General features: G+C 33.0%; 1 long non-coding RNA gene and 1 pseudogene across 1 annotated transcript; both read left to right on the forward strand.

The window, feature by feature from the left end:
* The first annotated feature begins 12,618 nt into the window (after nt 1-12,618).
* On the forward strand, nt 12,619-39,606 carry LOC137836473 (uncharacterized). Its single transcript, XR_011085296.1, has 4 exons — nt 12,619-12,873; nt 13,275-13,320; nt 13,567-13,620; nt 39,422-39,606. It is a non-coding gene; the product is annotated as an uncharacterized lncRNA (long non-coding RNA).
* A 28,218-nt stretch (nt 39,607-67,824) lies between these two features.
* On the forward strand, nt 67,825-71,254 carry LOC137838640 (receptor-like protein EIX2; annotated as a pseudogene).
* The last annotated feature ends 835 nt before the right edge of the window (nt 71,255-72,089 follow it).

The raw sequence follows: 72,089 nt of genomic DNA on the forward strand, positions 1-72,089 counted from the left end.
TCGCTCATCGGCGAGAAGGTCTTTAACTTGCCTCTACATTGCCCCAGGGGTTACATCTTCTCGCCCCCAGAAACACGGAGGACTTTTTACTGGTGCCTCTTCATTGCCCCAGGGGTTACATCTTCTCGCCCCCAGAAACACTGAGGACTTTTTACTCTTCCTCGCCTGCACTCGCTCGACGGCGAGGAGGTCTTTATCTCGCCTCAGAACGCGCGAGGGCGTTGAGGTCTTTTATCTGGTGCCTCCGATCGCCGAAAAACGATGAGGACTTTAAAACTTCAACTGGTGCCTCCAATCGCCGAAAAACGATGAGGACTTTAAAACTTTAACTGGTGCCTTCAATCGCCGAAAAACGATGAGGACTTTAAAACTTTAACTGGTGCCTCCAATCGCCGAAAAACAATGAGGACTTTAAAACTTTAACTGGTGCCTCCAATCGCCGAAAAACGATGAGGACTTTAAAACTTTATTTAGAAAGCATGTAATATATCTTTACTTGCCTTAAATCACGTATAAGTGATAAGGTCTTTCTTCTAAACTTTCTGAAAACAACAATCATGCAATCTAAAACACCTTCGAACTTCGAAAACTCCTCTTTATTGGGTAGCCTCATTAAAAACCCTCCTTAGGGAAAAAAGAGTGCCCCCTACAAACTGTTTTAACAAAGACATTGTAATGTAACTTTGTGTTTGTCTTTACTTACAAAGCTTCTTAACTGTAATACAACTTCAGGTGCGTGGCGTTCCAAGTGCGAGGAATCGCCCCTCCTTCCAATGTCTCTAAGCGGTAGGCGCCGTTCCCGAGCGCCTCGGTTATTCTGAACGGTCCCGTCCACTTGGGCGATAGTTTATTCTCCATCTCGTACTGGTGGGCTTTCCTCATCACCAGATCGCCTTCTCTAAACTGCCTTGGTATCACCCTCGAGTTGTATCTTCGTTCAATCCTTCTCTTCACCGCTTCAGCCTTCAACCTCGCCTCTTCCCTGACCACATCCAGTAGATCCAGGTTCAGCCTTCTCTCTTCATTTGAGTCTTCCTCTACGAAGTTCTGGAATCTCGGCGAGCTCCCCTGGATCTCCACTGGAATCATGGCATCACACCCATAGACCAAGCTGAACGGGGTCTCATGGGTTCCTGACTGCTCGGTGGTGTGGTACGCCCAGACTATACAGGGTACCTCCTCAGCCCAGCTTCCCTTGGCTTTCTCGAGCCTTCTCTTCAATCCTCTCAGCAACACCCGATTGGCTGACTCCACCTGGCCATTCGTCTGAGGGTGCTCGACGGATGCGAACACTTGTTGAATCCCCACCCCTTCGCAAAGCTTCTTCAACAGGTGACTTGCAAACTGAGTCCCGTTGTCCGACACCAGGCGCTTGGGCACACCAAACCGGCACACGATATTCTTCCACACGAAACCTTCGATCTTGTGTGCGGTGATCTGGGCCACTGGTTCTGCTTCAATCCACTTGGTGAAATACTCAATCGCCACCACCAAGTACTTCATCTGCCTGATCGCCAGCGGGAAAGGTCCCAGGATGTCGATTCCCCAGGTATGAAACGGCCAAGGGCTATAGATCGACTTCAACTTCTCGGGAGGTGCCTTGTGCCAATCGGCATGCTGTTGGCATTGTTTGCAACATTGGGCATACTTCTTACAGTCTTCTCTCATCGTTGGCCAGTAGTAGCCTGCACGGAGAGTCCTCGCGGCCAGAGCTCGACCCCCAACGTGGCTTCCGCATATACCTTCGTGGAGCTCTGCCATGATCCTCGTGCACTTCTCGCCATGTACGCATTCCAGGAGTGGGTGAGTGAACCTAAACCTGTACAAATCGCCATCAATCAATGTGTACTTGCTGGAATTTTTCTTTACCTTCCTAGCTTCTGTCGGATCCAGTGGGAGGAGGCCATCTGCCAGGCACCGCTTGTACTGGGTTATCCAGGTGTCTGTCTCATGGATGGCACACACCTGCGCCATATTCACCTTCTCTCCTCGACATGCTCTAATTCTTGGCGATCTCAAAGTTTTTTGCGTCAGGGATTTATGGCTTCTCGCTGCTTTCTCCGTCGACTTGCTTATTTGAAGAACCAGGTGATCTGCCACAAATGCTATTGGCGCCTTCAGAGTTTCTTGAATCACCGTCCTCTGCCTACCCCCCTTGCCTGAGCTGGCGAGCTTAGCTAGCAAGTCAGCTCGGGCATTCTGCTCTCTGGGCACATGCACCACTTCAAAGGAGGCAAAGGAACTCTTCAATTCCCGCACATACTCCAAGTAAGCCGCCATTTGCGGATCTTTAGCCTGGAACTCGCCTGTTACTTGCCCTGTGACTAGCAGCGAGTCACTCTTAGCCATTAGCACCCTGGTTCCCATCTCTTTGGCAAGCAAAATCCCGGCGATCAGCGCCTCATACTCTGCTTGATTGTTGCTGGCTTTGAAGGCAAACCTCAAAGATTGTTCGATCAGCACGCCATTGGGTCCTTCTAAAATGACTCCAGCACCGCTACCCTGCTGGTTCGACGATCCATCCACCGAGAGCACCCAACGGAAGTCGTCCCCTTGTACTCGTGTCGCCTCTGATGAGAGCTCAACCACGAAATCTGCGAAGATTTGCCCCTTGATCGGGCCTCGGGGCTCATACTTGATATCAAACTCCGACAACTCTACTGCCCACTTCACCATCCTTCTCGCAACGTCGGGCTTCTTCAAAACCTTCTGGATGGGCAGGTCAGTCATCACCAGTATGGTGAAGCTATGGAAGTAGTGGCGCAATCTCCTCGCCGAAAACACCACTGCCAACGCAGCTTTCTCTAGGGCCTGATATCTCGTTTCTTGGCCCTGCAGCACCTTACTAACAAAGTAGATAGGCTTTTGGACCTGATCTTGGTCTTGGGCGAGCACCGCACTCACCGCCCTCTCAGTTACAGCAAAATACAACCTGAGAGGGATCCCCACCAGCGGTTTGCACAAAACCGGCGGGCTCGCCAGATACTCCTTCATCTTGACGAAGGCTTCCTCACACTCCTTCGTCCAAGCAAACTTGTTGTTGCGCCTCAAGCACTGAAAATAGGGATGTCCCTTCTCTCCGCTAGCTGACACGAAGCGAGACAGGGCTGCCATCCGACCTGTTAACTGTTGAACCTCCTTCACCGTAGCTGGGCTCCTCATCGCCAAGATGGCTGCACACTTGTCTGGGTTGGCTTCTATTCCTCTTTCAGTCAAGAGGAAACCCAAAAACTTTCCAGCCTCCACGCCGAAAATGCATTTCTCTGGATTCAGCTTCAACTTGTACTTGGCGATCGTTGCGAACAATTCTTCCAAGTCTGCAACGTGCTTGCTCTTTTCCGGCGAGGTCACGACCATGTCATCGACGTACGCTTGCACGTTCCTTCCCAGCATTGGTGCAAGTACTCGATCCATCAGCCTCTGGTACGTGGCCCCTGCGTTCTTCAGCCCAAACGGCATCACCTTATAACAATAGCACGATCTCTCTGTCATGAAGGTTGTCTTCTCTTCGTCCATGGGATGCATCTTGATCTGATTATACCCCGAGAAGGCATCCAGGAAGCTCAGCAACTTCCACCCTGCGGCACTATCTACCAGGGCGTCTATGCTTGGTAAAGGATAGGAATCCTTTGGGCAAGCTTTGTTCAGGTCAGTGAAATCGACGCACATGCGCCATTTCCCATTGCTCTTCTTCACCGGCACGACATTTGCCAACCATTCAGGGTACTGGACTTCCCTGATGTGGCCTGCAGCAAGGAGTTTCTGTGTTTCGTCCCTGATCGCCTGCCTCCTCTCCTCGTTGAACTTTCTTCTCCTTTGTCGCACTGGTCTCACCAAATTGTCCATCGCCAGATGATGGCACAGGAAGTCGGGATCAATCCCGGGCATGTCCGAGGCGAACCATGCAAACGCGTCCAGATGCCGCTCAATCACCTTGGCGATCTGGTCCTGGAGCTCGACCTCCAGGGATCTTCCCAGCTTGAAGACCTTTCCCCCGACCTCTCTCTCGAGCCACTGCTCGACGGGTTTTGGCCTGGATTCTCTGGCGATCACCGCCCTGGCGATTCCCTGCTCCCTCGCTTCCTCAGGGCGATTCCGCGCCTCTTCCTCCTCCAGACCAGCATTCCTCTCCCCCAGCTCAGCGTCCACCATCTCCACATCTCTTCCGGCGGTCTCTTCTATGACCGTCGATCTGGGCTTCACACCGGGAGGTGGGGTGGTTGTTACATAACTCACCGACCTCTTGTTTTTCAGGCTATTCTCATAGCACTTTTTTGCTTCTTTCTGATCAGACTTGATCGTGATCACCACCCCCTCCATAGACGGCAACTTCACCTTCATGTGCCGAGTTGACGGTATGGCGCCTATCCTGTTGAGCGTGGGCCTTCCCAACAGGATGTTGTACGCTGAAGGAGCGTTTACAATGAGGTATTTGATTTTCTCCGTTCTCGAACCAGCCTCATCCGTAAACGTGGTTCTCAACTCAATGTACCCCCTGACCTCCACCTGGTCACCAGCAAACCCATACAAGCACCCTCCATAGGGCCTTAGCTGGTCAAGGGGCAATTCCAGCTGCGTGAAAGTCGGCCAGAACATCACGTCTGCCGAGCTTCCCTGGTCCACCAGAACTCTGTGGACCTTCCTTCCTGCCGTTATCAAGGAAATCACTATGGGATCGTTGTCATGGGGCACAACGTCCCGAAGATCCTGCTTGGTGAACGTAATGTCCACCTCCGGCGAGTGATCTTCAAACATATCCACTGTCATCACTGACCGCGCGTACTTCTTCCTCTGCGATGCGGTGCATCCACCACCCGAGAAGCCTCTTGCAATGGTGTGGATCTCCCCGTGGATAGGCACCTCGTGCTGCTGGGCTTCTCCACCTGCTGGCTGGGAGCTCGACGCGCCCCCCGTCCTTCTATCCAGCAGGTAGTCATTTAGGAACTCGCTCTTAACCAAATCGTCGAGCTGATATCCCAAGGACAAACACGAGTCCAAAGTGTGGCCAAAGCCTTGGTGAAACTCACACCAGGCATCTGGCTTTGACCCCAGCACCTTGTCGCCCACCTTCTCAGGCGCTTTCAACCTAGCAGATATGTTAGGAATGGCGATCAGATCCGCCAGTCCCATGACAAACTTGTGCTTAGGCGGGCGATTGTATTCCCGGCGTGCTGGTTGCTGGCGTCCCTGGCCCCTGCCCTTGTTCCTCCTATCATAAGGATGGCGAGTCCTCTGGTCCTTCCTGGCCGCCGCCGCTGTCTCCAGCACCCTCTGCGGCTGGATCCTGGTCTGGGCGCGTGGCCTAGCGGGAGCCACGCTTCCTCTCTTCTCGGCGGCTTCACTCTCGTCGGCGATGTGAGCCACCGCAAGTCACCTGACTTCAGCAAACGTCGCAGGGTGAGCCCTGATCAAGGCCTCGCAGAATGGTCCCGAAAGCACGCCCTTCTTGAATGCATAGACCAGCATTTCTTCATCTTTAGCCGGCGATCTGACCATCTGCGCTCCAAAGCGATTCAGGTAGTCTCTGAGGGACTCTCCCTGGTACTGCCTTATATCAAACAGATCATAAGACACCCTGGGCGGTGCCTTATTCACGATGTACTGCTCGACAAAAATCTTCGAGAACTGTTGAAAATTGGTTATGTGGCCGTTAGGCAGGCTCACAAACCACTCCAACGTCGTTCCCTGGAGCGTACTCACGAACATTTTGCAGTAGACGGCGTCTGACCCTCCTGACAGCATCATCTGCGTATGGAACGTGGTGAGATGAGTCTCAGGATCCTCCACGCCGGTGAAAACAGCCTTAACCGGAACCACACTCGTGGGAATAGGCGTGTCAGTGATCGCCTGAATAAAAGGCATGGGAAAAACACGAGGTGGCGACGACGGCACAACCTCTTCAGCGGAAGAATGCCCTTGCTGCTCCTGAAGAGCTTGACGCAACTCCTCAGTCACCTTGCTGAGCTCCTCATTCCTGGCGCGAGAGGCGACCAGGTCCTCATGCATTCTCGCCTGTTCGATGCGCGAGGCCTCCACAGTTGCCTGCAACGAACGCATCATCTCTGCCATCTGTGCCATGGTCATGGCAGCGGCGCCTTCAGCAGCGACGGGCGCAACTGGACTTGAACGATTGCTTCTCATTTTTCTCATGAAACTCAGCGAATCACAGAGTGCAGCGAACGACACTTCAACCACGATCGATTCAGCGATCAATCGGAGAAAACTGTGCGAAACTGCGTAAGAAAACTCAAGAACACCGTAAACCTTCAAAGAAAACCACAACTTCACCAGAAACCACCGCTTCCCCACGAACAACCAAACGAGCGAAAGAACTCAAACTCCACCGGACAAATCACGCGTAAACAGCAGAAAACCTCACTTCACCGAACAAAACTCGAAACGAACGGTGGAAAATGCGAATTCACCGAACAAATCTCAAGCAAACAGCGAATGATGGTTGCACCAGCACACAACCACACAGAAAACTTTGAAAACCTCCAAAAACTCACGTTGTGGATGGGAGCAAGTTTTACACGGCCCCACGGTGGGCGCCTGATGATCCTGCCTGTTGACCAGAACGCTGGAAACTGCCTCGTCAAAGGATCGACGTGTGCACCGCTTCAAGCTTCCGTTCCTCTTCGAGATCCACCTCAAGAACCTGCAAAAGAACAGAGCGGCGCCGCTGCGGCCGATCGCACTCCAACGCCCAAGTCAGTGACAGAACCACCAAATACTACGAGCAAGAACACTCAAGAAATCTCAAGGAACCGTGCAATGTTCTCTCTCACAGCAAGCTCTAGAACTCGCAAGCGTAAAGAGTGTAAACTGAACGTGCGTATGCCTATGCCTATGCGTACCTCAGAAAGTTCGTTGAGAACGCTTATATACCTGGTCACTTTCTCTCTCTTGGCAGTTACAGACCCGGACACGTGGCTCGCATCCAGTCGTACACGTGCCATCATCTGGAGCCTCCTTGACTTGGGCGCTGCTTCTACTCTCATTTTGGCTAAGTTACTTATGCATGGTACTGCCCAGTGCATAGCTAACTTGGGAGTGCGATCTCTACTGGAATTGGCGAGTTAGGGCGCTCTCGTACACCTTCCCTGTGGTCTCGCCGGCCGCCTTCATAATCTGCATCACCTTCATCTTCGGCGATGTGCTTGTTCTGGCGATCTCCAATCATGTGGTCGCCTGAGTTTACATCTGGCGACTTCATCTTTCACTGGGTGATCGCCGGTTCTGGTATGCTGGAGATCGGAGCACGCCAACTTATCAACTGGGGACTACACGAGCCCCCCGACTTCCTTCCCTTCTGCGGATCTGGCGCCTTGTCAACATGCCTACACTGTAGCTTGGTGCCACGTCATCACTTCCGACTTCCAGGACGGTACACAACTTAAAACAATTTTTCTATTGGTTGAACAAATTTTTAATTGATTGATTCTTCATAGCTTTTCACTCTACCTTCAATACTTGTGAAAATATTTCAAAAACAATTCACCCCCCTTTTGTTTAAGGCCTCTAATTCTAACATCCATTACTCCATACTAAATGGAACCAACGAAGTTAGCTGAGTTAAATAAGTAGTTAGAAGATTTATTGGAGAAATAGTTTATTCAACCTAGTGTTTCTCCATGTGGATCTCTACTGTTATTACTGAAGAAGAAGGATGATTCATCTCATCTATGCATAAATTATAGACAGTTTAACGAGCTAACAATAAAAAATAAATATCCTCTTTCTATAATTGATGATCTAATAGACCAATTCCATGGGAAAACGTCTTTTCTAAGATATATTTCACTCAAGTTATCACCAAATTTTAGTGAAAGATGTAGATATTTAAAAGACTAGTTTTATATCAAAGTATGGTCACTATAAATTTCTAGTTATGCCATTTGATGTTACCAATCCTCCAACTACCTTCATGAATTATATGACTAGAATATTCAGACCTTTTCTTGATAAGTTTGTGGTAGTGTTCATATATGATATCTTGATTTATTCTCGTACAAGGGAAGAACATGCAGGACATCTTATAACTATCCTGAACAGTTTGAGAGAAAATAATTATATGCTAAAATTTCAAAATGTGACTTCTAGATGTTAGAAATATAGTGTTTAGGACATGTCATCTTTGCTAAGGGAATATCAATGGATCCTTCTAAATTGAATGCTATACTTTAGTGGTAACGCCCTAAAACTATTACAAAAATTAGAAGTTTCGTGGGATTAGCATGATACTACAAGAAGTTTATAGAAGGCTTTTCTAAGATAGTGGCTTCGTTGACCCTATTGACTAAAAAGGATCACCATTTTTGCATGGACTAAGCAATGCGAGAGAAGCTTTGAAAAGTTGAAAAGAAGGTTGAGTATCGCACTTGTATTGGCTATCCCTAATACCAATCAGTCTTTTGAAGTCTTTTTCATGCTTCCTATCAGGGATTGAGTTGTGTTCTGATGAAAAATAAGAAAGTTGTTACCTATGCCTCTCGTCAATTAAAGGTGCATGAAAAAAACTGTCCAACTCAAGATTTGAAATTTGTAGCAGTTGTCTTTGCTTTAAAATTGTAAAGACATTATCTTTAAGGAGCTAGTTTTAATGTACTAAGTGATCATAAAAGCTTGAGATATTTTTTTGATCAAAAGGAGCTTAATATGAGGTAGAAGAGATGGATTGAATTTTTGAAAGAGTATGATTTGCAGCTAACGTACCTCTTAGGAAGGCTAATGGTGTTGTTGATGCTTTGAGTTAAAAAAAATATATAAATAGCATCAGTCATTATTAGAGAGATATAATTGATTTAGCATCACTCATTTAGGAGTTTGAATTTAGAAGTTTCTATATCTTCAAATTGTGTTAGTTGTAATACACTTTTTATAACTAATGAATTTTTGGATAAGGTGAAGGAGAAGTAGTTGGAGTATTCAAAATTAAAGAACGTCTTGGGCTTATTAGATCCTGACAAAGCTAAATACTTCTTTGGGAGTGGATGGTATTTTGATATTCAAAAACAGAACATGCATACCAAAGGATAATGAACTAAAGCATATATTCTTATTTAAAAGCCATAAAAGCAAACTCAGTTTTTATTGGTGGCCTAATATGAAGAGTGATGTATCCAAGTTTGTATTTTCTTGTTTGACTTGTCAGAAATCGAAAATTGAACATCAACGACCTGGAGGCATGTTAACTCATTTACACACTCTAATGTAGAAGTGCGACAATATCTTAGTAGATTTTGTTATCCACTCACCACGTACTAAGAGGAAGCATGACTCTGTGATGCAAACCTGAGAGATAGAGCATCCCCTTACCAAGCCCAACCCTCAAGAAGGATGACCTGGACCATGACACAGGATCTAGGGCTATGTCAGGTCCCACCACTAGCCAATGCTTTAGTCTACTAGGGTTAGAATGTAGCCCTAGCTTCTAGAAGCTAGAACTAAGGGGTGGCATTGACCTAGGTCAAACCCCTAGGCCGCCCTCTCATGTGCCTTTTATGCCCCTCCCCCATCTTGTCCACCAAGGCACCCATTCCTATAAATATGGTTCCTTGTCTCATGTATTTACACCTAGATTTTGAATATAGTAAAAAAACTTTGCTTGAGTGATTACTGAGCTTTGTCTCCTAAATGTTTTGGGTCTTATCTTGAGTGTGTGAGCAATTCAAGTGGCGGTTCTTCCTCACTTATCTTGGAGTTTCCACCCTCCAAGTGGCGTGTTCATTTTCACCATTCTCACCATAAGCTTCTTTCATCTCATTTCTTTTTCCATCCTTCCTTGCGCCATTTATGTTATTTGTTTAAGTTCTTGTTTATGTCATTTCTTTTTGGTCACCTTCATTCATCCTTTATTTTCATTGTTCTTAAAATCCGCCCCTTGCATCATAATCACCTTATTCTTGTGTTTTTCTCTTTGCCCAAGCGAAGTGAACCTTCACACTTATTTAACCACTTGGTTAAGTTCGTGTCAAGTGGGAATCTTCTGAGGGTTCTCACCTTAAATTGTTAATCTCAAAATCATAAATAAAAGCAACCAATTAAAATGTGCATTCCTAAAATCAACTCATATCACTTTGTTTGGGTTATAGTGGACAAGTTGACAAAGATGCAACATTTCATACCTATAGATTATAGAATCTCTATGCAAAAATTGACTCAAATTTATATATATGAGATACCTAGATTTCATGGTGTACCCTTAAACATAGTTGAGAGTATGTTAATTGGACCATAACTAATACAACAAACGAATGATAAGGTCAAAATGATTAAGGAAATATTGAAAATATCTCTAAGTAGATAAAATTCTTATGCAAATCAAAGAAGTAGACCTTTAGAATTCTTTGAGGGTGAGCATGTTTTTCTGAGAGTTGCATCATTCACTAGTGTAGGGAGAGCAATGATATCCAAGAAATTGACTCCCAAGTTCATAGGACCCTATCAAATTCTCAGGAGAATAGATGATGGAGGACCATCCGGAAGGACACATATTGGGCCTTTAACTAGGGTCATGGCTAGAAGAATGCACACTACACCATTTTTTACTTTAGACCACGCTTACATAACAACGGATAAGAAAATGTTGCCTAAAATAGATATAAGCAACATTTTTTTATTGTTGTCCAAATAATAATGTTTATTAGCCTTTTAGTCCAAATATTTAAAAAAGTGTTGCCTATTTGTTTTAGGCAACAGTTTGCAGAACGTAGAACAACATAAACATCATGAAGAACAAGATTAAAACCTGAGTCCATAGTTTGTTCTTCGTCTTCATACGTATTATGCTTACAAAAGTGATACCACTTCTCCTTCTACCCTTGTAACGCCACCCAACACAATCATCTATTTCCACCATGCACACACCTTTCCTTTTTGCCAATCCAATTAGCCAATTGCATAAACCCTCTCATTTTGTTATATATCCTCCCGCCCTTCACTATCCCTATCCCAATCTGAATCTGAATCCGTTGTTTTTATAAATTTTCATTCCTTTCCTCTGGTTGGGATTGGATTGCATCATCCTTTGTTAAAATATGGTAGCTCACCCAACCCAACCTAGACGCAGATGAAGACCCTGGGTTTGTTGGTGGCTCTTGTTCTTTGATTTTACCACAGATTCCTCTAATTTTTTATCTGCTTCCTTCTCCTCATGTTCATGCATTTGCCTTCCACGATCAACATCCTCTCCCAACTCACTGAACTCGGTTAGGGTTTTCTTCTACTGGGTTACGTTTCGCATCTTCAACATCCTTGGAATCCGATTGATCTTCCTCTTATGTCTCCACTCCTGTCAATTGACAAAAAACCGCCGACTACGTGTTCGATGTAATGTCTGAAGAAGATGGTGAAGGCGGAGCGACAACGATTCAATGCGGCGTGCTTGGAGATTTAGAAGGAGAAGGGGGCAACGACCTCCGCAGACGAGGAGCCAATGGCGATGATCCTACGGCTGCACAGAGAGAAGAGTGTTGAACCAAGTGGTGTTCAATGTTTTGAAGAATCCAAATCCTTTGAAGGATGATGAAGCCTCTGCTTTGCTTGATGCTGCTGTGCTGTTTTAGTCTTGTTTTGGGGTAGTTCTATGTTGTAATCAACACCTAGATTAAATCTCAAAGCAATTAGCATCTCAATTTTAACAAAGCAAAATGTTTTTCAAACTAAGTTGAAACAACCAATTGTTTTTTCGAAACAACCGATTGTTTACACTTAGGTGTTTTGAGAAAGTTTGAAAACTGTTTTTGAATGGTGGATTTTGTTAAGTAACAAAACAACCGATTGATTCGAGGAAACAATCGATTGTTTGTTTTAAAACCATAACAGAAAAACTGTTTTCTTTGACTGAGCTTTAAATGCTTTAACTGAATACGATCCAGTCATTAAATGCTTTGACCAATCAGTTTTAAATGCAATTAAGAGTTTGTTAAGATTTGATAACAAACCTTATCTTTGAATATATTCATAAAAACTGTTTTTAAGGATTAAGGATCTTGAAACAAAGTGATCATCTAAGAGTTTTTTAAAAGTATTCTGAGATTGCAAAAGAGCTGAGAGATTGATCAAAGTGCTGAATAGGATTCTCTTGTATTGATTTCAGATATTCATCTGTAACAAGTGTAATCTTTGTAAACTGCTGAACAATTCGTTTTGTGTGTGTTGCTGAGATTGGCTGTGTGTTCTTGAGGTGTTCAAGATCAGCAATCTTAGTGTAGGCCAAGGAGAGTGTGTTTCTTGAGGTGTTCAAGGTCATTCTCTTGGTTGTGGTGTAAGTGATCAAGTGGTGATTGCTTAGTGGATATCCTCAGGGTTTATGAGAAGACTGGATGTAGCTCTAGTTGGAGTGAACCAGTATAAACATCTGTGTACAATCTTTCTATCCCTAACTCTTTAATTTCAGTTTGTTTGTTGTTTGCTGGTATAAACAACCGATTGTTTCGAAGAAACAACCGATTGTTTTTTCTAGTGTTTCAGTTTTGCTTGCTGTTTTGGCTAACTGAATTGCTTAATCTTTTGATTTCTGAAATAAGTTCATTCTAGCTTTGAAAAGTTTGCGAAAACCCCTTTAAACAATTCATCCCTCCTCTAGTTTAAAGCCATCTTTTCTAACAAAGAGCACCATGGAGATTCAGGCGAAACAATTACAGAAGGTGGTGGAGCAGAAACAAGAGTACGATCTTGAAGTGATTAAGTCGCTGCAGTGAACGATGGAGCAGGTGGAGTCACAGAAGAACCTTCTCGAATGGTAGTTAAGGGTTTTGAGGGAGAGGCTTAGAGACTTCGTCAATGATCACACGATTCAGCAGCAGCTTCAAGAACAGGAACATGAATAAGAACTTGAACAACGCACAACCAGTGATGTGGGCCACGTAGGTAATTGTGATGAGGATGTTGATAATGGTAGCGGGCTCTTGAATTTCTCTGTTGAATATGATGATTTAGATGTGGCCTCTTTGCAAAACCACTTTCCCTCACATACACCACAGTACTTGTAAGTTCACATGATGCACATGGACATGGTTGTTCAATGACAAAAAGTGTTTGTTTTCCTTTCAAATGAAAAAGTTTGATTTGATTAATCTGATTAGAATGATTGGGAAATGGGAATACAGGGAAATTATACCATCAATGTTATTATCAAATTTGAAATTATGGCTTTCGTTTAGTGTTCCACTTTAACTAGCACATCATAATATAATGTTAGTCATGAATTAAACTTGCTTTGTGCTGGAAATGGCCTAGTTTAATATCTATTTCTTTCTTTTTGTGTGCAGGTATTATCAGAATTGAAACCATTCGTTGATCTTGCTAAGAAACTGGGTAGGTTGGCTGTCCTCTCATTGAATATAACGAAGTGTTTACCTTCACTTTAAGTCTTTTGTATGTTACCTAAACCATATCCAACATTTTATTATTATTATTATTATTATTATTATTATTATTATTATTATTATTCCTTACAATTGATGATAAATCTTAGTTTATAAACTATAATTATAAACTAAAGCACCTTCTAGGATTTTTTTTATTTGGTAAATCTCATCTTGCAAGTGATGAATTTGATAGGTGATGTAAGGGGAAAGGTAGCAGTTATGGTAGATGACATGATTCACACTGCTGGTAAGTCAGTAAAACTCTTTATGTGCTAGTGCAAATAATAATAGTTTGTCTCTGATCCTTATAATAACTTTGATTTATTCTCAATACTTGTGCAATTGCTTTTTCCTCCCTGCTTCATTGCCAATCATGTTTTTTCAAGTAAAATGGAGTATTTTTCTTATTTTTCTTGGTAAATGGTGTAAACTTCTGTTGTCTAGTACCGAAAGCAATTATAGAAACTGACAAAACCTTCGTTTAGCTTCAACAAAGATAATTTTAGTTTGAGAGTAGTAAAGTTGGAGATCTTTTGCTATTGGTTTTCAATATGTTTTATGCAGATACAGTTTCTTTTTACTTCATTTTCCTACTTTTTTTTCCACTTCTTTTTAAAGTTGCAGTACTCAAATTAATAAATGTAGTGGATATTCTTGTTTATATTAATACTAGTAGGTTGAACCGTGCAACGTACGTGATTTTTCCGAATTTTTTATATTTAAATATTAATATTAAAAATAATAAATTTATTTAGATATATATAAATTATTAATTTGATGAAATGAAATTAAATATATTGCAATAGTATAAATTTATATAATTTTAGTATATTAATGAATTTAATATAATATAACATAAATAATTAAAAATTCATGAATATATTTTGACCATAATAAATACATTACAATATCAGTACAATAAAATAATTTGAACAAATACATTATTATATAAACAATTATCTAATACTATGTATCCATTTTGAAGTCCTCTTCACCAACCTCATGCTATCTTCAACCTGTAATTTAATCTGCAAGAAAACTCTCCAAAAAATCTTTGCAATTAAAAAATAGAATAAACTCTCCAAAAAATCTTTACAATTAAAAAATAGAATTCAGGAGATTATACCAAGTACAATTATTACAAAAAAACTCTCAGTAAATGTGTGTTTCTTCAAGAAACAGATTGTAGGCAAAATCATATTAAATTATGAATTCACCTTTTATGATCTAAATTAAATTAAAATGTAATGTAATATAATACAACTAAAACATAATGAAATACTATTATATAAATAACTAAAGATCTTAAAAACCATACAACAATAATAAACATATATACATCATCATGTTTCTATATAAAAAAAAGCAACAATTAATACTTGAATGACTAATTAATAATAGACAATATACAAAGAATAAAACGAATATAAGCATTCTCTAATATTAACACAAAATATATATAATAAAAAATATGATAAAAGATTTTTCTGACTTTAATATACTGGCAATTGTTATAGTGTTAAGCATATGTAATAATGCCAACCTATTTTAAATATACCAGATAATGAAACAAATTTGTAATAAACAGATGAACAAATAGAATATGAACACTACTAAACAGAAACATATAGTAAATATAATATAAACATAAAGAGTACCTAACTGTTCAGTTTTCCAAAAAAGTCCCAGCAGAAACATAAATATATATGAGCTTTCTTAGTCCTTGGTAACTATTATGCTATGAGAATAATAAACGAAATTATGCAGGATAACTTAAACTGTGAATAGAAGTAAGTAACAAAACCCTGATATGAGAAGAAGGATTTCTCGTATCACATTCGAAGATAATCTTGTCTCCTTCACGAAAAGAATGAAGACTACAAAAATTCTTCCACCCTTTTCCAAGTTTAATCCGTCTAAAAGGAGGCTTCCCTTTCAAGATCTTGCATTCCACATCCATTAGTAGACCATGCAGAGTAACCTTGTTGAATCTCCCTTGTCGAATATATTGTGAAAATTTAGCAGGAAGATCCTACAACAATATCGAAATAATAAGAAAATAGAAATGAAGTAGAATAAAATACAGAGCATTTTGAAATAAATCAATTTTATACTAACCAGATAACTGAGTTGGATACTTAATCGAGACAACTTTATGGAAAAATGATCAAAGGGACCAATGCTTAAGGGTTCCTTCCCTTCAATTTCTTCCAAATAACGATTTACTCCACTCTGAGGGACGTCATCCATATAAACAGTTATATGGAAGGCGTTGTGACCCACATAACGGAATAAAATGTAGTTATCATCTATGAAACCATAAAAATCAAATAAATTAAACCATCCACTCAATATTTCCGGCGACAATAAATTTTCGTTATATTCCACTATATGGACGTTTCCTTCTGAATCAGCCAGGGTCCACTCCTTTCCCAGTTCTTTTTGAAACTCGATGGCGAAATCCCGATCTACAAAACCAAGCTATTTTTTATGAAATAAAGAAAAAAAAATGTCAGGAAATGAAGAAAATGTTGAAAAGAAGAAATTTTGGAAAAAAAGATAAATATACATACTTCACCACGGCTGTTCATGCACCAAAAGACTCCTCTTGTTTGAAGTCTAATGATTTCTTCAGCACTGGGCGCCATTAAATGAGTAGTGGAGAAAACACCAAGAACTCAGTAGAAGAGAAAAAGAATAATAGAGAAACCACCAGAAACAAAGTAGTAGAGCACCAGAAAAAAAGTAGGGTTTAGGATATTTTATAGAAGATTTGGTAGAAATGAGTACGGTTGTTGGGAAGCGAAATTTAAATTTAAACTATTAATGTTTAATGTTGAAATGATTATCTATATCTACCAAATCTGATAGGGAAGAGGAATGAATATTTTGAGAACTGTGTAAGAGAGATTACATTAGCCACGTGTATCTGAAAAAATACAAAATCAAGCAAGTCAGACTAAATCTAAAAAAGTACAATCTGAAAATTTGTGAGTTGATTTCTATCAGATATATGGAAAGCACGCATGTATCAATAAATAAAGCCTTTAAATATTTTTTTTTATTTAAAAAAATTGTTTTATTTAATAAATATTTTTTAATAATGAATTTGTTCATTTTTAAGAAGTTTGATGATGAGAAATATAACATAAAAAGAATTCATCCCAGAAAAAAAATCAATTCTCACAACATATAATTATTTGACATAAATAATAATAATAATAATAATAATAATAAGCATGTAATCCAACGGTTAAAATTTAAATAATGTTTAAAATAAATGATTGTGTAAAAAAATAAATTTTGAAATCCTTAAATTTGGAAATTGGGATGAAATGATTACCTGCTTCATGAACTCTGCATAGGAAAAAAGCAATTAAATTTCGAAAAAAGTGTATCAAGAAAATAAAAAGGGCACACTCTATCTCAAAAAGAATAAAATAAATTATTGACTTAATTATTCTGATACCTATTTAATGCAACCATGTATCAATAAACAAAAGGCTTGAAAATAAGAAATGATTTACCTTTTATCTTGTTGACCATAATGTTGATATAATATGAGCACAGTAACTTATATAATCATTTAAGGTATAAGTTATCATTTAAGATATAATTTGAGCACAGTAACACATTACACAAAGAAATTAAAAGTGTCCAAATAGTAAAAACGCTAAAAATTAATAAAACACATAGTTATTACTAATAAAACAAACTGTTAAAATGTACACAAAAATGATGACAATACCTGTAAAGGTTCTTGAAACAAATAACTCACCTGAAATATTCAAGATAAATTTTTTTTATATCAGTTATAAAAAAAATACTGATTAAAATAAGATAATAATAAAAATTTATATATATAATATATAAACGTATTGAAATTTAAGAAATTGTTTTAACTCTAATATTAAGAGTACCTGAAACATTGTGTCCTGTGATGAAACCAAAACATTATACAAAGAAATGTGCAAGAGTAATTCTACAAATCATCAAAATATAGTGTGAATATAAATTAAATAATATGCAGAGAGTAACGAATATACTGTAAAACTGTCCAAGCAGTGCTAATACTACATCAAATTTCTTCATTAAAATTACTTCCTTTTGAATCAATGTTGATATTTGTCCTTAATATCTTGAATGAGATATGATCATCCAGTACGCAACCCTCAATAGAATTTGACTCCATAAATCAAGAATTTCACATTGCCTTTCAAGAGCCTGAATAAAAGATTAAGTACACAAATAGATACACGAAATTTGTAATAGTAATAATAAATTATGTAATTAATAATTTAAGTAAACATACCTCATCAAGTGCTTTAGAGATTCATCATTTTTGAACTTTAATTTTACAAAACTGTTACTTCTTATAAGTAATTCCTGTAAAACATTAATTAAATTAACCAACCTTGACAAAGATATGTCAAAATAAAAGATATGTACCATACTTTCAAGATGACCATGAATAGTTGTGTCAAACAAAAGCATTGATCAAAACCTATAAGAGATAGTGTATATCAGTTCTTAAATTGTTGTTCATATATTACAAAAAAATATGATAAATAAAAATATATTTCAAATAATTAAAGAAATTTCATACCTCATATGTAACGCTGTAAGTTAATACTTCAAACATTTTCGAATATTTCTTTGTAAACCACGTTAGTAGTGAAATTTGTGGGAATACCATTATCATCCAAAATCAATATCTTCAACCCTTTCTTAGATTTTACTCTTGAAAGAGCAACATATAATTGTCTGTGTGTAAAGACTGGACGGGATAGATATAGACCAACTTTATTCAGAGTTTGACCTTGACTTTTATTTATTGTCATGGCAAAACACAAAGATATTGAAAATTGCCTTCTTTGAAACATAAATGGCAAACCTGTTTTCGAAGGAGTCAAGTTCATTCTCGGAATAAATATTTGATCACCTATATTTTTCCTAGTAATAACTTTGGCACCAATAACATTTTTCCTCAAGTGAGTTACATGTAATCTTGTTCCATTGCAAAGTCCATTGGCTTGATCAATATTTCTTAGAAGCATTATTGGAACTCCGACTTTTAATTTAACACAATGATTGGGAATTCCAGAGCATTTGATCTCATTTAAAAAGTCAGTTGTAAACCACTTAGCTTGAGCATTTTCTTGTTCTTCACATTTGCAAGGACTGTCTGAACTTAAATAAGTAACTTCAGATCCTGGTATTAATGATAAAATGAATTCATTCACTTGATCCACACATTCTTTTGTTGGACATAATATTGCACCATCATCAAAAGAATCATCAGATGTCACATTGTTTATGTAGGAGGGATAAACAAACTCAACCAACTATAGTAAAGGTTGTTCAACATCTAAAATTAAATTCTCTTCCGGTATTTCAATCATTCCTTGTCCCAACTCATTTAACTCCATATCTCCATCTCCAATGTGAAGTATCCAATCAACAAACTCTTTTATTTCTGTTTTACTTTGAATTGATGTATCACTCTTTAATCTCATATTCTCTGTATGTTTTAAGATTTTGCAATGTTTCCATAAGTTAGAGTAATTTACTGTTGCCTTCACAATGTCATACTTTGATCCATTTTTTACAACAGGTAATATCTGACGAAAGTCTCCTCCCAATAAAATTACTTTACCACCAAAAGGTTTAAGAGCATTTTCTTCACTTACAGCTCTCATGACACCCCTTAAAGTTCTATCTAGGGCTTCAAAACATAACCTATTAATCATTGGGGCTTCATCCCATATAATTAATTTCGTTTTGATCAACAATTTGGCCATAAGACTTCCTTGAGGAATATTGCATGTTGACTCTTCATTTATTACAAAAGGAATGCAAAAGGTAGAATGAGCTGTTTTTCCTCCTGGAAGTAACAAAGAAGCTATACCGCTAGAAGCTACATTTAAAGCAATAAACCCTTTTGATCTAAGACCAGTGGACAAAGTTTTCCACATGAAAGTTTTTCCAGTTCCCCCATAACCATATAAGAAAAAAAAACCACCAAGGTCTGACAGGACTGCTGTCATTATATTCTCATAAACTTCCACTTGCTCAGGAGTAAGAGTTTGAAAAAGAGAACAATGCATTTCAGACATTTCTATTTTGTCATAATTCAATTCATCAATAATGAATCTATTTTGATAAATAAAGGAATCAGAATGAATAGGTTCTGGCAGACTTGGAAAATCTTTCAAACACTTACCATTTGAAATTAATAACTCTTCTACTTATAGAAGACAAAGGTTTTGAATTTGAGCATCTTCAATTCTAAGACCTAGGAAAGAAATTATATATTATATGTCATATAGCAATTATAAAATTATAAAATTATAAATTATAAATTTCAAATGAAATAATAAAATTATACCTGGTAGGACAAACTCCTTTCTTTTTTGGTATAAAATATCATCTGATAACAACTTCCATGTTTTGTTCCACACTTCATCTAGTCTACACATAGTATTCATCATTAAAAGGGTAACAAAGAGTCTTCTCAACTGATTTCCTGAAGCAAGGACACTGCACTCTATAATTGCATCAATAAACTCTTTATCATCTGCCAATAGCCCCATTGCATAGCATGCCTCTTTATATGTTTTGTGAATGAAACCATTAACAGTTTTGATATTATCATAGCTACAGCAACCCTTTTGATAATTCAACAATAACCTCAGATAATATAATTCCCCTAACCCTGCAGGAATATATGTTAACCTTCCAATACTAACACCATTTTTTCTTAGCTTCCACTCTCTTTTGTCTGCCATCCAAACAAAATATCTAGGGTATTCACAGTAAGTCAAATTTTTTCCCAGTGGATAAATTTTATTAGCTTCAAACCAAGCTAAAAACATTATTGTTTTATGTTGATTGATGTTCAATATTTCATCAATGTCTTCATTGTCTTTAAAAACAATTGGTTGCTCGTACAATAGATGAAAAGTTAATCGTTGAACTGGAGGCCATCTATGATGGATATCAAAGGCAAATATTCTCCACACAGCTTCACATGGAGATATGTATCTACAATCATAATACTGTTTAATTTCATCAATAACTGGGGTCTCTGTAAAGTCTTTATCAGCAGTAGTAATTTTCAAATTGGCTCTATCTGGACCCTTGTTCACATATTTAAACAAATACTTGATTGAATTTGATTTGTTGCAATATTTTGTGTTAACATGGGCTTGATACCTCAGTAATAGCAAAGGCTATATGGCACAACATTTCTATTGTCCAACTTAATTCCATTTTTAAGAATGAATGTTCCATTATCTTGACGTTTATAACATGCATATCCATCCTCATCAATAGTAGTCAATAGTTTAAATTTCTTTGGGTAAAATTTTGAACATCTACCATTAATCATGCAAGGTGAACTTATTCGACTTACCCCGCAAGGGCCATGTATCATGTAGGTTGTCACTGCCTTTGACAATTTAGGATATAAAAATGCATCGGGTAATTCTGCAGAAATGACTCCATCAATATCTGTTGGATTTCTTAACTTATTCTCTCCATCCAACCACAGTAGTATGTGGGCATGAGGTAAACCCCCTTTTTGAAATTCCACAGTGTACATACCTGAAAGAATATGAAAAAAAATCTTCAAAATGTAATACATAATAATATAGCAAACAAACTGTTAAATACGGGTTAATGTGGATTACCTGCATTAACTTTGCCAAAATAGTCATTTTTTTTTAAGTCAATCATCATTTGATCTAATTTCATCTTGAAAACTCTACAAACAATGTCTGGCCTATCAGCAGCAGTTAATCCTTTTGAGGTAACAAAGTCACGTATTTCTTACCAATTTACGTTGCAGGTAATAGTGATAAATAAATCCGGATATCCAAATGTTTTGCAAATGGCCATAGCATCTTGGCAATTGTTGAACATATATCTCATTCCTCCTGTAAAAGATGAAGGTAAAACTATCCGCTTTCCAATTGCAGAAGAATTTGTTTCTCCTCGATTCATTGCTTCTTGTATGCCTTGCAAAATATCACAACGGATTGTTTTTTGGTTTAGCCTTATAAAAGACAATCTTTGAGCTTCAACCATTGTATATGCATCAACCAAAAATTGTTGAAACAATCGACGTGAATGGACTATATTCCCAAACTCCACATTTCTTTCTTGAATTCTAAATGCAATAAATTCCCTTAATGAAATACGACTTCTCTTACGTTCTCTGCTGTTATTTCCAGAATTCCGTATTGGAATCTGTTCTTGATACCCATCCTCTCCAAAGGGGAATATTAATGGATATTGTAATGGAATAAAGGCTGTATGTGTTTCATGGAGTCTATACATTTGTCCTGAATATTTTTTCACTATGATATCTCGCCCTACTTCCATGTTGCTCATATCACCCACAATTAATGCAGCTATCTCATCTGTTGTAGGGGTATTGTACACTCTTGGATCTTTGCATCGGTGTCTAAATAACCTCAATGCAAAATCTGAATTTACATCATCATGTAGAAATTCTCTTACTCTTCTAAAAGTTTTTGCCAAAACATTGTTGTCATCAATCATCTTGGTAAGATCTTCAATCAAGGATTTGTCAAACTTCACATTTTTCACTTTTGACCTACATGCAATTTTTAAAAATATATCATTATAAATGATCTTTGAATTAATCCAGTAAATAGAAAGTAAGTCATTAAAGTAACTAAAAATAACACATACCCAAAGTGAGATAATCTATTTGACACTTCATTTTGAGTGTCATATATGTAAAGTTGTGCAAACTTAGGAGATGATCCACTATTGGGGAGCAAGCTTCCAATCCTATGATAGTTTTGTCCATGCAGAATAAATTGAGGAGGGCCAGATCCATCATTTATCGAAGAGTGAATATTCCCTCCAATTGAAGTAAATGAAAACATACTATTGTAACTTCTAATATTTTGTAGATAGTGTTGACTTCGACTATCTTTCCCATTTAATAAATCTAACAACAATTTAGGAGGTTCTTGTAAGAAAGGGAGTTGTACTTTTCCCTTTTGACAACAAATAGAAAAATCAACCTTAACATAAATCTTAGATTTCTGAGATCTTTCTTCATACCAAACCTCGCCCAAGCAGTATTCACATTGAATAGTAGGTTGTCCAAATTCAACCGTAGCTATTTTCAGAAAATTAAGAAAGGTGATCTATTACTTTTCTGATATAAATTGATTTAGTTTCATGAAGAAGTGAAGAAGTTATAGTTAAAGATATGCACCTTCATTTTCAGCTTTTGAATATAATTCAGAACTATAAACTTGTCTGGTGTCATCTGAAACAAAAAATAATAAAAGAAAGTGGTTGTTACAAAATTATAAAAAAAAGAATTATAAATTAACAATTTTTAGTACCATTATTTTCTTCATTTTGGATATCTTCGTCAAAATTCAATCTCTGAGTCACTGATTCAATGATTTCAACACTGTGTGTACCGGACTTGTTATGTAAGTTTAGTGTATTACTAAATACATACCCTAAACTCCCTGCAACTGAATTACCTGGAGAAAATATGTTCCAAAGCAACAATTAATTAGTACTAAAACATGAGTATGATTTTGAAATTTAATTGACAAAAAAGATCAACGAAAAATCATTTACATTGGTTTCCTGAACTAACCTTGAAATTTAGGGGTATTACAAATTGTTTGTAAACATGACAATGATTGAGAAGTTGCATCCATCACGTTCACATGACTCTTAGGGGTTACTAATTGCAAAACACAATGATTTTGGTTAAAAAAGTGTTTTTCATTAAATGAATTTTCATTCAGTCTATATTTCTACTACCTCTAGCTTGATCACCCTTTCGCAGCTTTACCAAAATGTGCACAAAATCAAAGAATTTTTTTTTCAAAAAATAAAGAAATAAAATTATAATGTGCCATTGCTAGATATTGTAATCAAATATAACGAATCATTGATCGTAAACTAACCATGAGGAAGTTGAGTGAGGGTAATGTCTCCATGAGTAATTGTTTGCATTGATGACATTGCTTTGGTAGTAGAATTCATCATGTTTAAGTGATTTTTAGGAGTAAGCTGATGAGAAGAAAGGAAATTTGAGCCTGTAATTCCAGATGTCTGAGAAGCAAAATCCTGACTTGATTTAAGAGTACTTTGACCTACAACAAAAACTTTCAATGAGTGATCAAATAAGATAAATCAATTAACATCAGTATATAAGAACTTATAAATTATTTTACATTAAACTTAATCTTAGAAAAATGATTTGAAGAACTTTAGCATTTGAGTGTGTTTCAACCATATATATATATGATAATTATTACTACTTAATGATTTCAGCTGATTTAGAAAAAATATAGTAAAACATAAATTAGTACTATACTTAATAAATCTAAATTGTGTGTATATTTGTAATAATACTATAATTGTAATGAAAACAGTTGAATGATCCATTAGAACTAACCATGAAGTTGCACTGTAAGCCCAAATTCTTCATTACTAACTGTACTCATTGATGATAATACTTTTGGAATTGAATCCATGGTGTTGAATTCATTGTCAGGAGTCAGTTTTGCACAGATAGAATCATTTATGCTTGTATTTTGAGAAGTTTGACCCAAAAATTTCTTACTTGAGTTCACAATAGTTTGACCTAAAAAAAAATAAATTAGGCATAAGATTTGACTTTAGTAATATAATTACAAATTTCATTGAATGACATATTGCGAGAGTTAAATGAAATAAAATGTCATTGTTATTACCTCTTGTTGGATCAACCTTTTCTCGCTGACCATAAATGAAGTTTCCCCGTTCTACCTTTCCAGATTTGGCAACATCTGATTAATATAAAAAAAAATGATTCCACAAAAACAGTATATATAAAAATTCAAATGTTTATTGATGTAGTATTAGTTTAAATTGTAATGAATAAAATTTATAATACATTTTCACTTACCTTGAAGCAATTCTACATTACTAACAGTACTCATTGATGACAATACTTTGGTTGCTGAATGCATTAATTGATTGTTAGGAGTAAAGTTCTCATAAACTGGGATATTTGTTATCATAATTCCTGATGTTGGAGAACCAAGATCTTCACATGAGTTAGGAGTACTTCCACCTACAACAATAAGTCAGAATTGGTGATAAATAAGGTAAAGGGATGACAAATAATGTTAATTATATTTTAAATCTAAATTTAAATCTAAATATATATAAAAATAAGGTATTTAGGTTTCACTACCTGTTGTTTTAACTTTTTTGCTGCGCAGTTCATATAATATATTTCTTCTTTTTCTTCTGTTATATTTTCCATTATCAGCATCGAGAACTAAAATAAATAAAAAAATACAACGAAAATCATATATAAATAGGATAAAGTACTTTGAAAGTAAAGAATATTCTTAAAGTTATACTTACCATTGTTGGAATCAGATATGCATGTTGTGTTTGGATTTTGATTCTCTGGAGAATAAAACACATGTAAAATAATAAGTTGTTAAAAACTATAACATACAATCTATTTTTTATATATTTTTACCATAAATTGTGTTGAGAGTTGATTCACTCTTACATCATAAGTGATTATTAACTTCTTTTATGAACCTAATTGTTAAATATATATAATAAAAAAATTAGATAACAGTAAAATTAAGTTCATAGAATTATGAGTTAAGTGTATTGCATTTGGATTAACTTGTTTCAAAATAAAAATACATGGATAAATTTTGACATTTAGTATTATTAATGATAAAAAAAAGTTAATTATGTTGACTACCTGTTGTTTTGACATTCTCTCTTCGCAATTCATACAATATATTTTTTCTTTTTCTTCTGGCATATTTTCCATTATCAGCTGCGAGCACTAAAAAAAAAAAAATTACAGTGAAAATGATAAATAAATAACATAGAGTACTTTGAAGTAAACAATATACTTAAACTTATGCTTACCATTGCGGGATTCAGATATGCATGTTGTGTTTGGATTTTGATTCTCTGGAAAATAAAAATCATTTAAAAAAATAGGTCAAATCATAAACAAACAATAAATCTATTAAGAACTATAACATACCATTTATTTTTTATATATTTTTACCATAAATTGGCATGACAGTTGATTATATATAGATCATAATAGACTATGAAATTGTTTTCTGAAAATAATTTTGAAATATATATCTATATCTATATCTATATGTATGTATATATGACACTTAAAAATATAAATATACATTGTAGTTGTTATACCTGATGCATTAGAATTTGTTTGAGAAAGGCTAACAATGCTATTTCTTCTATTAATATTTCGCTTCAGTTTCTCCATAACTATTGAAAGTTGAATGACTGAACTTCAGGGAGTATTATAGTAAGAACAAATATTTTCAGCCATAAAAGTATGTACTGTTTTCAGGAGTAAGTATGTAAAATATATTGTTCACAGTAGCTTTGTTTTGGCTGTTTGTTTTGGCGCCAATTTTGACGGTATATGGTCACGCACGGCACTCCCTTTTATGTTATTACTTTGACATAATAAATTTATTAATTAAATATTAAAATATTGAAAAAAATGTGTAATATTTTTATATAATAATCATATCTATTTATATAATTATATAATAATTATATTTAATACTTAAAAATGTTAAACCAAAAATTTACCTTTCTAAAGGGATAACACTTGCACAATTTTTCTATATTTTGCATAATAAACAATCAAACTTCGAAATGTAAGAACAATAAAAAATTTAAAAATTCAGGTAGTATCAATGTTCGATGAAGAAAGGTCATGCAATGCATGTGTAGAAGTTCTTGTGAAAAAGGGGAACTTAACTTTTAAGATATGAAAACAAATTCCTATTCCAGTGCAAAAGAACAACGTTCTACTTTAAGCATTCTCATTAATGAATTGTTGGTTGACTTTTGAAAGAGGAAACCTGCAGGGAATAAATTTATCAGATTGTATATATAATAATATATGTAGTAAATAATAAATATAGTAATATATCTGGACGGACATTTATCTAGGAACAATCATCTCTTAAAACACAGAAGAACGAAGCAACCTCCAAAAACAGAAACATAAAGTACATCAATATACCCTGATCTGACAACCCTATTAAGCAAAAAAAAGGAACTTTAGCTCACTTTCTGTTGCACCATTCTAGAACAGCTTTTCTGTTTAACAAAAAAAAGGAATCCTTCCATTGGATATATCTGAAATAATACACAACATGCAAGAACATGTAGTATATGTATACCGCCAAAAAAAAGTGACTAAAACAGATATTCTCATTTTGTATTTACTAATTTCACTAAAACAGAACTTAAAATAATTATTATAAGCACATTTTTTTTATGAAATGTATATACCTTAAATCTGTGAACTTAAAACATTTAAAAATGGAAACTTTAATCAATATTTAGGGTTAGGATGAAAAAAGATCCAAACTTTAATTACCTTTTCCATTCCAAGGATACCTCTACAGTGCCTATTTTTACCAAGTTCTATACTGGGAAATCAAAGAAGAAGAGAAAGAGTTTTTATGTCTTAAATGCATGCACCTTTAATTAATATTTATGGTCGGAATGAAAAAAATCCAAGCTTTAATTACCTTTTCCGTTCTACAACGTTTCAGTTGTATCTCCCAGAACCAAGCAGAAACATAGTACACCATGGAGAGCAGATCTGGTATCTGATATCTAATATAATGAACAAAAAGAAGATGTTGAGACAAAGGTTGTTTCTAAAATGTAAAAAATAGATATCAGTTGGCTTATGAATGTCGAAGAAGATGAAGATGATAAGGGACAAATGAGTTTGAACTAATATTAGGAGAACCAACTTTATGTGCTTTTCCAGAAACTTCTTCAGTCATTTTGTTAATGATTTACACTGAAAACTGTGTTATTAAGTTATTTTGAATCTGCACTAATATTATATTTATTTTAATTTGTTTTTATTTTTAATTTTTAATTTAACTTCGAAATTTGTAGTCAGTGTGGAACTAATGATTACTTGAAAGTTCTCGAATTCTTAAATAATACTTTATACAACTTTTTTTATTTTAAAATAAGATATATTTTCTTTCTTCGGATTTTTTTTTATTTTTCTTAATAATATTTTTATGCTATTTAACATTTTAACTGTTTTTTATTGAACTTTAACATTATAATAAGTCTGGTTAAATATAAAAATTGTGAAAGTGAGGAATATATAAATATAGAAATATAGAAATAGTGAAATTCAGAAGTTTAAATTTAATTTAATTAAATTAAATATAATACACACAAAAATTAACATTAAAATTACATAATTTTACAATGACTTGTAAATTACAATACATTACAATTTAAACTAATTTAAATTAAATAAAATGATTTCTTATACTATGTTCCCATAAGATATATATATAAAAAATAAAGTATTAAAGACCAACTTCCTTCGTTATTTTGAACCTGCAAAAAAAAATACTCCAAAATATTTATTGCAAGTAAAAGTATAATTCATTACATTATATCAAATCAAGTCCTTGTAAATAAAAAAAATGTGTGTTTCTTCCAATAGAAACAGATTGTAGGCAAATTCATATTGAACTATGAAGTCACCTCCATAAATAAATAAGAAATATTTTGAAATTGAAATAGTATTCATAAAAATTTTAAAAAATTAGAAAAATAATACAGAAAAACAAACAAATGTACATCAAAAGGTTTCGAGATAAAAAAAATAGTTAATACAACAATAACTAATAAACTAATAATTAATAATAAAAATATAAACATAAACATTGTATAGAAAATCCAATTAATATGCATGCATTCCAAAATCTAAAACAGGCTTATGATTTTTTTAATATACTGACAATTCTTATAGCATTGAGCATATTTAGAAATGCCAACGCATTATTAATATGCCAGATAAGAAATGAAAAATTAAAAACATATATATATATATATACATATTGAAAAGAAAGAAACACTAAACAATAAATACAAAGAAATAAGATGAGCTAATTAAACAGAACCACAATGAAATAAAAATAAAGAGTAAACAAAATAAATTGTTCTTGTTTCCTCAAAGTGGAAACTGGATACTTCCCAACAAAAAGAAGCAATACTTGCAAAAATAAATTAACTTAAACAAACTAATATAGTTCAAAACAATAACTGATTATCCTAAGCACTAAGTCTTTTGTAGTGACACGTCTTCAGTAGTAGAACCCTGATATCAGAAGAGGGCTTCTTGTTACATTCAAATATAATTTTGTCATCTTCACGAATAGAATGAAGACGACAAAATTGTTTCCACCCGCTACAGAGTGTAACGCTTCTGGAAGGAAACCTGGACTTGAAAATGGTGCATTCAACAGCTTGTAGCCATCCATGTAGATTAACCTTCTTGAACTTCCCTCTACGAATATATTCAGAAAAAGGAGAAGGCAGATCCTTAAACAATAAAGAAAATATTAGTTAATAATTAGTTAATAAAAGAAATAGAATATATTAATATCCATTTAAAAAGAAAGGATGGTAAACTTACCACATATCCTCCAAAGACCTGTTTTGAACTCAACTTTAAGCCAAAATGTATAAAGGAGCCATTGTTGAGCGGCAACCTCCCTTCAACTTCCTTCAGAAATTTTGTCAAAATCATTTCACATAACTCCCCCATAAAAACAGTTATATGGAAGGAGTTATTACCCACGTAACGAAACAATATATTGTGGTCACCTTTAAACCCATAAAAATCACTCAGACGGGACCATCCATACACAATTTGGGGACAAAGTATATCTTTGTTAAAATATACTATATGAATATTGCCTTGACTGTCGCTGAGGGTCCATTCCTCCTCCAGTTCATTTTCAAACTCGATGGCGAATGCACGATCCACGTGTCCATTCTATCCATTTTAAAACCATAAAAATACTCAAAGAACTGAAAAAACTATGAAAAGTAAGGAATTTCAGAACCAAAAACATACCTCCCCACGAATGTTAACTGTTGTAAATAAACCTTTCCCGCAAAGTTTTACGATCTTTTCAGGAATGACAGCCATGACAATGAGAAAAAGAAAGATGAAGATAATGGAAGTAGGGAAGAAGTATAAAAGACTAATAGCAATAGGTTTGTGAGTAATAGAAAGCCCTACGTTACTTATATATAGCAATCATACCTTTTCAGTCACAAATCTACGCTAAATTTCCTCGGAAGCAACATGTCTTTTCAGTTACTAAATTAAATAATTAAAAAAACAATTAAAATCCAATAATGATAGTAAAATAAATTAAGAAAAAATATTCATAATTAATAATGAAATAATATTAAATAAAATTAATAAAATAAAAATAAAAAATTAACAAAATAAAAAATACAATAGATAAATACGGGTTAACAAAATAAAAAATTAATAAAAATACAACTATTTCAATAGATAAATAAAATGAATATTAATGACACGTATAATTAATAATTAATTAGCATTATATAATAATAAATTAAAATAGTGAACATAAAACTGTATTATATCTAAATAAATAAATAAATAATAAATAAATATATACATAAGTATAAAATAAATATAATATAAAATATATTAAACATATTAAATAATATATTATATATGTTATATATTATTATTAATATATCATATTATATATATATATACATATATACATATATTTAAATTAAATACTTAAACCCTAACGTCTAACATTAAATAACATACCTGTAATTAAAATTTAAAATTGAAAATATAATTTCATATTGAATTTTAAATATAATATTTTTAACTTCTGTAATTATTACTTCTATCCATAATTTTTAATAAATTAGTCTTGGAAGATGAAATGAATACTTTGAAAAAAGTGTAAAAGATATAGAAGAGACAGTTTATGCAAAAATAAAAATTAAAAAATGAAGTGATGCATTAATTGCTCTGACACGTAGTTAATGTTATCCTCTATATCCGTTTGAATCCTTAGAGGTTGAGTGTAAGGGGAATTTTTTTTGAAAAAAAATCTTTCTCGTAAGGACAAACATATCATTACACAAAGATTTATTTTTTATCACATACTAAGATATTATGTATAAAAAATGAATTGACGAAAAAAGAATAACTCTAATAAAGGAAAACAATACCTGTAATAAAGGAAAAAATTCCCTGGGAAAGGAAAACAATATTTCAATAACCTTCACAAAAAAAACACAAATTATAATTATTAAAATATTATATAATTCTATATAAATTTATGAACTAAAGAAAAAGTAAAAGTTGAGGCACTTACCATTACGATTCTGATATTTAACGAAAGAACCATTGTTAAAAAATAGAGTTACAAAAAGTATGCAATAATATGAATTACACAAAAACAAACTCATTAAATAAATTAAAATGTAGACATAAAATTGAAAAAAAAAACAAAAATATAACAACTTCAAAATGAACTATAAAATCAGTACGTACCTCAAAGATAATGTCAACATATGAAACTAACAATATTACATAAAGAGATTTAAAAATAGAATTGTACTAATACATCATAACATGTTCTACATAGAAATTAAAGAAAGCCTACAATACATGAAAATAGATCATTCAAGTTACAAAACGTTAGAGAAATAGTATGAAATTATAGTACTCCCTTTTCGATCTTGATATTTTTCCTTAATACCCTAAGCGGGATATCATCATCAGGTGTGTGAGCAGGTGAAGCAAAATCTCTTGTAACCCGTGGAGCAACAAATTCAGTAGCAGTACCTAACACACTATCGCTGCCTAAATCAATAGTTTTAGATTGCAATTCAGCAGCTTCGGTGGAGAATTTATTAAATAAATCCTGCGATGATAGCAAAACATATTAGTAAGAGTAAATTATTCACTTTTTTAAGTTAATACTTTAAATGATAATTACCTGAGAAAGTGGTACAGAAGACTCATCCTGTTGGACATCTTTAATAGTACACAGTCTTTTCTTCTGAAAATGAAGTTCCTTCACAAATTGATAAGTAAATTAAATTAAGCAAAAACAGTATAAATAACCAATTTAAGGGTAAAATGTAAGTAAGAATACACTCAAATTAGGAAACATACCACATTTTCAACACGACCTTCACAAAACCTTTGTATAGTACTATCATCAATACAAACTTTTTTGACACGAAATGATTGATCAAACCTAAGAGATTGATCTTTAACACAACCAACTTTAAACAACACAGCTTTGTCAATCAAAAGATCAAAGTCTTTTGGTAGTACACCAGAATCACCGTTCTAAATATTAAAAAAAATATCAATTAATATAATAACATTTTCTTATATGCATAAATAAACAAATGCATGGTTCGATAATTTACCTTATCGTGACTTTCAAATAATTCGGCGCAAGATTTATTAATCAGTGTAGTGGCATCCCTGTCAAATAGAACGAAAGTCGTAGAATCCGTTTCATCAATCACTCGCAGCTTCAGCTTATACCTGAAATATAAAATACATAAAGGTTTACAAATTATATCTATAATTTAACGAAAATAAATAATAGTTAATTATTAACAAATTATTAATTAAAATAAGTAAAAATAATTAATATAATAATATAATAAGTAATAAGTATTAAGAAATATGTAATTAAAAATAAATTCATGCAAGTACAAACACTACCTCTGTTGGACTTTGATAACATGTTTGTTACATTTCTCACAAAAAAACATTTTGGAATCAGGGTAAACAGCTTTGCCGTATAAGCAAGTTGTGTACCACCAATCGTCATCAGCCACAATATGTTTTATTGTAGCTAAGATAACAAAAGTGCTTTCCTGTAAAAAGAAAAAAAATGATCTTCAAATATTAATAATCGATTTCAATAAACTGTTAAAAAACATTAGTAATACCTCTTTGCAATCTTTCAGGCCTTGAATAGTATTTCTATGAATGAAAGTGATGAATTCATCCTCAACATTTTGTTTTCCAGAGTCACACAATTGACTGAGTCCCTGTGTAGGAGAATCCGTACTTTCAATCATCCTACAGATGTAAAAGTTGTAGTTAGAAAGGTTCATACATTTTAATTATCGAAAAATAATATATTAAACTAACCTTTTCTTAAGTTCGGTTGCATCTTTGGACTTATCATTATATATTATTTTCGTACATTCCAAGCAATTTTGTATAAAAACCTTGCTACATTAAAATTAAAATATAATGTAAATAAAATAATAAAATAAAAAATATAAATAAATTATAAATTCAACACTTGACATACCCTGGAAAATTTTGACTTTAGCAAAATGCACACTGATGACAATATTTTCCAGCTCTCCAGATGACAGAAATGCATTGAGCTCATCAACATAGTTACCAAATAAAGTACACTCAATGCGGTAGCTGTTGTAAATTAAAATTACAATTGTAAGAACAAATATTTTGGATTAGTTATGGTACAAAATATTAGCTTACCCATCAGCTTCAATAGAAATGGCATTTAACTTAGTTGTTGACCCTGGTCTATTCAGCTCTCTTTCAGTTCCCACACCAGTTAATATTCCAATAACATCTGTAAAAACATATTCAGTTAAAAACATGTTCAAAGAAATCTGTTGAAGTAAAAGAATATTACTAATTGACTAAGTAGTCCGTATCAAATCCAGGCGCCTTTAACACAGAAATTGGTGTGTAATGAGGTTTTGGACATGAGACCAGATCATTACCAATAGAGCTTACTTTGGTTCCAAACTGAAAATTGATTTTGTATTGGTGACAGGTAGTGCGATAAGATCCTGAATTAGTAGACACACTAAAGAAATTGAAGGAATAAACTTTATCCTCAAAAATATCATTTTGAAATTTATAAATTAGAGTTCTTCTAACGGAAACATGAATGCTATCACCCTGAAAGATAGCAACAAACATTAAGCATGATTAATAAAAATGACATTAAACTGTAATAAAAAAAATATGAAAGAAAATGATAAAATAGTTTACATCTTTGTCTTGTATGACCATTTCCATGGAGAATGGAAACTTTGTTTTCTTGAAATCAGAAACAAACCACAAACGTATAACCCTTGCTATCAGGATCCAATTTTCACTTTGTGGATTAACAACTTTCACACAATTTGTATTTTGTCTTGACACAGACATTGTAAGGGTAACCTTTGAGTAAAAGGAAAATGTAGAATGCAATGGTCAATGTGAAACAAAAAACATACCCATATACGTATCTATATATACTGAGGAGGTGGTAAGGAATTATTTTCAAAAATATCAAAAAAACAAATTTACAATTTCAATGAATGACAAAAACAAAGTTAAGCATGTCAGGTTTCATACAGAAGAGATTAAGCCTATAAAAAATCGAAACTGTAAAAAGGGCAAACATTTCAACTTCAAGGATTGCGATTAATGAAATTGTGGTTTGAATTTGAAAAGTAAGGTTGAAAGTACACAATTTTTGAAATTGCTAGCATGATCGGAAAACCCTACTTTGCAAAGAAAAGGAATTTTAGGTACGTTTTCAAAGGAGATTTGAAAAAGAGGATTCTTGTTTAGCACAAAAAAAACCCTTACTTTGAAATTTCTGAAATAATACACAGATAGACAGAAAGTGGAAACCCTAACAGAGAAATCTTACCAATTTCATATAACCATAGACTCTTGCTTTTGCATGCGGACGAAAGAAGGAAAAAATCTTTCCTTGGTGCTTGATATACTGGGGAATCAATTTGAAAACATGAAAATCAAGAAACAAACCTATAAAAGTAGCGGTGCCGTTGACAGATTACTGAAACCGTAAACAACTGAAAGAGGAGAAAAAGTGAGATAATGACTTAACATAATCAGGTAATAAAAACAAAAGAACCAAATCAGATCTCTGCAAAATGATATTTGAAAAAATGAAAACTTTTTAATACTTACTTAGCAAAACAGGAAAATGAAGACCCAAACCTCTGAAAGTAGCTGTGGGGTTGACAGATTCATGAAAAAGGAAAGGAAATCAAAGAAGAGAAAAGGTTGGATACAAAGAGCACAGAACAACATTAATGACTTAAGCCAAGAAGGTAATAGAAACAAAAAAACCAATACAACGCACGCGGGTAAAGGTTTAAAATCATATCTAAGTTTACTGAAAGTATGGTTTCATGCAGCTCGGTGAGAGTATACTTGCTGTGTCATATCTTAAAAGTTTAGAAAAGTTTTGAACCAAATGGGATATGTTTGACTTGAATCTATCTATAATACAAACTTTCTTAACACTTTCTCTGAAAAAAGACAAAAGATGAAACCTTTATTCCCTTTCGGCCTCATTGTTAACCACAAACCTGTGATCCTACCTTGACTATTAAGAAAACAAACCCAAACAAAAATAAATTAACTTCACATGGAGCTGAAATAACAATCAAAGGAGTACAGGAAAACCACAATCATGAGTTGAAAAATCTAAATGATTGAAAACTTCATGTATTTAATGGTATTTGATATTTATAAATTTTAAATCCTAATGGTATTTGTTAAAATTTAAAAATTTGAAATAATCGGAAAATAATAAAAAATGTGAAAGTCTGAAAAATTAAATATTTGAAGTTTATTAGTAATAATAATAATCTTGGAATTATAAGTGTGCAGAAGAAGTCAGAAAAAGAAGATACAAATAAAAAAGTAATTAATGATCTTGGAATTGTAAAATTTGAAAATATGAAAAATTAAATATTTGAAAAATAATAATAATAATAATAATAATCTGGAAATTGGAAATAAGTTTGCAGAAGTAGAGAAGTCAGAAAAAGAAGATATGAATCAGAGAGGTAATTAATGATCTTTGGAATTGTAAAATTTGAAAATTTGAATAATTAAATTTTTGAAGATTATTAATAATAATAATCTGGGAATTGAAAATAAGTGTGCAAAAGCAGAGAAGTCAGAAAAAGAAGATATGAATCAGAGAGGTAATTAATGATCTTTGGAATTGTAAAATTTGAAAATTTGAATAATTAAATTTTTGAAGATTATTAATAATAATAATCTGGGAATTGAAAATAAGTGTGCAAAAGCAGATAAGTCAGAAAAAGAAGATTTGAATCAGAAAGGTAATTAATGATCTTGGAATTGTAAAATTTGAAAATATGAATCTATAGATATTTGGGAATTGGAAATAAGCGGGGCAGAAGCAGAGAAGTCAGAAAAAGAATATATGAATAAAAAGGTAATTAATAATCTGGGAATTGAAAATAATTGTGCAGAAGCAGAGAAGTCAGAAAAAAAAAAAGATATGAATCAGAGAGGTAATTAATGATCTTTGGAATTGTAAAATTTGAAAATAAGTGGGAAGTCAGAAAAAGAATATATGAATCAAAAAGGTAATTAATGATCTTGGAATTAAACAATTTGAAAATATCAAAAATTAAATATTTGCAGATTAATAATAATAATAATAATAATAATAATAATAATAATCTTGGAATTCGAAAATAATTGTGCAGAAGCAGAGAAGTCAGAAAAAAAAAAGATATGAATCAGAGAGGTAATTAATGATCTTTGAAATTGTAAAATTTGAAAATAAGTGGGAAGTCAGAAAAAGAATATATGAATCAAAAAGGTAATTAATGATCTTGGAATTAAACAATTTGAAAATATCAAAAATTAAATATTTTCAAATTAATAATAATAATAATAATAATAATAATAATAATAATAATAATAATAATAATAATAATAATAATCTTGGAATTCGAAAAAAGTGCGCGGCAACAGCAAAATAAGTCAGAAAAAGAAGATATGATTCAGAAGAAGATATGAATCAAAAAGGTAATTAATGATCTTGGACTTTTAAATGTATTTATAGATTTGAATTTGAATTTCGAATTTGAATTTGAATTTGAATTTTGAAGAATAATATAATGAAAATAATCTTAAGGTTAAAGTTTGTCTGAAGAGTACATTAATGCGAATAAAAATTTAAAACAAAATTGATAACCAAAATAAAGTAAAGAATTAATTTTCTATACTTGACATTACAACAATTTGGAAATTACATCTATCTATAATAGTATTTGAATCTATATAATAAGAACATTGTCCTTGGAAAAATAAATTCTGAATACAGTATTGAATTTTGAAGCACTAACAACACCATCATATGAATTGGGGTTAGTCCACTTTCAAAGATCAATTTGTGGTCTTCACACAGTGCATGTATCTGACAAAATTTCCTCCATCCACAACCAAATTTAACAGAAGCTTTTTTGGCCTTATGATAAAGATCCTAAAAGAAAATAAACACATGTATGAGATTTATGAAATAAAAACAAAAAAACACCATTAAAGATTTTATCAGCAAAAAAAATAAACAATAAAAACAACAATGAGAACCAAGGAAGGAAAAGATTTCACCTTGATGCTGAAAAAAAGATGGATATGAACGAAAATCCAATTCCACTTCCACTACCGGTTGCTGCAGAAACTGAAATGTAGATGAAAAAACTCCAGAAAAGATTAAATCAACAGCAAAGTGAAAAATGGAAAAAAAAATGAGGACATACAAACAGAGGAAGGAAAAGATCTCACCTTGGTGCTTGAAAATCCATTCAACTTCCACTACCGGTTGCTGCAGAAACTGAAATGTAGATGAATATCATTTTGATGCTGTCAAAAGTAACAAAAAAACACAAAATCAACCATGTGAACAACAAAGAAACAAATAAACGGTCGAAACATGAAAAGAACGAAAATTTGATAAGAAAAACAAAAAAAGATTTCATTTTTATGCGGTGGAACAAAGAAATCGTAAATGAGATGAACAAAATCCACCTTGGTGCTTAAACATGGTTGATATGAACGAAAATCCCATTCGACTTCCACTACGGGTTGGTGCAGAAACTGAAATGTAGATGGAAAAACTCCAGAAAAGATTAAATCAACAGCAAAGTGAAAAATGGAAAAAAAAAATGATGACAGACAAACCGAGGAAGGAAAAGATCTCACCTTGGTGCTTGAAAATCCATTCCACTTCCACTACCGGTTGGGGCAAAAACTGAAATGTAGATGAATATCATTTTGATGCTGTCAAAAGTAACAAAAAAACACAGAATCAACCATGTGAACAACAAAGAAACAAATAAACGGTAGAAACATGAAAAAAACGAAACTCTGATAAGAAAAACCAAAAAATATTTCATTTTTATGCTGTGGAACAAAGAAATCGTAAATGAAAAAACACAGAATCAACCATGTGAAAAACAAAGAGGCAAATAAACGGTAGAAACATGAAAAGAACGAAACTTTGATAAGAAAAACCCAAAAAGAAGAAATAATAACTTGGAGAAATAGGAGAGAACCGCAGGAAACCCAGAGAAGATCGGTGCAGGAAACCCAAAGAAGAAGAAAAATCATCAGAAACATGTAATTTGATAAGAAAAACCAAAAAATATTTCATTTTTATGCTGTGTAACAAAGAAATTGTAAATGAGAAAACACAGAATCAACCATGTGAACAACAAAGAGGCAAATAAACGGTAGAAACATGAAAAGAACGAAACTTTGATAAGAAAAACCAAAAAAGAAGAAATATTAACCTGGAGAAATAGGAGAGAACCGCAGGAAACCCAGAGAAGATCGGTGCAGGAAATCCAAAGAAGAAAAAAATTCATCAGAAACATGAAAAGAACGAAACTTTGATAAGAAAAACAAAAGAAGTTTTCATATTTATGCGGTGAAACAAAGAAATCGTAAATGAGATGAACAGAATACACATAACGGAAGAAATAGTCACCTGGAGAAGGAGAAGGCTGAAATGACATGAAGAACCCAGAAATGAAGAACTATAAAGGAAACCCAGAGAAGAAGAAACCAAATGCAAGGGAAAACGAAGAGAGATCGGAGAAGTTGAGTAATAGGAGAGAGAAAGGCTGAAAGTGTATATAAAGAAAGATAGTATTTAAAGAAATGGGATTTTGTACACGTATAAGTCATATAGAGTGCCACTTGTCACTCCCAGAATGAGTTTCAGCTTGCTATTTTTAGTTAAAATTTGAATTTTTTTCTTTTTGATTTTTTTTTAAAACTTACCCTGGAAGTGCCTTCTATTTGTTATATTTATAGATTAATTTCAGATTTCTAATATGCTCTTTATATCTTTGTGCTAAAATCTAAGATTGCCTATACTATTTTTCTCTCTTATTAAAGAATCGGTAAAGACAAGGAAGGATTTACTATTATTTTTAATCTTTTGTAATTAATGCTATATTTTGAACATTTTTGAAGAATAGGCATATGAATAGAACTTTTCTCCCAAAAGGGTAGGTATTGATACACGTGTTTAGCCTGCTAAATTGGAAACTATTTTGAATTCTTCTCTATAAAATTTACTTCAAGGAGAGAGAACATGAAATTTTAGATTTTTTATTTTTTTATTTAAGTTAAATTAATCCTTAACTTCTGCTCATTACTTGGGATGCTTAACTATGAAAGAAATATGATTGAATTTAGAGTTCACAGTTGTCTTATTCGAGGACATTATTAAAAGTTTATGTATGACTTTTGATGTTGCATTCGGTTCCAACAGTAGTGCATGTGAGAAATTCATAGATTTGTGACTTAGGAATTAATTAAAAACTTGAATTCAATTATAAGCCCTTAAAATGTTGTGACTCAAATATGACATGCATCAGGTATTAAGATAAAATTAATTTAGTAGTTATTAATGCTGACAAAAAACTTTATAGTTGTTTCTGATGCATGTACAATTTATAATTTACAATACAAACCAAATAAGAACAAAATAGACCTTTTTTCTCTCTCTCTTTCTTAACATGACACTTGCATCATTTATTATTTTTACTGTTGTTTGTTCTTTCCCCCTCACTCATTTTACTTGCATTCATTTAGTTGATTAATTTATATAAACCATTTTACTATCAAAAGACATCATTGGAATGCTAGTTTAATGTGATAATAGCAATGAAAAATAATGTCATTCTTGTTAATTACTTTTTATTATTGATTGCAGGTTCTCTTAGTTATTAATTGTGTTTATGTATCTAATTATCATTAGGTCTATCATGACAGAAGAAAAATATTTTCTTGGTTCATTCATGGTTTGATTTTAGTTGTGGTGGCTCAAGATTAGGCCATCTACTCCAGTATAAAGAAGCAGGTTAATTTTATTTTACAATGTATATTTTGTTACCTGCCTGTCAATTAGAACTTAGTAATAATATAAAGAAATGAAACTAGTAAGAAGTTTTTTTTTTTTTATCAGCAATGAATAAATAAAATTTAAAGGGATACTTCAGGGGTATCCCAACCCATATACAGTAACCAGAAGTAGACTTCCTATATCATCCACAAAAGAAGCTCTCCTTTATGGTTGAAGCAGAACAACCTTAAAGTGAGAAAACCATACCCAAAAATATAACCAACAGGTTACCTCAAAGCAACACTCAACTTTACCGAAACTCCCAGGACCGAGGCCACATACTTTCACCTCGCCACGCGACTACACACTTATGGAGAACATCGGTACCTTGACCGGCGATCTTGTTGACCTCTACATTACTTCGGCGACCACCGACTACACACATATGGAGAACGCCGCTTCATCGATCGCGATCATGTTAACCTATGGTGAACGCCGCTTCATCAACCGGCGTTCATGTTGATCTTTGCATACCTTCGGCGACCACCGACTACGCACGCATGGAGATCGCCGTTTCCTCAACCGGCGATCATGTTGACCTTTGCATATTCGACGACCACCGACTACGCACGCATGGAGATCTTCGTTTCATCGACCGGCGATCATGTTTACCTTGTATAACTTCGACGACCACCGACTGCACACATATAGGGAACGTCATTTCATCGATCGGAACTAGTAAGAAGTTATAAGTGAATTCAAACATTTGGTAGTTATTCGACATCATAGTCCCCCTTAAAATTATAGTTGGCTACCATCTTAGGCCATGTGAATGATTGAAAGGATTGGCGTAGATCTTGTTTAGTTTCTAGACAATAAATTTCAAGTTTTAATTAAGATATAAGCTCAACCAACTAAGTCCAACATGAGAAAGAAAAAGAAAAGGTGAAATTTATAATATAATTTATAATCCTACACAAGTTGAATGGATAACAATGGATGAATAAGATGATCAATAATATGTATATATAAGGGAAAGAAAGCAATGTAATTGTTCCACCCTTCATCCGCGTCCACTCATGTTCCTCCTTATTTGGACCAAGTATAGATGCATCATTTGTGTTCAAATGTTATAGATGGAGTACTTTGCATTTATCTTATTTTATTTACAAACTTAATAATATTTTAATAAGTTTGTAAATTTTGTTTCATTCTTTCAGGTTGGACCTCAAGATAATATACTAGACAAGAAATTGATTCATGATTATTGAAGAAATGTACAAATTTTGAGAGATTTTTTTTGTTATTTTCTCTTTGTTAATTTCTAACTCTCACTACAAGAAAAATCCAATTTATCTACGGACAAAATCCGTAGGTAACAGCCAAAATCCGTAGGTAAATCAACATTACCTACGGATTATCCACGGAAAAAAATCCGTATGTAATGTTGGTGTCGGTAATTTACCTACGAATACTATGTCCATGGGTAACGAAAACAGCATTACCCACCAACTACAGTCCGTAGGTAATACCCACGGACTACAAGTCCGTAGGTAATGTTAATGTACTTTATTTTTAAAATTTTAATTATTATTTGAATCTTTTTTTTTATTTTCAATTATTATTTACAAATATTATTTTTTGCCAATTTTTATGATTATTATTGATATATGCTATGACAATTATAATTAATGTTAGAACTAAACTGTAGCAGGTGAGACTCGAAACCAAGTCCCTTGAGAAATGTCCATAAAAACTTTAACCAGTCATGTTATGATTATTATTATATTTATGAGTATGATTATCAATATTAATATAATTAATAAAATAAAAATTAATAACATTTTTCCTATATTTAATATCTTCATTATTATTAATATTGTTAAATATTATTAATATTATTAAATATTATTAATATTATTAAATATTATTAAATATTATTAATATTATTAAATATTATTAATATTATAAAAAATTATTAATATTATTAATATTATTAAATATTATTAATATTATTAAATTTATTATTATTAGTAACACCAGTCATGTTATGATTATTATTATATTTATGAGTATGATTATCAATATTAATATAATTAATAAAATAAAAATTAATAACATTCTTCATATATTTAATATCTTCATTATTATTAATATTATTAATATTGTTAAATATTATTAATATTATTAATATTGTTAAATATTATTAATATTATTAAATATTATTAATATTATTAAATATTATTAATATTATTAAATATTATTAAATATTATTAATATTATTAAATATTATTAATATTATTAATATTATTAAATATTATTAATATTATAAAAAATTATTAATATTATTAAACATTATTAATATTATTAAACATTATTAAATATTAATAATATTATTAAATATTATTAATATTATAAAATATTATTAATATTATTAAATATTATTAATATTATTAAATATTATTAATATTATTAAATATTATTAATATTATTAAATATTATTAATATTGTTAAATATTATTAATATTATTAAATATTATTAATATTATTAAATATTATTAATATTATTAAATATTATTAAATATTAATATTATTAATATTATTAATATTATTAATATTATTAAATATTATTAATATTATAAAAAATTATTAATATTATTAAACATTATTAATATTATTAAACATTATTAAATATTAATAATATTATTAAATATTATTAATATTATAAAATATTATTAATATTATTAAATATTATTAATATTATTAAATATTATTAATATTATTAAATATTATTAATATTATTAAATATTATTAATATTATTAAATATTATTAATATTATTAAATATTATTGAATATTATTAATATTATTAAATATTATTAAATATTATTAAATATTATTAAACATTATTAAATATTATTAAATATTATTAAATATTATTAATATTATTAAATATTATTAAATATTATTAATATTATTAAATATTATTAAATATTATTAAATATTATTAAATATTATTAAATATTATTAAATATTATTAAATATTATTAAATATTATTAATATTATTAAATATTATTATATTATTAAATATTATTAAATATTAGTTATATTATTAATATTATTAATATTATTAATATTATTAATATTATTAAATTTTATTAATATTATTAAATATTATTAATATTAATAATATTAATAATATTAATAATATTATTAAATATTATTAATATTATTAAATATTATTAATATTATTAAATATTATTAATATTATTAAATATTATTAATATTATTAAATATTATTAATATTATTAATATTATTAATATTATTTAATATTATTAATATTATTAAATATTATTAAGTATTATTAATTATTATTAATATTATTAATATTATTAAGTATTATTAATATTATTAAATATTATTAATATTATTAAGTATTATTAATATTATTAAATATTATTAATATTATTAATATGATTAATATTATAAATATTTATTAATATTATTAAATATTTATTAATATTAATAAATATTATAAATAGTGTTAATATTATTAATGTTATAAACAATATTAATTTTATATATATTTTTATTAATAGTATTTATATTATTAATGTTATTATTACTGATATTATTAATTTTGTTATATTACTAATATCATTAATATTATTATTATTAATATTATTTATATTTTTAATATAATACTAATTATATTATTTAAATTATTATATTAATATTAATAATTTGTATAAATTATTTATGATTATTATTATTTATGAATATGAATTATGATTTTTCATATTATATTAATATTTTTAATATTTTATATATAATTATTATGATAATAGTTGGTAGGTAATAGAGATCCGTAGATAAAAGTTGGTGAGTAATAAGATCCGTAGGTAATAGTTGGTATGTAATGTTGAATTTACCTATGGATTCAGAATTCGTGGGTAATAGTGGGTAGGTAATGCTGAATTTACCTACGGATTCAGAATTCGTGGGTAATAGTTGGTAGGTAATGCTGAATTTACCTACGGGCTCAGAATCTGTGAGTAATGTCCGTAGGTAATGGTGTTCGTAGGTAATGCTGAATTTACCTACGAACTCAAATCCGTGGGTAAAAATTCGTAGATAATACTGATTTTTTTTGTAGTATCTAGTCATTTGTATTGCTTATAACTTCTACTATTTTAGTATATATTGGAGTATGTAACTTTCACATTTGGAATATTAATTTCTATATATATTGTTCTTAGTTAGAAAGGTCACATATTAAAGTTTTGTTATAAAATATAAATGTATAACATAGTTTACAAATATTATTGGATTTGAATAAATGAATAACCAAAATGTAAAATTATAAATGTGGTCTAAATGTGCAATTACGTTTTAAACTACTTTGAAAATGTTGTCTAATGCGTAATTTTATAAATTAAGATGTATCTCAACAATTTAAAATTATTAAATATTGTCTAATGTATTTCATAATTACCTCATTAAAAAATTGTTGTCTAAAAATATTGACAACATGTAAATAAGTGTTGTCTAAAAAGATAGACAACATGTAAATAAGTGTTGCCTAAACATTATTCTACCAATATGCAACACTGAAAATGCGTTGCCTAAAAGGAGGACAACATGTAAATAAGTGTTGTCTAAAAAGACAGACAACATGTAAATAAGCGTTGCCTTTACCAATGACAACATTTTATAAAACGTTGCCTAAAGTAATAGGCAACATTGAAAAGCATTGCCTAAACACTGTGAGAAAAAGCGTTGCCTAAACTTTTTTTCGAAAAACGTTGCCTATTCTACCAATATAAGGCAACGGCTGCAAAAAAGCGTTGTCTAAACCTAAGCCCACGGCTGCATATTCCACGCCTAAAAAAGTGTTGTCAAACTGTTGCCTAAAGTTAAGGCAACGCTTTTCCTACTTTAGGCAACATATTTTAGCTGTTGTCTAAGGTAAAAAAATGGTGTAGTGGCAAGAAGAATAAGGAGTTTAAAAAACTCCATTTTTATGGAGAATTAATTTATAACTTTTCTTCCAAATTTCCTAGTCTTATAAAATTGTACAAAGTAGTATAGGCTTTATTTTGGGCTTGTATTTCGGCCATTATCTTGGGCCATGTTTTACGCCAATTAGAGTAGGGTGTAAATAGAAGAAGAAAGAGTCTAGCTAGAGTTACAATTGGGCCTCCTTGGACCCAATGCAACTCTAGACTAGCTGAAGAGTTTTTAGGGTTAAAGCTTGCACCTTGGCTACCCATAGCACTATAAATATAAGTGTTAACCCCCTTGTGAATCATATTTGAATTGATAAAGAAAAGTTGCCCAAGTTGCTAGCTCATTTGTCTTCAAATTCTCACTGTCAAGTTTGCACTTCTAATAGTGTTTTGCTGGAATCTTCCTAGGAGTTGGCCTAACCTCTCTTAAGCTTCATTATCATTCTCCATCCACCAATACTTCATAGTTTCTTTCACCCATTTTAGCCACCCAATCCTACCAAATTCCACACCCCAATATACAAAACAAAAGACTCATAGCAATGCAAGCTAGAATTGCATCAATAGGCCTTGTGGCATATGCAATTGTTTTGCATCCTCCTTTAGCCAACATGCACAATATTTTTCATGTATCCCAACTAAGGAAGTATGTACCTGATCCTAGCCATATCCTAAAGTTTGATTCAGTTCAAGTGAAATAAAATCTATCATTTGAAGTGAAGCCAATCAAAATTTAATATTCACAAGTGAAACAACTTCGTGGAAGAAGTATTCCCACATGCGATCTAATCTCTGGTGATTCTACCTGGGAAATAGAAGAGGGGGTACAAGAATCATATCCTAATCTCTTTCTTGATAAGCTCTTTTTCAGGACAATTTTTTTTGTAGTTGAGGATAATGTAAGACTTGAAGAAGAAAAAAAAAATGAGAAACCAATTCGCTCAAGCAAGATATTTTGCTCCAGCTAGCCTATAAATATCTTTTCTTTTTCTTCTTTTCTTTGAATACTTTTTTTTATATTAATATAAGGTGAATATGAGTTTTTATAATCAATTCAATTGTGAAATTCCCAAATGGTATGTGTGATGGATGTGAAAAATCTTAAATGATGTATGAGTAATTGAACGATATTGTATAATGAAACTTGTATAAAATTGATGTCAAACATTTGGGATAACATATGAGATGTCATGTAATGGTACACTAAGTATGAAAAGTCTATGTTTTAATAGAAATTCACTAACTTCACTAATGATCTATGTTATATAGACTAAGGCATCAGGAGTTGAGAAGCTAAATAGAGAGTTCATACACACAATGACCTATTGAGACACAAGATATTGGATGTTTGGACTTACCCTTATCCTATAGGTGTGGATTAAATGTTAGTCTCTAGTAGAGGCATATGAAATTGTTCCTGCCGGTTGACTCGATTATCTACGCGCGTCTACGACGATTACACGCCCAATTGCCTCTACCTTCTTTCGTGCCTTCTCTCGATCAAGCACATGAAATCACAAGGACAAAGGGCGCCCTAGAGGCCGTTTGCACTTCGACGCTCAAGTCAGTGTAGGGCTAGGAAACACCAAAGGTAAGTTGTAAAAAGCTCTCTATGTGTGTTAGCGTAAAGCTGCATATGAATCGTGTAAAGTGTGCGTAAATGTGAAATGTACCTTATTAGGTTTATCACTACCCTTTATATAGTCTAGGGTTTCCGTTGTTTCCACTAACCATAACTAGGTTTACTGAGGGTGTGCCTTAGCGCCGCTATCACCCACTCTAGGGCAATCTAGCGCGTAAGGCTCCCATACTAGAGTGCAACGTCTGACAGATGACCACCTGGGTACCACCTTGTGTACCTAATCTCTAAGGCCATCCGTCCTGGGAGTGCCTTAACTGTTCACGTGCCATGCATGCAACTCACCCTTGGAACGTGACCCTCACGGGTCGTATCTCTTTCAATGGCTCTTCACTTGTGTTACGCCTGAACGTGCCATCCACACCACACGCATGGATCCCTCATGATCTAGGCTTCTCCTTAACTGATAACTGGTGTGTGATATGGGATCCACCTTTCGTGACCCAGCTCTGTTGTTCGAGTCACCGATGTCCGATCTGTCATCGCCCTCGCTATACTGCCGAGGACACATCAGCACATCCTGGTGATCAGTCTCTAACCACTCTTCGGCACCTTGGCTCACATGCCTTGCGAGACATTGGCCCAGCCGCGCTCGTGGGACCCAGCTTACGTGGCCCCATCATTTCTAGCAGTCAACGACACCCGAGGACTGGTCGGTACAGAAATCATTATGATTGAAATGAAAATAAAAGTATTGGGGATTGAAAGAAAATCAAGGTATTGTGATGCAAATGGATCTATGAGCAGTTAGTATGAATAAAATGAAAATGATTTAATTAAGCAATTGATCCATGTTATAAAATTTTATTTTCGCTAGGTTATACCCATGCTTTTCTTGTTGTGTTGATGCAGGTGCAAGAGTATCTGGAAGGCCATAGGGTTTTAATTTGAGCTTTGAAATGTAATTATTTGTATTTATATATATCCTAATAATGTATTAGGAACATTTGAAAGACTCTAAGCTTGTACATAACCGTGTAGAACCTGTATTATAAAAGTTAGGTATTTTCTAGGGTGTTACACAACATATTTAAACATTTTTACAATAATATATTAAAATATATTTATTTATTATAAAACTAAAAGTATAATATATTTTATAGTTCAAAATGTATCTACTTACTTGTAATATTATTACAGGTATTTTTTAGGTGATTTACTAATTTACTAGATCGATACTGACTTAATTAAAGAGAAAGAAAAGGAAAGTATTTTTCTTTATGGACTACTAATTCATTACGCATTTTAAAAATACATTATTTGCATAAGATTTTTAAGGAAAATAAAAAGAGAGAAGGATTGTGCCTTTTGGTAACAACGAAAAAAGTTATCAAGAGAGAAAAAAGAGAAGACAATAATAACCGGTGTGTCCGACACAGAAGAGTTAGGCTTAAGAAAATGTTTTATGCCAATTATTCTTTGTGGTTTATTCTCTCTATTGTTTGATTTTTGTTTTATTATCCATCCTATCAGGGAAGATAAATTGTTTATATTGATTCTTACATGTTAAAAAAAATTGTAGTGTACTTATTAATTTTTATTACTGGAAGTTTTTATTGGACTAATTGGCTCACATTAAGAGTTTGTTAGTTTTTATTTTCTGTATAGTACATCCCATTATTTTGTCTCTTATTATTTTTTGTTATTTGATACTTTTCAATTATTTATATAAAGAAGAATTAATCTGAATTCTTTTTTTCCTTTTTTGTATTTGATTTTCTCAAGAGTATTGTGACACAAATGATATCATTGTTAGAATTAGTGGCCAAAACATGAGGGGTGAATATTTTCTCAAGATGTTTGCAAAGTTTGGAAGTAGAGTGAAAAATTCTGAAAAATCAACCAATTGATTTTCTGTTCAACTGGGTAAAAATTTAGTTTTAGAGTTCTTTACATAAATTCAAATCCGATTGTTTTCTCGAAACAACAGGTTGTTTATACCAGTAAAGAAAGAACAATGATTAAAACAATATAAAAGAGAAGGGATAGAGAGATTCACACACAAAGGCTTATACTGGTTTACTCTTAACTAAGATCTACATCTAGTCCTCAGCTAACCACTAAGAATTCACTAAGTAATCAAAACAAGATTACAAACACACACCAAGAGTGATGATTTTGAACCCCTCAAGAACACACACCACTCATTGGCAACACCATAGTTTTCAGAAACCCTTTTCTGAAATTGCCTTACATCAAGTACACATAATTACAGTGTTAAAAAGAAAGGAAATAGAGTACGCTTGGGCTTTACAAAGTAGAAGAACAAAAGTATACAAAGACCCAGTCCTATTCCACACATAAGTGATAATCCAAAGCTCTTGATCTCTTGAAAACATTTTTAATAATCTCTCTTTCTTAGGTTCTTGAAAAGATCATAGTATTTATATAGACTTAAGCAAGTGGTTAAAACTGTTAGATCATAAATCAAAAGCAGTTGGAATCATTTAAAAATAGTTTCAAACTCTTAACAAAATTTTGTTATAAAAACAACATATTGAAATAAATTTTCTGTTAAGGATTTCATAAAACAACCAGTTGTTTTATCGAAATAACTGGTTGTTTCAGTTTGATAGCAAAGACAAAACAAACCATAGCTTTTACAAATCATTTTGAAAATCACTAAGTGTCAAACAACCAGTTGTTTTGACAATTCAAAAGGTTGAAAAACATGCCTCAGCCTCAATACCTTTGAGTAGCTGCTTTTTCAACTGGCTGATTAGAAAAACAACTAACTAAAATTTCTCAGCTTTTAAGAAAACATTTATTTCAAAAGAGATGAAGAGTTAAGTGAGTTTGGATCAATACAAGGTGTGAATTAACAACTCAAAAACTACTAGACAACACACACATAGCAGCAAGGTCTTCAAGATTTCCACATAGATTTAAAGGCATTAAAACATCTTGTTCAACAATCATAATAATAAATTATGATTTGTTATATTTATAATGATACCTGCGTGAATAACGAAATAATTTTATTTTAATTTAAATAAGTTAAGTTAGATAAATATTTTGATATTTTTATACTATTTGTCTCGTACATTATAAGTTTTTAGAAAATTACATTTATCGAAATATATTAATGTTTTTAAAAAGATGTATAATAAATATTATTATTGTCTTATATTTTTTCTAACCCTTTTAATGGGTTAGAAAATCACGTGTACAATGATATCAAATTTGGAATATGAAACAATTGCATAGACTTTGAAATTACAAGGCTTCACAAAATTTATAAAAGACAAATTAAACTTTTCTTTTCGTGCTTTTGTTAAAATGTCATGATTTTACGTAGACTTTTCTTAAACATGAAAAATAATGAGATTTTATAAAAGGAAATAGACATAACTTTCTAACCTATCCTTTCACCATTTAAGGAAATTAAGCAATCACATAAATTAAAGTAAAACAAATGCAAATATTTAAAATTTAATTGTACATTCAAGGAAAGTCATCAAACTTCATTTATAGTTTGAATGTTTTGTAGTAAGTAATGCATTTATAACATTGATTTGATCGAGTTGTTTTACATAATGCATTTATAAGATTTGACAAAATGGCAGGATTATGTGTACACTGTTTTTAATATATACAATGTCTCTTTTTTTTCTTTTTAATTGTTAAAATAATTAGAAATACTCCCACGTAAACTTAGGTATGACCCTAGTTATTCGAGTTTAAAGAATAGAATTTAAATAAACTGAAAATGAAAAACACTTTGTTTCTTTTAAAACTGATTGATCAAGCTTTGTGTAGGAATTAAGGACCGATCTTAACAAAGATTCTAAACAACCTAATCTAAACCCAAATCTAGAAAGCAGCACACTTTCAGGCTTCATGTGGATTTGATACATCAAAGCTTTCATCTTCAACAATCTCCCCCTATTTGATAGAGACAAATCCTTGGGATGCTTTTAGGAATGTTCTTTGTTTAGAATATGTTGAATCCTGCATTCATTTGAACAAACACAGGGTAATCCAATCCAAAACAGATGTACACCATACACTAGTTCTCACTAGGTGATTTCCAGAAGGAGCATCATCCACAATCAAATGAGAAACCAACAATCATACAAGAATGCATAAGAGGAGTCGGTTATTTCACAGAGATAACCGGTTAAAATTCTGTAAACCAGAGTTTTCAGCAGTTTTAAAACTTCAAATTTAAACCAAATTTAAACCAGTTAAGCAGTTCATCACAACAATGTTCAAAGCAATAAAGACACAATTAAGAACATTACAAATCCCAACAACATTTCTCCCCCTATTTGTCTCATCAAATAGACAAATGGTAGGATTAAAAACAACATAAGGAAAAAAGAAAGGCTATCCTCTCTTTGAAATTGCAGTTCCAAAATCTGTCTTTGGACTTCCTCAATTTTATCATCCAATGTTGAAAAGCGTGTATCCATGCTGTTGAACCTTGACTCACACATGTTATAGAGATTCCATTGATTGTCAGCAAAGGTATCCATACGATTGATCATTAATCTTTCAAAAGATGACATGGTAGGCATCCTCTCATCCATATTGATGTCATGATGTTCACCTTCTTGAGTTTCAGCAGCAGGTTCATCTTGCATTGTTGCCTCTTTAGGTTCATCACCTTCATTAGTTCCACTTGGGCCAGCTTGGTCACCATCCTTGCTCACCCATCTTCCACCAATCTTAGTAAATCCCATCTTACTTAGGGATCCATTATTGATCTCGCTGGAGGGCTTGATTACTTCTACTAGCTCCCCTTTTATATCCACTTCAAATAATGAAGAAACTTAGAAATCAAAATGGCATAGGGATAGGGAAAGTCACATAACCTCATGGCTTTTTGCATGTGCTCTTTGATTGTGTGAATCCAGTTGATCTTTACTTTGTTCATGATACAGTAGATCAAAAGGAGATCTTCTTCAGATAGGGTTGAATGGTTGCTCCCCCTAGGTGTGAGAATCCATGAAACTATGAAGGCCACAAGCCTTTCATCAAGCTTTAATCCACCAACTGAAAAATTCCTCATTTTGGAGTGGGGATTCTTGAGACAACCTTTGTAAATTTGGATTTTGTTGAAATCTTCCATTAGTCCAAGGTTTTCCCTATTGATTCTCAGTCCAGAAGAATTAAGTCCAGTCACAACAGCCCATACATCACTTGTGATGACCATCTCTACACCTTTGACATGTGAAACAAGTGAGTCACTATCAAAATGAAGGTTAGTGTAAAATACCTTCACCAAATTTGGATATGCGTTTCCAGTAAGCTTTAAGAATCTTTTCATTCTTTGATCCTTGAGAATACCTCTCACAGAATCCAGCTTTTGCTGCTTCATCCAAGTGAAAGAGACCACCTTGGGTGTGTTCACACTCTTTCTACTTGTTTCAAGTAGATACTTATTTATGAGATCAGCATCACCTGAAAACTATCCTTCCAGTTTTCCACTGCTTTTAACACCCCTGGATTTCATTCTCTTTGCTGAGGGAGGAGTTCCAGCCATTGCTCAAATCAGAAACAACTTTGGCACACTACAGAAAAAGCTTAAAGCAAAGAAGAAAGGAAAAACAGATTGTATGTGTGAGAGAATACTGCAGCTGTATGCACTTATTTTATAGCTAAAAAACCTAGTCAAAGCTGGTTGTATTCAACACAAAAAACTAATCAAATCTGAACCATAAAGCTGACATTGTTAGTCAAAACAGAAAGGTACAAATTCACATGTGATTTTGACCAAACATTAAAGGCAGTTTTGATTTTCAAGATTTGAAGGAATTTGATATTTAATAGCAGATATAGCAGGTGTAAATTGTATTAAACAAGCAATCAATGCAATATAGACCACAAACATCATTGGGTTTGAACAAAGCATCAAATCAGATTTTAGATTTAAAAACATATTTGCCCAATGTTGGTCAGAGAGAAATCAATCGGTTGAATTTCTGCAATGACGAAAACAAACAGTTTTTCAAAAATTTCATGTTGTATATAATCAATAACTGCACAGAAAGACCATGTTCAATAAATGTGTATTTGACTACTAACGGTACAGAGAAGGATCATGTAAACAAATCAAAGCTTAAACAAATAAGGCAGAACCAGATGTAGTACTATCAAAGCTGAAATAATCGGTTGTTTTGCATAAATAACCGTTTTATTTTCTGTGATAGGGATTTTGAAACATAGAAAATCCAAATCCTTCATCATAACCTGAGAAACACATATGCATGTTACGGCACACATCATTTGAATGATAATAGGGCAGATATAAACCAGAAACACTTTATAGACATACAAAATTGAACTTAGGATTGATTGTCCAAGCAAAGAAGAGAGATAAGAACTTATTCTATTAAGAACACATGTACAGTTTTGACAAACAGTTCTAAAAATTCAAAGGCACAGAGACTATCTTTAGTCTTGTTGTTTTTACTTTTAGCAATCATTCTTTCAAGCACAAAAGTAATTCTTGGCTGCCAAGGATACCTACAAGAAAAGATTAAGAAGCAAGATTTGGTCCCCTTATGAATTTGGGTCCAAAGATGTTAGTAGCAACCTTAGGAACCTTCAAAATCTTAGGCACCCATTTTAAAATACCTTTGGGATAAAAAACTTTTCTTATTTTACACAATCTAACAGAGTGACCGTTTTCCATGCAGTAGAAACAACAAACAACCGGTTATTTCGTACTTTTAACCGATTTATTTTTCGTGAGGTTTGAAAAAGATTCTGAAAAGCTAAAGTTTTTTCTTTGTGGGTTAAAACCCAAACATGATTTCCCAAAAACACACTGTTGAGATGCTAAAACATTCTTAAAATTTGATTTCCCTTTTGAAATAATATCAATAGTTTTCACAAGGTATAAAACTTTCTCTTGAAGGGTTTTACAATTTTTACAACAACTTGAATTACAATTGCAAGAGGAGTTTTTATAAATCAGTTCAAGATTTTCAAATTCAGCATTTGTATTACTCAAATCATTTTCCAAAACTGTGATTTTCTCTTTCAACTTGTTGCTTTCACTTTTCAATCGGTTATTTAAAAGGGCTAATCTTTTAGCTTCTTCATGAGTTTCTTGAAAAACATTTAGAAGTTGAAAATAATTTTCATAATTATTGGAAGAAGATGTACTTACTTGGTTTGATCCAGATTCTTCTTTTGTCATAAGACAAACCTCTTTTATGGATTCTGAAGAGAAAGATTTTGCAGTAGATTCATCTTTGTCCATCAAGGCACTCCTTGGATTCTTGTGATACTCTTCAAGGGTATTCCACATTTCTTTGGCAGAACTGCATTTTGAAACCTTGAGCAATTCATTAGAATCAAGTGCGGATACAATGATGTTCATAGCTACATAATCAAGATGTTCTCTTTCAGAAGAAACATTTTCAGATATAGGCATGAGATAGCTATTTGAAATAACATTCTATATTTTTATATCTATAGATATAACAAAGAATTTCATTCTTATGCACCACAGTTCATAGTTCATACCACCGAACAAGAGTGATTTATTTAAACAGGCACCTTCCCCAAAAGAAAACTTTTCAGCCATTAAAAAGGATTTAGGATCAAAACTTGAATAACTTTCAAAAACCTTGCTCTTGATACCAATTGTTAGAAATGATGGCTTAAACACGGGGGGTGGGGTGGGGGGTGAATTGTTTTATGAAAGATTTTCACAAATGATAACCAAGAATGAATTTCTTTGATGAATTATAGAAAGAAGAAACAAAGAGGCCAAAAGAAATAAACTGATAAAACTGTTATCAGGAAAACAATCGATTAAAACTTTGATATAACCGGTTGTTTATATTACAGAGACAAAAGCAAGTATAAGCAATTTGTAAAGCAGAAATATCAACCGGTTGAAATATGAAATAATCGATTGATTATGACAACAAAGCTAATAACAAACAGATTATAATAGAGAGAGAGATAGAGAGATTCACACAAACAAATTATACTGGTTCACTCACCCCTGAGCTACATCCAGTCCTCAGAACAACCTCTGAGTATTCCACTATGTAACCAATCACAGATTACAACAACACACCACAAAGAGGTGACTTTGAATCCCACAAAGCCTACTCACCCCCTTTGCAACACTTCACACCTCAAGCCAGAATCCCACTCACTTTACAGGATTTTACATACACGTTTACAATATCAGAATTTAATTACAAGAAACTAAGCAAGGGTAGAAAACACCTGGATTTATAGAAAACCAGAAGCCTTATGACCAGTTCTTGAACCACAACAAAGCTTAAAAGCAATCTAGCTAAACTTGGAAAACTTCTTTCACAAACAGTTGGTAATCTCTCTTTTTATCTCAAATCAGAGTGTAAAAACTTCTCTCTTAAAAATTTGAAAGAAGGTTATATTTATAGCATTTGAAATCTAGCTGTTTAAGGCAACATAACAAAGTCAAATCAGTTTTGATCTCATTTAAAACAGTTGAAACATGTTTTCAAAAAACTGTTAGCACAACACTCATTTAACTGGTTGAAACCACGATTTAACCGGTTGAATGGGTTAGGTAGTTATAAAACCAATTCAAAAACCAGTTTCAAAACCTCATTGCCAGCTAAGTGACAAACAACCAATTGTCTTGACAATTCAACCGGTTGTTTTCCCTTTGCATGGAAAAACACTTTGTTTCTTTTAAAACTGATTGATCAAGCTTTATGTAGGAATCAAGGACTAATCTTAACAAAGATTCTAAACAACCTAATCTAAACCCAAACCCAGAAAGCAGTACAGCTTCAGGCTTCATGTGGATTTGATACATCAAAGCTCCCATCTTCAACACTTAGCGCCTCCAAGGAACACTTGTTTGTGTCGTACCCGAATGTACATACACACCTCTTGCATGATCCTCTCATGACTTAGGTCTTTATCTGGTATTTGGGTGTTAACCCATGTTAACTTACGCAATCTGTGGGACTCAGCTTACGTGGTCCACCGTTTCTATCAGTCCACCGACGTCTGATGTCCGATGTCTTTCTCTCAGGCCGATGACCGAGGTCTGGCCTGTACACAAGCCCCCCAGTCTCGAGCTGTAACTTGTTTCAGTGAAGAAACTAAGTGATCACCCACGCCGACCTACGTGGCATCGGGATGACAGGATGTGAACAGTACACCGAAGTGACATCTCACCATACTTTTTTAAATAGCGTACACGTGGCAAGATAAATGGCTAAGACTCGTTAGCGCTTGCGCTTCTTAGTATACGTGAAACCTTTCAAAACCCCTACGCTCCTTCACTGTTTCATTACTTCACTTAAGCATTTTAAGAACATTTTCTGCTCTCGAACGCTCTCTTTTCTTCTTCGAACCTTTCAACCTTCGAACCCTAACTTATTCAAAGGTATGATTTTTACTTCCTGATCGTCTGTGCTTTAAGATTTCGATGCACATAGCATGTTATAACTATTCTGGGACTGTTTACATTTCTGCACTTTATGTTTTCTGCTCTTTCGCTTTCACGCACTCTCTGTTTCTAGGTTTCCTGAGTTGCGCCATCTTCTTCCTCTAAACCCTCATTTTTCTCTTTTTTTCCTTTTTCTCTTTTTTTTCTATAGATTCCTTTCTTAAGATGGCTCGAACGAAAACCACCCCGAACCCTCCACCCTCCATCGATTACAAATCGTTGGGCCCCTGATGGTCTTCTAGCCGAAACTTCTCAAGTAAACACCTTTAAAGATGTTGAGGCGTACAAGAAAAACGAGTCCGAGAACTTTCGCGTCTTTGGGAGGGAACATGACTTATATGTGAAGGTTCGGCCTTGTAGGGAAGGCGAACCCATGTGTGTCGACGACCATTCGGACCCCGAAGAACCTTTCTTCTTTATGTAAGCGACCATCTTCAAGCGGCTAAAGCTTCGTCTTCCTTTCATGGGGTTCGAGCGCACTCTCCTGACAGAGGTCAATGTGCCCCCTGCCCAGCTGCATCCCAACAGCTGGGCCTTCGTGCGGGCCTTCACCACATGTTCCTTCTCAAACCTGAGTTTGGGTAAGCTAATAACAAGATCATTTTTAATCAATTTATTCAAGTGATGCATATGTATGTGTGCAATCCTTCTGTGCCAAAGCCATGATTCCTCCTGCTTTGTCAAAAGAAAACTGATTGATGTAGAGTTAGAGATATCAAGTAGATAGACATTATTTGATCTCTTACCAACCAACAAAACTTCCTTCGAGTTTGGTAGACGAATCTCACAAGAGTTAGTTCTGAATGTGACTTGGTATCCTCTATCACAAAGTTGGCTTATGCTGAGTAGGTTATCTTTAAGCCCTTCCACATAGAGAACTTCATGAATAAGAAAGCTATTTTCATTACCTATGGTGCCTTTCCTCTGTTATTGTCTCCATAGGTCACATGCCCTTCCTGTTTAAGAGTGATGCTAACAAACTTGATGCATCTCCAGTCATGGGCTTCGAGAAGCCACTGTCCAAGTACCATAGATGTTGTTTTCTCATTAAGAAATCCTGCAAAAATTAAATCAGGTGGCAAGATTTGGTCCCTTAATAAATTTGGGTCCATGGATGTTAATCTGATTGTAAGGAACCTTAGAATTCTTGGGAACCCACTTTAGGAACAGAAAAATTTCGAATTTTACAAAATCTGACAGAATGACCCTTTCTCATACAGTAGAAACAACAAACAACCGGTTGTTTCGACCTTTTAATCGATTCATTTTTTGTAATGGTTGAAAAAGGTTTTAAACAACCACTATTCTTGCTTTGTGGGTTAAAACCCAAACCAGATTTTCCAAAAACACACCTTTGAGATGCTAAAACATTCTCAAGATTGGATTTTCCTTTTGAAATTGTGTCAACTATTTTCACAAGGTACAAAAATTTCTTTCGAAGAGATTCATAGTTTTTGCAAGAACTAGATTCACACTTGCAAGAAGAATTTTGATAAATCATTTCTAGGTTTTCAAAATCAGTTTTTAAATTGTTCAAATCTTCTTCCAGAACTTTGACTCTATCTTTCAACCAGTTGTTTTTACTTTTCAACCGATTGTTTGAAAGGGTTAATCTATTAGCTTCTTCATGAGTCTCTTTAAAAGCCTCAAGAAGTTGATAATAACTATCACATTGGGTAGAGGAAGATGTGTTGAAGATGGTTGCTGCCCCTTCAAGATTGTGTTTGATGAAGACTTATATGTAGTGTTTGATGAAGAGTTATATGTACATTACATTTGTTTTTTTGCTTTGCTTTAAGTGTGTCCTTGTTAGTGCTTAGAGGTTGTCTAAGAGTGGGCTTTTTGCTGAGTAACTCACCTCATAACCACTGGCCATGTGATAAGAACAAGCGTAAGTTTTCTTAAACTTTTTTTCACATGTTTTACAAAAAACACGTTTACTGCAGAAAAATAAATCTGTTCTTTTCTAAATAAACAGATTCATTTTTACACTGATGCCTTGGCTATGTCTTGTGAAAATTAGATTTTGTGCATCAGGTATTTTGACTAAGTCCTCTACCTTTCAAAACGACTGGGTTTTAAATAGTTAAACTTTCTCTGTTTTCGTTTTGAAAAATAAATCTGTTCATCTGTAAATGAATAGATTCTTTTTGTCTTTGGTGCCATGACAAGCTTAAACGTTTTCAGTTTTATCTCTGCACCAGAATGGTTGACTAAGTCACCTCACTTAACAGATTCTCTAACTGCTTTTTGAAAATAAATCTGTTCATTTTATTTTCAATCTGTTCATTTTATAACAGCTTTAACTGTTTTTCAAAATTCTGTTATAAGTTGGCTTTCTATAAAATGCAAACTTGTTTCTGAGTTTAATAACAATTCATACATTTGCAAAAACGAGTTTTACAGCAGAGAATCAAAGGTTTACAAAGGATTAGCATTTGTTCTTCAAAGATTTCAAAAAATCACAAAGTGCTTGTTCTTGGTTTGGTTCCAAAAGCTTGGTGTGAGGTGCAGCTACTGTTCTAGCAATCTTGCCTACTGGTTTAAGGCAGATCTTAGTATCCTCAATCAGGTGTAGTCGTTTCACTTCTCATTTCTTGTAATAGTTTGGTTGAACACTCTTCTTGATAGGTGTTCTTGGAGAGTGTGTGTGTGAGCTGAAATAGGTTTTTTTCAGCAAGAGTACCTAAGTTCTTGTAGGTTTCAAGAACAGTGGGAATTGTACTTGGTTGTACTGTGTTTTAGTGATTTCCACCTGTTGTTGGTGAAGACTGGATGTAGCTCAGGTTGAGTGAACCAGTATAACTGCTTGTGTTCATTCTCTCTCACTCTCTGCAATTTCGTTTCTGCATAATTGATAAAACAGCAAAGAAATAAATTTGTTCAATTGAAAATAAATCTGTTCTTTCTGGGCACTGTGCATACTGTTCTTGGTTTCTGAAAAAGTTGTTTGAATCTGATAAGAACATATATAATCTGCTAAAAGCCATTGGAACACAGTAACTGTGATAGGCTGCTCAAGAAACTGTCAAAGCTATTAATTGAACCTTAAACAATTGCTGAAAGTTGAAGCTTGCTGTTCTGTGATTCATTGTTCTTAATTTCTGGAAAATTGTTTGACATCAAGAAGAACACTCATAGTCTGTTAAAAGCCACTGGAACAGGTTGTTTGCAAAGGTCACTCAATTAATTAGCATGCTATCAATTGAACCTTAATCACTTGCTTGAAATTGAAGTTTGCTGTTTTGTGTTTCACTGTTTTTCATTCTAATATCTGTGTGTGTGCATCTGGAAAATCTATCTGCATAGTCTTGTGATTAACCTTGCTATATTAAAAGCGTTTCAAACAAAAACAGTGCTGAAATAAATCTGTTCATTTTCACATAAATCGATTTATTTTCTGTAAAACTGGGTTAAACACTGTTTCTGCAAGAAAGTTTTAAAAGGTCAATTCACCCCCCCTCTTGAACTTTGGCACTATTAAACCCAACAAGATGTACTTACATTGTTTGATGCAGACTCTTCTCTTGCCATCAGACAAACATATCTTGGAATCTGCAGAGAATGATCCAGGAGAGGACTCATCACTGTCCAGCCAAGCACTTCTTGAATCTTTGTGAATTCTTTCAAGAGTATCCCCCATTTCTTTAGCTGAGATACACTCTGAAACTTTAAGAAGTTCATCAGAATCAAAGGCAGAAACAATGATGTTCTTAGCTACACAAGCAAGATGATCTCTTTCATTTTTAGATAAGACAACATTATTTTCAAGTAGATGTATGAAAGCATTGTTTGTAATGACATCCCAGATTTTTCTATCTAATGAGTCAACAAAAAATTTCATTCTTATACACCATAGCTGATAGTTTTCACCACAAAACAGAGGTGGTATATTTAAAGAAGCACCTTCCCCAAAAGAAAACTTGCTAGCTATTAAAGCAGTTTTAGAAAGAAAGAAAAAAACATAACTTGAATGCCAATTGTTAGAATTAATGGCCTAAACTAGAGAGGGGGTGAATTGTTTGACAAAATATTTTTGCAAAGATTAGCTAAGAATGAAGTTTTATCAACAATCACAGAAGAAGCAATCAAGGAAGCCAAACAATCAAAGCAATTAAAATTGTTTGCAGAAAAATAATCGGTTGATATTGCGTTTTAACCAGTTCTTTATGGCAACAGAGACAAAAAAAAACAAATCAAACAGTTTATAATGAGTGAGAGATAGAGAGAGATTACACAATCAATTTATATTGGTTCATTCAACCCCTGAGCTACATCTAGTCCCTAGAGCAACCACTGGGTATTCCACTAGCAATCAATCACAGATTACAATATACAACATCACAAAGAGGTGATTTTGATACCTTAAGAACACTCACCCTTTTTGCCTTTCACACAACCTTAGTTAGAACACACTCTAACCTTACAGGTTTACACACCTTTCAAGTATAGAAAAGAAACTATTACAAGAATAAAAAAGGAACAAATTACACCTGGTATTTCAGGAATCACAAAGCTCCTAAGATCAGATCTTGAACCAATGCACAGCTAATTAGCAATCTTCCAAACCTTTGAATCAAATCTCTTCTCGAAAACGTTTTCAATCTCACATTCTGTATATTTTTTAATACAAAGAAAAAATCATATTTATAGCTCTTAAAACTAGTCGTTTTAGGCAATTAATCATGAGCCAAATCAGTTTTAATTCAACTGAAAACAGATATAACAGGTTTTTGAAAAGCTGTTAAGAAATGTGACAATCAACCGATTGAAATTTCGTTTTAACCGATTGAATTGGTTTTGACAGTTAGTCAACCAAGTCAAAAACAGTTTTGAAAACCTTAAACAAGTTAAGTGTAAAACAACCGATTATATCGTGAATTCAACGGATTGTTTTTCTATTTACTTAGAAAAACATTTTTCTCTTTAAAATGGATTGATTCAGCTTATGCATAGGACTAAGAATGATCTTTACAAGAATTCTAAACACCTTAGAACTAAGCCCCAACCAAAATCAGCAAAGCATCAACCTTCAACACAAATTTTTTTCATCAAAGCTTCCATGTTCTACACTTGGATCATCTTAAGGAGTGAATTAACAAGTTTCAAACAATTAGACAACATACACACACACACAACAACAAGGTCTTCAAGCTTTCCACTTGGATTTGGAGATATCAAAGCATCTTGTTCAACACTAAGAAAACATAGTGTTCATTTTTCATGAGACAAAAGACTTCAATCTTCGTAACAGTTTGAATACACTAAATATGAAAAGCCTATGTTTTAATAGAGATTATCTAACTTAACTAATGATCCAAGTCATATAAACTAAGGTATCTGGAGGTGAGAAGCTAAATAAAGAGCTCATACACAACATGACCTGCAAAGACACAAGATATTGGATTTTTGGAGTTACCTTGATCCTAGAGGTGTGGACTACATGTTAGTCTCTAGTAGGGGTATACTTAATGAGTCTTTTGGAAGATATGATTGAAATGAAATAAAAAGTATTGGGGATTTAAAGAAAATCAAGGTATTATGATGCAAATGGATCTATGAGCAATCACTATAAATAAAATGAAAATAATTTAATTGAGCAATTGATTCATGTAATTTGGTTTTTTCATTTACTTGAATTGTGTATGTTATAAAATTTTATTTTAATGAGATTATTCATGTTTTTCTTGTTCTGTTGTGAATTGCGATGAATGTATTACGTACACGAGTAGATGTTGAAGCAGGTGCAGGAGTGTCTGAAAGGCCTTAGGGGTTCTAATTTGAGCTTTGAAATGTAATTATTTGTATTTATATAAATCCTAATAATGTATTAGGAACATTTTGAAAGACTCTAAGCTTCTATTGTAATAGTTAGGTATATTTCTAGGAGTGTTACACAACATATTTAAACATTTTAACAATAATATATTAAAATATATTTATTTATCATAAAATTAAAAGTATAATATAATTTATAGTTCAAAATGTATCTATTTACTTATAATATTATTACAGGTATTTTTTAGGTGATTTACTAATTTACTAGATCGATACTGACTTAATTAAAGAAAAAGAAAAGGAAAGTGTTCTTTATGGATTCTTAATTCGTTATGCATTTTATAAAAATACATTATTTGCATAAGATTTTTAAGGAAAATATAAAGAGAGAAGGATTGTGCTTTTCGTGACAAAACGAAATAAGTTATCTATTGTTTAGTGTTTTTTTGTTATTATCCATCCTATCAGGGAAGATAAATTTTGTTACATTGATTCTTATATGTTAAAAACAAATTTGTAGTGTACTTATTAATTTTTATTACTGAAAGTTTTTATTGGACTAATTGGTGCACATTAAGAGTTTGTTAGTTTTTATTTTCTGTATAGTACATCACGTTATCTTGTCTATTATTATTTTTTGTTACTTGATACTTTTCAGTTCTTTATATAAAGAAGAATTAATCTGAATCTTTTTTTCCATTTTGTCTGTGTCTCAACAGTATTGTAATACAAATGATATCATAATAATAAATTATGATTATTTTATATTTATAATGATTGCCACCTGAGTGAATAATGAAATACTTTTATTTTAATTTAAATAAGTTAAGTTAGATAAATATTTTGATATTTTATACTATTATTTCATACATTATAATTTTTTTTAAAATTACATCAAATTTTTCTTTATCAATAATAAATTAAATTAAATTAAAAGATATTAGTGACTAAATCCTGCACCGTAGAAAGAAGAGACCCATCGCTTACCCATTTTGTGTGGTGATAAATTTCTTTCATTGACTTACATTTATCGAAATATATTAGTGTTTTTAAACATCAAAAATATTTTTTTTTATCAATAATAAAATAAATTAAATTAAGTGAGATATTTCAGGTTATCCCAACACCATATAGATACTTCTCCATAGGGACATAGCAACCAGAAAATGGCTTAACCTACATAAAGGCACCCAAAACAAGTAATCAACAACAGCACTTAGTGGGCACCTAAACCCAACAACCCACTCCCTTAAAAAAGACCAAATAGCACACAAAAGGTGCATCGACAATACCACCAAAGAGATGTGGTAGGACCAGAAAAACAGCAACCGTACCCTGAATTCTTTTCTTCATCTTTATAAAGGACAACAAAAAAACCTCCTCCAGCATTCTAACAGCAACCAGCCATCCCCTTACCAGCATCCTCTTGTTCATTCATTTCACGTTAAAAACCATGACAACTTTGTATTTATGCCTCCGAACTTCACTCCTATTCCACTATTGTACAAGACAGCCCTTACCAATGGTTGAGCAGCATAAGGTCAGCAGGACCACTTAGTGGCCTCTACATATGACTCCAGCACCTCCACACCGTCTCCATCCAGCACCTGCACCTATATCTTTTCAGTTTCCAACAGCAACCACACCAAAGCCTTATGTATACGACTGTTCACATCAAAACCAACCTACAACCTTACTATTGCAGCTGCTGCCTCAAGCACATACCATGGCTGAAGCACCACAAGGATACTAAATACTGGATTCAGGAATCACAGCTGCAACCTCCACACTCTTGAATGAATCTGAGAATTGGGCTCTTGGTGCAGCGCCAATTCCAAATCCTTCCTTGATAAGTGCACCTCCCAAGTAGAGTACGCTTGTCAATAATCACTCAACCCAGTACAAACCAGCTTTAGTAAATCTGCAAAAGGACTCCCTGGCAGCACCAAAAATGCACCTAAATTCGAATCCTTGGCACCATTCAGCAGCATCATTGAGGCCTTTAACTTCTGATTGTCCACATTATCTTGAAACTTAGTCTTCATAATCTACTATTTTTATAACCTCTATTTAATACAACTTACAAGCATCAAACCTTTAGTTCTTCCAGCACATCAACACATTATCTTCCTTGGATCACCACGGCTTCCAGCAGAGACACAAACCTCCTACACCATAAAACTAATTGCTAGAATCCTAGAACTTGATATTAACCAACCTGATCAAGGAGCATCACCAAGACAAAAACCAGAATTCAGCTCCCTCTTAAAGATGATGTTTTAAGTCTTGCTCCAGAGCTAGTACTACAACCTACTAACCATTGGTTAAACATCGAAAAATAAAATAAAGTATAATAGATATTATTGTTGTCTTATATTTCTTTTCCAACCCTTTTAATGGATTAGAAAATTATGTTTACAGTGACATCAAATTTTGAATATATGAAACAATTGCATACTTTGAAAAAGTCTTCACAAAATTTATAAAGAGACAAATTAAACTTCGGCTTTTCCATGCTTTTGGTAAAATTCCATGATTTTATATATATATATATATATATATATATATAAACTCGGAAATAAAAGTGGAAAAATGAAGAAACACAAAATAATTTAAATTGTATTTCAAAAATATGAAAGAAAAGGAAATTTAAATTGGTAGAAAGAATACCACAACTATATCCTAAAAACACAGAACCTCTTACATGCTATAAAATTAATTTTTTTATTAGAAACATTAAAATTAGTTTCTTCCATCAAATTAAAATTAATTTATTTCATGAAATAATTCATGATTTAATTTTATGGAAGTTTTTTTATATTTTTTTGAACTTTTTATTTTGTATATAAATTAATTTTAACTTATGAAAAAATAAAATTTATTTTTCTTCTTATTTTTTTTCGAAAAAACTTATAAAAATATTGTTCAAATATAGCCTAAACTGTAAGAACTAATAAGAGAAAAAACAAAAGGAGAAAAGGTTGTAACAACGTAATTGCACAAAATTGCAAAACTGATCTTATTCATTTTGATTTACTCAATCATATATATATATATATATATAATAATATTACAATTACTGGAAGCTATAAAATAGGAATACTAGGCCTGTAAATTGACCATTAATGCAATATAACGGTAAAATAATTTAAGGGTAATAAAATCTGAATTAATAATAATAAAATCTGAATTAATAACCAACATCCTCCCTTAATTCTGATTTGGAACAACCTTCCCAATTTGAGTCATGATATTGTTTTTCTCAATCGCCATCAATTCTTCATTCATAGCCTTTTGCCATTTGGGGTGTTGAATGACATCTGCAAGTCTCACAGGTTCTGATTCTGCAAGAAAAGCAAAGTGAACTAGATCTCCATTATCATCAACTTCATCATCAAGATTTACTTCGCAATCTTGAAGGTGTACAGGTTGTCGTTGCTACCTTCTTGGTCGCCCCATCATAGTTGCAATTGGAGCTGCAACTTCAGGTTGAATTACAACTTCAGGTTGAATTACAACTTCAGGTTGAACTACAACTTCAGGTTGAACTGTAGGTGCTTCAAGAGTGACTTCATCTTCCACATCATTGTTCAAAACGTAAATATATCATTTTTTCGAATCCATTTCAATTGTTGCATTCAATTGACATTCTTCATCTTCGGCAAATGTAACATCACGACTAATAATCACCTTCTTTGTCATTGGATTGTACAGTTTGTATCCTCCATGCTTATATCCAATGAAAATGGTCTTCACTGCCTTATCATCGAACTTCGATCTTGCTGCCTTGGGAACGTGAGCGTGATTGACCCAAATACCTTCAAGTGTTGCACATTGGGTTTGAATCCACTCCATGCCTCAATCGGAGTTGTGTTAGGAACACTCCGAGTGGGTGATCTGTTTATCAAATATACCACACATGTAACAGCCTCAGCCCAAAAATAATTTGGCATACCTTTCGCTTTAAGCATGGTCCTCGCCATGTCCATGATTGTTCTATTCTTTCTCTCGGCAGCTCCATTGTGTTGAGGTGTGTAGAGACAAGTTATGTTATGTTGCAACCCAAGTTTTTCACAATGCTTCTTGAACTCATTAGACTTGTACTCACCTCCTCCATCACTACGCACCATCTTCATTTGTCTACCACTCTCTCTTTCAACAAATGCTTTAAATATTTTAAAGCAGTGGAATACCTCATCCTTGCTTTTCAATACATAAATCCAGGTTTTCCTTCAAAAATCATCAATAATAGTTAAAAAATACTTATTACCTCCAACTGATGATATGTTCATCGGGCCACAAACATCTGTATGAACAAGTTCCAAAGGAAATTTTGCACGCCAAGGCACCTTAACAAATGGTATCCTGTGATTCTTTCCAAAAATGAAAGCCTCACACAATTGATCAGGGTGATGAATATGGGGTAAACCATTCACTAAATTTCTTTTGGAAAGATTTTCCAAACTCTGAAAATTTAAGTGCCCAAAGCGTAAATGTCATAACCACGATTCATTATTCACTATTGCATTCAAGCACTTGAAATTACCCATATGAATATCTACTGGAAACATGCGGTTTTTTTGATAAAAAGGTTTTAAGAATCAAATTACCTTTTTTTATCAAAAATTGAGAATTTATTTTCAACTATGTGCATCACGTAACCCTTTTCGGCCAGTTGTCCCACACTCAACAAATTACTTTTCATGTCAGGTACATAGAAAACATCATAGATGTACCTGTGATTACCATTCTTCAATGTAATAAGAATTCACCCTTTTCCAATCACCAGAACGAACCTGCCATCACCGAATTTCACTTTTGTGCGAAATGAGTCATCCAAATCTGCAAACAGCTCCTTCTGACCACACATATTATTCGTGCAACTTGTATCCAAATATCAAGTCTGGTTGTTTGGAGTTTCATTTGATGTGGTTGTCATTAATACTTCATGATCCTCTTCATCTTGTTCGTGATTACTATCTTCTTGAGCACAATTGGAAGCATGATTATCACCTTTTGATCTGCACTCATTCGCATAATGGCCACGCTTATGGCAATTATAACACTCAACATTTGATTTATTATAAATGCCTCCTCGTCCTCCGCGATCACGTTCCCCGCACCAAGCGCCTCCATGATTCTGGCCACCACGACCTTTGCTGAAATAGCTACCATGTTTATGATAGGAGCTACCAATTGAGGCTTGTGCTTCTAAAGCCTGCTCAATTGGTTTTTCAATCTTATTGTCATTCATCCGCTGCTCATGCGCTCGTAGAGAACCAGACAATAACCTTATTGCCATTTTTGAAATGTCATTGGCCTCTTCAATTGCGGCAACAACATGTTCAAATATGGGAGTTAAATATCTCAAAATCTTCTCCACCTTTGCCTGCTCCGAATGTGTTTCACCATTGGTCTTCATCTGATTTGTCAAGGCAAGAACTTTATTTATATAGACATCGATAGTCTCTGTGGTTTCCATCTGTAGCAATTCATATTGGCGTCTTAGGGTTTGAAGACGCATCCTTTTGATCTTATCATCACCTTTATAATTGGTTGACAAAATTGTCCAAGCCTCACTGGCAGTTGATGCTCCTTCTATCTGCTTAAACGTCTCATCATTCATCCCTTGATGGATGAGATACAAAGTCTTATTGTCCTTCTTCTTTTGATCACAATGCGCTACTCGTTGCGCCTCAATTGCATTAGCAACTAATGCAGACACTCCACTCTCAACGACATCCCATAACTCATGTAATCAAACAAAACTCTCATTTGCACACACCACCGATTGTAATTTTTTCCATCAAGGATAGAGACTGATAATTGGGTAGAGTTTATGATAACAGACTAGCTCTGATACCAGTTGTAGGAACTAATTGAAGAAGGAAATAAGAGAAGGCAAAAGGAGAAAAGGTTGTAGCAACTTAATTGCACAAAATTGCAAAATTGATCTTATTCATTTTGATTTACTCAGTCATATATATAATGAAATTACAATTACTGGAAGCGATAAAATAGGAATACTAACAGACCTGGAAATTGATCATTAATGCAATATAACGGTAAAATAATTTAAGGGTAATAAAATCTCAATTAATAATAATAAAATCTGAATTAATAACCAACATAAACAAATATCCAAAAGTGTGATAAAATTTCTCTATTCATTGTTCAGTAACAAAGATAGAGCCAACAACATATTTACGAACAAACCCCTAAGAAGACTTCGTATACGATATTTATATTTATACTTTATAAAAAGCAAAGGGTGTTAGAATATGCCTTACATAACAGGTGTGTCCATTAGCCATAGTATAAGCTATATATATAAATTCTATAAGTTGGGTTTGCCATCAATAATTGAGCAAGTGTTTCATATCATATCAGCCACTTCATAATAATAATAATGCCTTCTTGTTATCTTTGTGCACTTCTCCTGCTTTTCCTTTTCTTCTATTCTTCAGCAATCATTCTCCCATTCAACTAGACTTCACAAATAAAGTGCATTGCCTCATAGATAACTATGGCATGGTGTCTACATGGAGGGATGATGAGAACAGTCGAGATTGTTGCAAATGGAAAGGCATTCAATGCAACCATCAAATAGGTCATATAACCATCCTTAGTCTCCCTGGTCAGTTTCCTTATCAATATTTGAAAGGTGCAATCAATATCACTTCATTGTTTGCCTTGAAAAATATTCAACATTTGGATCTCAGCCACAATTTTTTTTTAGGGAGTCACATCCCACAACTTATTGGCTCACTTACCAACTTAAGATATCTTAGTCTCTCCTATTCTCGTTTTGGTGGGAGCATTCCTATCCAACTTGGAAACCTTACACATTTACTCTATCTGGATCTAAGTCACAATTATAACCATGGAGAAATCCCTTATCAACTTGGACGCCTTACACATTTAAGGTATCTCAATCTCAGTTACAATCATCTCAACGGGGAACTCCCTTATCAACTTGCAAATCTGTCACAGTTGAGGTATCTTGATATTGGAAGAAATTCATTTTCTGGAGCACTCCCTTTCCAGATTGGGAATCTTCCTTTCTTGCACACTCTTAAACTTGCTGGCAATTTTGATGTCAAACCTATGGATGCAAAATGGTTGTCTAATCTATTACCTAACAAATCTTGCCTTGTATTATTTACATAATCTTGATTGGTTGCAAATGATTATTTTTCCAAACTTAAGAGAGTTGAGACTAGTTGATTGTTCTCTTTCAGATATCCATATACAATCCCTGTTTTATTCATATTCCAATTTCTCAACTTCTCTTACCATCCTTGACATTTCTTCTAATATGCTCACATCCTCAACATTTCAATTATTGTCAAACTTTAGCCTTAATCTGCAGGAGCTTTATCTTTCTCACAATAACATTGTTTTGTCATCTCCTTTCCACTCAAATTTTCCTTCTCTTGTGATCCTTGACCTTTCTTATAATAATATGACATCATTGGTTTCAAGGTAGTTTCAACTTCAGTTCAAAACTTCAAAATCTTTATTTGCAAAATTGTAGTATCAGGGACGATAGTTTTCTCATGTCACCTATTTCAATCACAAATTCTTCATCTCCTCTCGTCTCCCTTGATCTTTCCCTCAATATATTGAAATCATCGTCCATATTTTACTGGCTTTTTAACTCCACTACCAATCTTCGTATGCTTGAGCTTTATGGAAACTTGTTAGAAGGTCCCATCCCAGATGGATTTGGGAAAGTAATGAACTCTCTTGAAATTCTTTACCTCTCTAGTAACAATCTCCAACACGAGATTCCATCTTTCTTTGGGAATATGTGCACATTGAAGATGTTAGACCTCTCAGAAAACAAGTTGAGTGGGAAAATTTCTAACTTCTTTCAAAATTCTTCATGGTGCAACAAACACATGTTGCAGGATTTAGAATTATCTGATAACCAGATTATTGGCATGCTACCTGCAAGCATTGGATTGCTATCTGAGTTGGAGAGTTTGTACTTGGATGGAAATTGCTTGGAGGGTGATGTCACCGAATCCCATCTTTCCAATTTTTCCAAATTAAGGTACTTAGTTTTGTCGAAGAACTCTCTCTCTCTAAAAATAGACCCTAACTGGGTTCCTCCTTTTCAAATAATATATTTGGAACTAAGATCTTGCAAGTTGGACCCCACTTTTCCTAGTTGGCTTCAGACTCAACGTTCATTAATTTATCTAGATATTTCTGAAATGGGCTTAATGGTTCAGTACCAAAATGGTTTTGGAACAATTTGCAAAATATGGAAATGTTGAATATGTCTCACAACAATCTCAGTGGTTCAATTCCTAATATATCAGTGAAGCTTCTCAATAGTACGTCTATAATTCTGAATTCAAATCAGTTTGAAGGAAAAATTCCGTCGTTTTTACTACAAGCTTTAGAGCTGAGGCTTTCTAACAACAAATTTTCAGATTTCTTTTCATTCATATGTGACCAAAGAAACACTCCAATTGCCATTTTAGATTTATCAAATAATCAATTGAAGGGACACCTTCCAGACTGTTGGAAATCTGTAGACCGGTTATTGTGTCTTGATTTAAGCAATAATAAATTGTCGGGGAGGATTCCTGTGTCCATGGGTAGTCTTGTTCAATTGGAAGCCTTGGTCTTACGAAACAATAACCTAACGGGTGAATTAGCTTCCACTTTAAAGAATTGCAACAATTTATTTATGTTGGATGTGGGTGAAAATATGTTGTCCGGTCCAATACCATCATGGCTAGGAGAAATCATGCAGCAGTTGATAATCTTGATCATGCGAGAGAATCACTTTTCTGGAAATCTTCCTATTCAACTCTGTTATTTGAAGCATATTCAATTCATGGATCTTTCGAGAAATATGTTATCAAAAGGAATTCCATCATGCTTACAGAATTAGACTGCAATGTCTGAAAAGAGCATCAACACAAGTGACACTCGAAATCGTATATATTGGATGAATAACACTTATTTTGAAAGTTATGGGAGTTTGGATATCGGAAGTTACACCCTTAACATAAGCTTGATGTGGAAAGGTGTGGAACAGGGGTTCGAGAATCCAGAGTTGAAGCTTAAGAGCATTGATCTTTCAAGTAATAAGTTAACGGGTGAAATACCAAAAGACATAGCATATTTGGTTGGGTTAGTTTCCTTGAATTTATCTAGAAATAATCTAAGAGGAAAAATTCCTTCTGAGATTGGGAATTTAAGTTCACTAGAGTCCCTTGACTTATCAAGAAATCATATCAGTAGAGGAATTCCTTTCTCACTTTCTCAAATTGATTTTCTTGGTAAACTAGATTTGTCACACAACTCTCTTTCGAGAAGAATCCCATCAGGAAGACATATTGATACCTTTGATGGCTCTTGTTTTGAAGGAAACAATGATCTTTGTGGAGAGCAAGTGAACAAAAGTTGTCCTGGAGATGGAGATGAAAGAAGAGAAAAGGTTGGAGAAGGTGAAGCAATGAATGGTGATGAAGATAGTGATTGGTATGAGGCATTGTACATGAGCATGGGGATAGGATACTTCACCGGATTTTGGGGCTTATTAGGGCCAATACTACTTTCACGTTCTTCCAGAAATGCTTATCTCAGCTTCCTAAACAGATTTACAGACCGCATATATGAACAATGTGGCAAGTGCTGTTTATTGCATGAAAGAGGTATGTTAGTCAAATATATTAATATTTGGTTCACAAATAATGAAAGTGAAATTTGGGATGTGATGATAAGTCTCAGCTTAATCCTCAACAGGGCATTTCCTACATTCTCTAATTTCTCACTGGCTTTTCAGATGTATCAAATATATTTTCTTTTATTAAATAAAAACAGATTACGAAAAGGTTATTACAGAGTCGAATTTATTTCAGGTTTTGGCCTTACCCCTTAACTCATTTATTTCTGTCTTTTTAATATATATGCATATATAATTTTTCATATTAATTTACATAATTTTATTTGAAAGTTTGATTGTAAAATGAATGTATCTACTTATTATTTTACAATATATAGTGTGAAGATATTAATTTTTTTTAATCTTCTTGTAGATTAATATAATTTATTAATGGTTAATATAATTTATTGAGTTGGTATTCAGAGAAGTTGAGTTTAATTATATTCATTTACAATCTCACATTGAAAATTTTTATTCCCTCTTTATTTATCTTTTAATAAACCACATTAATCTGATTGATCTGGGATGAATGAAAGCATCATTAGTTGCCATAAAAGTGCAAGATATTTATTTAGTATTGTAGTTTGAATGTTTTGTAGTAAGTAATGTATTTCAAACTATGATTTGATGGAGTTGTTTTGCATAATGCATTTATAACGTTGTTTCGTTCTAATTCAAGTGCTTAGAATTGTAACATCCACGTCCGATAATCATTTTATATTTTATTTTCAACAACGTTTTTGCAAGTAGAAAGCCTTTATTATTACTATTTCTAGCAGTTTTATGTAAAGATCAATTTTTTTTTATTAAAAAAAAATGAATAAAATTAAAATGTGACACTTCAGAATATTTAACTAAGATAAATCTTTAAGTACCAGCTAGCACGTTCAGAGTACCCAACACCTACTGATAAAGCATGAACATCCAGCAAATTTCTGGCTGCCTCTCCACTGAATGGAAGGAGAGCGTTTGACCTATGTAAAGACCAATTAACTTTACTTTTCCATGATTTCGCAAAATGACATGATTCTAGACTGTTTTTAATAGTTTC

The sequence above is a fragment of the Phaseolus vulgaris genome, chromosome 4 (assembly GCF_000499845.2).
Source record: "Phaseolus vulgaris cultivar G19833 chromosome 4, P. vulgaris v2.0, whole genome shotgun sequence".
NCBI classification, from domain to species: Eukaryota; Viridiplantae; Streptophyta; class Magnoliopsida; order Fabales; family Fabaceae; genus Phaseolus; species Phaseolus vulgaris.